The sequence below is a fragment of the Kryptolebias marmoratus genome, linkage group LG11 (genome assembly GCF_001649575.2).
Source record: "Kryptolebias marmoratus isolate JLee-2015 linkage group LG11, ASM164957v2, whole genome shotgun sequence".
Classification (NCBI taxonomy): domain Eukaryota; kingdom Metazoa; phylum Chordata; class Actinopteri; order Cyprinodontiformes; family Rivulidae; genus Kryptolebias; species Kryptolebias marmoratus.
Window position 1 is genome coordinate 5377637 of NC_051440.1, and position 63125 is coordinate 5440761.

Below are 63125 nucleotides of genomic sequence, written 5' to 3' on the forward strand. Positions count from 1 at the left end.
AAGCTTCGTGTGTGTGTGTGTATGCATCAATCTAATTCTGAGTTTCTGAGTGTCCACATACAGACACATTATTTTAAATGGAAAACTGGGCTAAAAGTATGCTCCTTTAATAAAATGCAACCATATTTAAACCACTTTGCACACAAGATAGACAACATCACATTTCAAATAAATGGTGTTAAATAAAGTCTGCATATCAGGACAAGACAAATGATGACGTGACATGTACACACACACACACACACACCCATACACACACACACTGAGACAATTAGTTTTTCCTGTGATTATTTTTTTGTGAAAACTTTAAATTCAATTAAATGCACAAATATATCTAAACGTCTCCAACACACACTCTTAATAAAACACCTGGCCCGAGTCGCACACACACTCCAGATTTGTGTGACTGGTGTGTGTTTGTGAGTTATTATCAACACTACAGAAAGGGACAAATATTAAAGCATACAACAAATATATGTCAGTAATTTATTTTCTAAAATTATAATAAAATAAAAGTTCAAAGTGGTTTTATGTTTGCAGATTCAGTATGTTGAACAAAGTTCAGACACATGTATATTACACTTATTTACCTCTTTTCCTTCTTTTTTTTTTTGGTTTTCAAAGCAAAAAGTAGTTTATATCAAGGACAATTTTGATTTTAACACACAAAAAATTTAGAACAGGAACTTGTTGGTTCAAATGCTTAATGATAAAATCTTAGTTTAAAAAGTTTTTGAATAATGCTGCTGATGAAACCACTTTATTTGAGACAAATTTTTGCTGTTTGTAAGTTCAGCAATCATTTAACGTGTAGTGCTTTTTTTTTTGTTCGTTTTTTTTAATTCTATGTCAGACTGGGCATTTTTAAAGAAACAACAAATAAACTGAGTCTTGTGTGTTTTATCTGATGTGAGCAAGTGTGTGTGTGTGTCCACATGAAGACATGCAGGATCCAAAGGACTGTGTGAGATATTCTCCGTGTTTAACGTCATTTTACATCAGGTCAGTTTGAGGTAATTCTACTTTCACTGATTAACAATCAATAGGAGAAACTCTTGAATATAACCTGATTAATCCAGTTTAGGATGGGTTTTTTTTTGTTGTTTTGGATGCTTTAAACAAGTACAGTAACTGACCTTAAAACTTAAACAGGCACACAATTGAAGGTCAGTTTCTCAGCTTCCCTTTGACTCAAATGTGTCTGAATGCTGCCAGAGTTTTTAACATGTAAAACTGTTTTATTTTTGTTTTTGTTGATGCTGAAACTGTAGCTCTAAAACTGAACTGAGATGACAGATATAGTTGATATAGTTGTTGTAATGTGTTTGTTATATTCTATTATTCTAAACAGACAGAAGGGCTGAGAGGTATTGATGTTCAACTGCTTGGTCCATTTCTGATGAAAAACCTGTTTTGTTTGTGTCTGTGTGTGTGTGTGAGTGTGTGTGTGTGTGTGTGTGTATACTAGGATATTGTTGAATGAAACAGGACAGACGCTATGTGGGGAAATAAACTATGTAAACTAAAACAATGACTTTTATTTGTGACATAAAGTTAGCAGAGTTGTGTTTGATATTTGTAAGACTTTGAATTTGACTTGCAGAGGAGGTATTTGTGAAAAAGCTGTTGTTTATTTCAGACAATTGAAAAAAAATGTTGGCATCCTCTGCTATAACATAAACACAACTTTTATATACTCACATGAAGGTCAGTTAGATTCCCTACGTTTAGGTAAATTTTCCTTTTCTGATCTTTATTTCAACTTGAAGCCGTTTTGCTGTTGGAGTTTTAGGCGTGTGAGACACCACCAGCTGTTCTTTATTAACTATGTTCTTCATCAGCACCACGTCTGTATTTGAGCACATCTGGCTGTGTGAATGCTGCTGTTTTTGTTTTTTTTTTTTGCAGAACTTGTAATACAAAACTTTTCATGAGCAGATGAGCTTCTGTAATGTCTGACAGAAAATGGCTGACACCTCTCCTGACTATCCGTTAGTGAGGAAAGCTTCTGCTGCTGCAGAACTTGATGTCAAATTATCAAAACAAGTATGTTTACTTGTGTTTATGCACTATTATAAAAGGACACGTGCAGCATGATAATCTGTCAGCCCAAGCAAAATTAGACTTGGGAAAAATGTAAAAAGATGTTTGATTTTCAAAAAAAAAAAAAAAAAGAAAAACCTTAAGCTGTATTTTACTTTTTTTTAAACTGTAATCATTTTTAAATACTTCAGTTGTTTGTTTTTGACCAGAAACTTCCTCTCAAACTGTTGTAGGAAAGTGTTTTCATGTTTTTCTTTGCTTTCTGTGTGTGTGTGTTGTTCGGGGGGAAAAGACAACATGAAGCAGAAGTAGGAGACCGAGAGAGAGAGAGATAGAATGAGGGGCCCAGCAGAGAGGGAAGGGGATGAGCGAGCTGAACCCTTTGTTTCTACGAGCACCACCTAAAACCAGGAAAGTCAAGTTTGAGTGGGACAGTCTGTCCCCACCCTGCTTCTTGACGTCTTGTCCCAGAACGTGCAGGTAAAACTGGGTGTGACTCATGGATTGCACAAATTTCTTTTCTGTTTAATGAAGTCTCTTCAAAAGGCAACAAAACAGATAAAAGCAATAAAACCTCTACTTTTTATTTCAGCCTGAGCTGCTCAAGAAAAATAAAAATCATGTCACATATGGTAAATGACAATTAGAAGCTCCTAAAAGTGAAAACAAAACTAGATTTGAAATGTAAACAAACAGGAACACAACAGGAAATCACTGAGGTAGTTAAAACTATTTCAATGAATCACTGTCTGTCAGTGAATTCAGTCACATTTTTGCTCCATCTCAGGGTAAAAACCCACCCAACACACACTCATACACACACCTGCTGGTTCCAGTTTTAAACTCAGACGCTGTCAGGACTTTTGACATTTAGATCATTCAGTCACAAGCAGCAGAAACTGAGGTTTAGTCTAAATTAAAGCCTGCAGTAGGTTCCCTTTTCAGCTGAGAAGTCCACCAAATTGAAGGAGTGTTTTTTTTTTAATCAACACCTCAGTCACTTGATATGGCTGCTTGTGCAGTTTCCTTTTAAAGTTTTGTTATTTATTTTCACCAAAATGCTTCCAAATAAATACAATTAGTGAGATATGAAGAAGACAAACATACAGAGGAGCACAGGCAGCATCTTCAGATGGTTAATCATTTCTCAGACTTCATTTAGAGACTACTGGGGCTCTTTTTGAGAAAAGTTTTCATCCTCAATTATTAAACCTGATCTCTCTATCTTTGCACAGCAGAGGGAAGACATGACCTGCTTTTACTAGTTGTGTGCACACTTAGTTGCTAATTTCTAAGACACGCCTAGAAAAAGCACTTTTTAATACAACTGATTGAAAATTGTTTGACTTTGTGAAGACTGTACAGATCAGATTTAGTTAATTTAACAAAAAAGTTGCATAAAAGGAAGTTTATGCTTCTGAAGATTTACATTCATCATTATAAACCATGAGTTTATGTAGTTTTGTTTAAATACATGAAGTGGACACAGCAATAAGAGCAGCGTGCAAAAGAGTTCAGCACCCAAAACTGCAGACTTCCAGAAAAAAATATATCGTAAAGTAGATTCTGTTCCTTTCTGAAAACACAAGAACTTTGACAAATCCAACATTTACTGAAGGAATTGTGCTAAAATGTCCTTTGAATAATATTAAATAAATCAGTGACTAAATGAAAAATGTAATGCATTCATATATTTAGCTTTGGCCAGACATTTACAGCAGAAATCATAGGAAAAAAATTGCATTAGAAATGATCGATGGGCTGGTTTGGTGGCAGATTTTTATAAAATAATACCTTTAAAATTGTCTAAATAAAATAAAAAATATAAATATGCTCATATGTATACATTAATGGGCTTGTCTGTGGTGTTTGATCAGGGCTCATCAGGCCGTTTGGGGGCATCGTATTCATTAAAAGTAACAAAAACACCTGAAAGTTACCAGCAGTTTTCAGTTTCTTAACAAAGAAGCTCCAATCTCAGACATTAAAAAGCATGATGTGTGAAAGTGTGGGGGGTTAAGACAGTGTACTGTAGGAGTGTGTGTGTGTGTGTGGGGGGGGGGGCAGTGTGTGTGTGTTGGCCTTATTGCATGTACAGGCAGATTGTGAGTCTCTCCTCAGTGTCTTTGTGGTACAGACAGTATTTGGTGTGTGTTTATAGTATTTTGATATGATTTATGTGTGCGATTCATTCAGGATAAACGTAAAACATTGTGGCTTCAGTCATATCATGCAAAGCAGCAACACACACACACAGGAATCTCTGCGTGGACTAAACGCAAACAGAACAAGGTGCGTGTGAGTTGTGTGTTTTAATGAAACTAAAACAAATAGAAGAAAACTTGATCAGTATATTTTTAAACAACATATTCAGGAAGAGAAAAAAGACAAATTGTGAAACTGAAATAGTTCTGAATCATATTTAATTTGAGTATTTGTTTTGAAAAACCAACAAATGACTGAATAATCTTTCACATTTTTGCACATTAACAAATTAATATGTTTCTCATCTCTTGTCTGTTTTAAATTGTGGAAAATAATTTGGAATATCTGAGTTTAAATTGTTAAAATAAAAGCAAAAAGAACAACAAAAAACTGTCCCATGGATATTTCTTTAAATTATTCAGTTGTCTGTATCAGCCATCTCTGAACCTATTAGAGAAACAAACATAAGACTTTGGTGTGTTTTTAATCTAAATACAATGCGCTGAAATCCTCTCTGCTGTGTGTTTGTCCTCAGATGAAACAGCTGGAGCGTCGCGCTGGCCCTCGGGATGAAACTGCAGGTTTGTGCTGAATCAGAACATGTCAAACTTGATTGTTAAAGTTGTAGAGTTGTGATGAGGCTGCGCTCTTTGTCGTGACTCACGTGGGTTGGATGTTTGGGAACGGATTAGACGTTTTTTATACAGCTCAGTTAAGAAAGTTTAGGGTCCAGAATGACGCGCATCTCAGGGCAGAATTCAGGTTGCGTCAAGAACTAAATATTTGCTGTGTTACGTTGCTGTGTGTGATGTTTCTTTTCTGCTGTGGGCCATTCCAGGAATGTATCTAGTGTGACAGAAAGTAAAAAGGTAAAGACGTGGAGACGCGGTGTCCCTTGTGTTGGACGGGTGTGCGTAAAGGACGCATCAGGTGCGCTCTGCCTGTGAGCTGATTCTCGGACGCTTTTGAGAATCCACAGGGCGGGAAGGGGAGTGTTTTCGTGTTAATGAGAGGCTCTCTTGTCTCGCTGTCCACTCCTGTCGAACTGAAACTGGCGTGTCAATGTCCCAGAGCCATACAGCTGCACAAATAGGGCCGACAATGTCCAAAAAATAAAAACAGGTTCTATTTAAGCTATGCGCAAAAGCTCCAAGTTTTCTGCTAAGATTGTAATATTTTCAGGAAATAACTAATAATACTTTTTGAATTTTTATTTTTTTGCAAAAATGAAAGATGATCACCTCAGCTGTTCTGGATGTTTGAATTTGTTGTTTCACATTTATATATTTTTGTCAGCTTTTCGGCGGCGCGATGGAAACTTCTTGTGTTTTTGCGCTTTGAGGTTCGGAAGATGTGTGTGATTCCTAAACAGGTGTGTGTGTGTGTGTGTGTGTGTGTGTGTGTGTGTGTGTGTGTGTGTGTGTGTGTGTGTGTGTGTGTGTGTGTGTGTGTGTGTGTGTGTGTATCTCATTCCCTCTCTCTGAGTGTGTGTGCATTTAAAAAACGGTGTAGAAGCTGGTAATGTGTTCCTCTGCGCGTCTGGGGTCCCACAGATCACACACGTGTACAGGCTGTCACATGCACTTGTGCAAAGGCTAAAACTATTTGTTCTCTCTTGTTTACAGCTGTGGAAGAGCACGACAGTAATGTGAAGGTGGAGGCTCAACAAGTCGGACAGGAGTGTGTGCTTGTGTGTTTAAGGTTGGAGGGATCACCAATTATTGCAAAATCAATTGTATACTTATAAAATAGAAATAATAGAAATTTAACTTTTGCTCACTGTGTCACATCGTGATGAAATGTTTCTGAACTTCTTTTTTATTGTAGATTTTTTAAAAACAAAATGTGTATTCAAATGTATTTCTGTGAGTTTTTAATTTCCCCAAATTGTAATATTGAATTTATACAAAGAAGAGAGGTTAAACTTCAACTTTGCATTGATTTTATTTTTAGCATTATTTTTGTTTGATTTGATGACATCCTTATATTTCGTTAAAATAACTTAAATTGATTATTGCAAATATTTTGAATCTCTTATTAGAACAATTTGCAGCTCCTTCGGGTATCCCCACTTGTGTCAAACAATACGAGCAGCTGCGTAATGCTTTCCAGCATGTAGAGACATTTTCTTACTCTTGTCCCTCTGCTGAGTACATGACAGCCTTTGGTTTGAGCCACAGAGCCCTGATCTGCGAGCATTTCATGTTTGATTTGCCTGCGCGTGTGTAGAGAGAGGTGGGGGAGCAGCATGCATGGCGGCAGATCAGATCGGGTGCAGCTGGACACTATAAACAGCTGCAAACAGCTTCCCAGGGTCGGAGCTGGGAGAACATTCATGTGTGAAGAGGAAAAGAAAATGTGTCATTTTTGCTGTGACTGTCTGTAAACACTCTGCTGTAAGTGGAAATTTTAAAAGAGTGTTAAACATAAATAAAACGAATGGAAATTTACAAGCCTGTTTCGGTGTTTATGTAACACACACCACATCTCATCCGGCAATGTTTTGGATGGGGAAGCTTACTACCATTGGGTGATCTCGCGAGAGTTTGCCAGGGAGAGAGATTTGTTGGGGGTTGTAGTTTTTTACCCCTCCCTTTTGGACTGATTGTGTTGCAGCAGAGGCAGGTGTGCCAGGGGCTCCTTGGGCGCGATCCGTGCGGAGATATGTGCGCCGCGGTGCCTCCGTGCGCCCGTCCTCGCGTGATTTGGTGATTTTCAGCAGCGCAGTGCTGACAGAATACCTAAAAGTGAGGGGTGACTCATGCTCATCACTGACCTCACAGACTGGCGTTACTTCAGCCAATCAGCTGCCTGCAGATGTTCTCCACTGGGCGGGAGCGGGCACGCATTCCTCTCCAATGAGAACATCCTTTCATTCATAAAGTGGTAAGGGCAGTTTTTCTCTGTCGGAAGCGTGGGTTTGGAGCGTTTCATAATTCTGACTGAAACCGTCTAACCTGTTCTAGAAGCAGCCAATGGCTGAGGTCGGATGGGAGCTGCCGTAATGTCCATCCAATCACAACGCACTCCGGTCTCTCTCAGCTCCGCCCCTCCCTCATACAGATAATCGAATGAATGGGAGGGAAAGCTGCGGGGTTGAATGACAGGCACATGAGCCTATCGGAGGTGGAGGACCAGCTGCGGGACGGCTTCTGCAGCCGGTGAGCAGCAGAGGGGGGCGGTGCGCTTCAAATCAGGCTAGACAAGTGTTGAGGGAGTGTGTGTGTGTGTGTATATGAGTGTGTGTGTGATGCTACAACCTCCTTATAAAGGGAGTCTCTCTCACGTTGTGGCTTGGAAATTAGAGCACATTGCCTAAAATTGAGGTCTCCACATACACACTCTCTCACACAAGCCGAGTCACCGACAGCCGCCGCCACAAGCTTTGGATGAACATGGAGGAAGTGATCCGCAGGGCCGAGACGCCTCTCCTCTGGGTCGGTGCGTTCACCGTGGCCTCCCTGACGCTGTGGCTCCTCTACAGGCTCCTCACAGGCTTCAGGATCTGGATCTTGGGGAACGGACAGCTTCTCTCTCCGAAGCTGGGCAAATGGGCAGGTGAGTCGAGTTGGAGCAGGGTTTTTTTTTTTCTTTCTTTTTTTTTGCCTTTCACGCCATGACGGTGAAGAAAAACAAGAGGTGGACTTCCAACCCCCCCAGAACAAGGTCTCAAACTTATTGCACTTAGTCAAGCTGTATCCCCAGTGCGTTTTTTGTGACTTTTTAGTTCAAGGGTGGTGGGATTGGAGGGGCTGTTGTTGCGTAACAAGCGCAGATGTAGCAGCTGATTGACTGGCTGATTGACTGGCTGATTGACATTACTGGGCTTTATTAGCTCAACAAAAAAATATATGTATCTCGCCGTGTGCTGCCAAAACTCCAATCAGGGTTTTCACCCACATTTGAAGCCCTGTGGGTGTGTGTGTGGAGAGGGGGGAGAGGAGAGAGAGGGGGTGTGGGAGGAGGTGCCCCACAATGGTGAGGCATAAGCCAAATTGCGCAGGCTATGCGCACTTTTCAGAAATGTGCTCTCTCTCTTTCTCTCAGAGCCCCACTGAACCACAGAATGGAAGCATAAATCCAGGTGCTCCATCAAAAACGTGACCCAGATCCATTTCCAAAGTTGATTGACTGACGCGTCTTAGTGCGCCGAAAATGTGCATTTCCCTTACTTTTCTTGTCATTTTCTTAAATGGTGACATTGCCCCAGTTCTTTATTTTTTGCCCTACATGTTGTTGTTTTTTTAATGTCAAGACCAAAATCATATTAAGCAAATTGGACACAATGCGCTCGTTTGGATCAAATAAAAGCCACCCAGCCGTCCTGGTTGAGTATTTTCGGCGTGTTGAGCGACTTAATAGTCTCAGAGGAGTCTCCTTGCCTCGGCTTGACCCACTTCCTTCTCCAGCCTCCTGCTTCAGTGATGACTGCTGCGTCTGGAGCCTCTTCTCTTGCTGCGCAATCTGCGAGCCAGGCGCTTTAATTTAGGGTGGACATTCTTTCCTTAAAACAATAATTCTGATTTAAAAGGGTGGGTGAAAAGCACCTCAGGTGGCGTAAATTCTTGATTATATAGACTTGTAAGTAACCTATGACGCACATCAGCCAGTAATCTGATTATTTTTAATTGCATAAGTGATGTTTAATTGACGCCCCATAAGATGGGTGACAACGGGGTTGAGCGCCTTTATGAACCATTATTGGACTTTTCTATTGTATTTTATTTTTCTCGTGGTTCTGACTGAATAAATGCGGAGGAATGCCGGTGCACTCTGATGATTCATGCTTGCTCATCGTCATCCATTGGTCTGACTGCTTACTCCCCCACCCCACCTCACCCCTCCCCTCCCCAACACATTCTAACTTCTTACCAGAGGGGGCTCTTTACTGCATCTTGTGTGACCAGAACAGATTCAGTTTTAAAGATTTAACAGGGAACTTCTTCCATACTCGTTTTTTTCTTTTCTTTCATTCTTTGTGAACTCCCTGAAATCAGTCCGTGCCACCAGTCTGACCAGTCTGACTCCAGAGTCTCCAGTCAGAAAACGGTTGGGAGATTGCAGGAGGTGAACAGGTATGAGGGGTGGGGTGGTGGTGAGAAGTGAGCCAGGGCTGTCCTCCTCCTCCTCAGCAGGTCGGACCAGGTGGGCTGGTGCAGCCAGTCTAGGCGGTGGTGTTTTTTTCCCTTCCTTTAAACACACACATCAGGTGTTGACTCCTTATCCCCAGCTTTTAGCATCTACTGTTGCAACGTGTTCTCTCTAACTGAGAAATGGTAAAAGTATATTTTAGGTTTGTAAAACTCATCTCCTTTAAATGTATTTGTGTTGAGTGTTAATTTGTTGTGAAAAAATGACTTATGTGGCCCCAAATGCAGCTACAGAAATGTGCTTCAAGTTCCCAGACAATTGTTGCGTTTCACTTTAAATGCATTATCTCAGACAAACCTCTTCCTGATCATCTAAGAGTTTCCATCAGTTTGCATGTGTTCTAGTAAAAAGAAACTTGATGACCCGGCTGATTACATGGCTACCTTTGCAAGATAAAGGTGCATCAGATGGAGTGTTCTCTCTCAGAGCAGGTTTTTCTCAGGAAAACCCAGTAACTGGACCCGTTTTTAAATCGAGGGGCCCCTAGTGGCGAATCAGAGCATTGCAGTGTGATAAAGGCTTCCCCAGCCTCCCTACTGCACTGCACACTCCTCATCTGCTGCTCTCCACAGCCAAGACTGCAGCTCACGTTTTGCTCTTCCTTGCCTGAATCTTCACCAAAGAAGTGATAATTTGCAAATAAATAAATTAGACTTTTGGAGCATTTTTTTTTTTTTTTTAGATATTCCCTGTAGCGCACAATCATCTTTCTGTCACAAACATATTCAACCTTAGGAATTATTCAAAAGTAATCTATTTATAGTGCACAAAAGAGTTTCTGCATGTTTACATAGTTTTCCACCCCCTCCTTTTAGTGTAAGACCCCAGTTTCTCATATTATATAAGAGAGCTGGTGTCTGTTCTGCTTTATGCTTGTAAAACTCCATTACAAGGAAATAAATTTAAACCAAGTGGAGCTTTATGTGGGGATGGGTGGGGTTGCGAAAAATCCCCCTCGCTCCCTGTTCTCCTCTTGGATGTGAGTTTATTGAGAAAACGGTTTGATTATATAAGAAGGATGCAGCCATTCATCAGCATAACGGATGAGTGACTAAGACTGTGGTCAGCACTTATGCAAGATTTTTAGACTTTATTACTCCTGAAGGGCAGTCAAACTAGTTTACCATTTAAAGTTCTTTGAAAATCCAAAATATGGAGCAGCATTATGACTAATTTAAGTGTTTAATTTTTTATGAATAGATGTTCATTTATGGTAGAGAGGAGAATGTGCACACGTGAATGAAATGTATTGCTGATGATGCAGGGACTCTTCTTTATCTGTGTGTGGGAGGAAAGAGCACTGCTGTTCATGTGACGAACACGCTCTATCACACGTGTCTGAGCAAAGGATGCTGGGTAAAAATAAAATCCCCTGCATCTCTCCCCATTTTAAGCCCTTTTCAATCTCTTACTCCCCCTCTCACTTCATCTCACACCCCCATCCTGTGAGAGAGTGTGCTTCTCTGTATGTGACACTCCTTACAGTATCACTTTCTGATTGTGGTGTTCTCAGTCTCCTGTTTATCGGTCACATACTTCACCTGCCAACAGGTTCTCACATTGACTGAAGGAGCACATTTAAAGGAAATGTTGCATTTGGATGACTTTTTTTTTTTAATAAAAAAAGTTAACCTTAAGCTGCTTTAAAAGCCGTTCCAAGCTTACTTTCTATTGATTAGTGTTTCAAAAGTAAAATTTGGGGCCCTTGTGCTGGGAGGGAGGAGGGGGGGGAGCTCAAATCAGAAAAAGGTTTTTATCCAGTCAAAGACCAAACTTAAACAAAAGTGCCCATAGACTGTCAGGGGTGCCAGCAAAGGGTAGCCAGAGGGCCAGTTGCCCACTTCTATGAATTTGCTAATCTTGTTGGCAGAAGATCTTCTGAACCACTCGATGGATTTTCATGAAACTGTCAAAATAATCATTGGATGTACGTCTGATTAATTTTTGGAGTAAACCTGATTCAAAATGGCTGCCACGGATTACTGACTTAAGCAAATGCAGAAATGACTAACTCAGTCCATTTTACAGATATTGAGGTAAAATCTGATGTGGTAGTGGCTGAGAGCCATCATCAATATATGCTGAATGTTAACAGATCTCTCAAAATCTTTAAAACGTTAGCATAAAAGGCAGCAGTCAAAATGCATTCTTTGAAAGAATGCTGGTTTCAATCCTAAATATGAATTTAGGAGTGAAGAGAGCAAGCTTCAATGAGTTGAGTAAGTTTGGGCTGTTCTCCGTAGTGTCGATGGTAAAATAAAACTGAGATAGGCCTATATCCCACGCTGAAGTATTTTTCAAATATCACATTTATGACATAACACTCCTAAAGTTCTGTTATTGCTTTAAAGTGGGCCCCCACCTGGCAAATTTCTGGAGGCTCATCTGTAAAAGGCTGTAAAAGTATTTTAACTTTAAAACACTACAGTCTCTCAAATTCCTTTACAAGGTGTCATTTTCACATTTATGAAGTAGGTGAAAAGTCACGCCATTTTCAAGTGGCACTTTTTATCATTTGGTGTGATGCCAAAAGTAGTTTAGTTGGGAGATACTGCCATCAGTCAGACGTCAGACCTTCTAGGATGGGCTCAGAAAGAATGTACTGTATGAAGTTTTAATTTATCAAGTTTCATCACCGAACCTCTGCTCAAATATTTGAAGGAAGTTGGCAGATAAATTCATTGCGCAAAGGGATATCGAAGATGGAATGTTGTATAACTGATTTGGAGGCTCACTGGGGTAAAGGTTCCCTGTTAAATCTTTAAAAAAGGTTGCTTTCAGGGGTCATTAATTTTTCACTTTTGTTGTTGTTTGTTTTTCTTGGAGAGGCAGGAAGATGAAGAAGCAGGAACATTTTAATAAAGAAAATCTACCCAGTAGTACATAAGCAATTACATTTAGTGAGTTCAAATACCATCCCACCCCCACTCCACCCCATCACTTTGAGCCAGTTGGGTTTTATGCTTAAACTTGGCCATCTCAAAGTTGTTGTGGGTAAAACTTTATTTTTACTTTAGTCAGAGAATGCAGCTACAGAGGAAAAACAAGGATATGTTTTCTCTCTGTGCCCAAATATAGAAACTGTTTCTATCTTGAGCAGCTCTGAAGTGCAGGTTTTATTTTTTGCTCTTGTCTCACTCTCCCTCACCATCTCCTTCAAGCTTTATTTTTGTTGACTTTTACATTAACCATGTCACTTGCCTCATTTGTGTGTGTATTTTTGAATGTGAGAGGTGGGTGGATTGAGATTTTTTTTTTTTTTTTTTTTTCTTTCCTGGGGTGCGACAGATTATATAACAGTACGTAAGGAGAGTGGGGTACACGAAGACTGCAGTCTTTGCTCATTGAGAATCTTGATTTAGGATTCTGAATGTGATTTGTTTTTCCAATTCTTTTTTTGCCTAACACAAATGGTGATTCTCACACAAGGTCCAGCTTGATGCATGTTCTTGCCTGTTTCCAGTGCTCATCTGATCATATCCTGTTTTTCCTCCTCCCAGCTTGCAATGCTCACTCTGGCATTAGGGCTTTGGGTGGAGGGCTCAGGATCCAGCATCACCATGGCTGTCGTGGCATCTTGTTGGTATTCAGGTGTTGCGGCAGGCAGCGCCCAGACGAGGCAGTGGAGGCGCTGCTATTTTTACTCCTCTTGCTGCTTTTTTTAGACCCTCGGAATAGTGAGCAGGCAGGGGCTGCTCTGCTGCCGAGGAGGGAGGGAGGCAGGAAAGGCTGGCGGGGGATGTCAGTTTCTCTGAATGTGTTGTGCAGCAGGAGCCAAAGCTGAGCTGCAGTGCAAACGCGCCCCCATCAGGGTGCCTTAAATCCAGCAGTGCTGGACCAGTTTCTCAAAGGTGATGGGATGAAGAGGGGGGCAGTGGGTTCAGAGAAGTGATGGGAGGAATGAGTGAGGCGGTGTCCACCCCCATTTCACCAACCCTTTTTTTTTTTTTAATTTATTTTTTAACACAGCTTTTTAGTGCGCCAACATGCTTTCACCATGGTGGCGTCAGTGCTGCTGTCACTCACGTGCTTGCTTACATCTGTGTTCTTTGTTGCGCTGGAGCTTTAAGTCGCTGATGTCATGATCACGTGATGGGGATATTAAATCCTGCTGGGAGCACTGGAATGGAGAACAGGCAGCTGGCTTTAGCTGGGGGACGTTGGGAGATTTTTTTTTTTTTCTGAATATTCTGATTATTTATTTTCTTTAAAGCTTGAAGCACACAGGGTCTCCATATATACCCCCTCCCCCAACGTATCCACACGCACTCAGTTCACAATGTTTATTGAGAAAAGGGTACTATTATATAATGGATGGGAGGAGTGCAGCCATTCATAAGCACGAGGACCGCTGGAAAAGGGGAATGGGTTTTGGTTGATTACGGCTCAGCAGTAACATCATGTAAATATCATATAATCTTTTCATAGGCAAAAATTATTTTAGTTTTGCATTATTTTGTGTTGAGCAAATCTTTGAATACATATTTATTTTGCCTTCTCATTTCCACTGCTGAAGCCAAAGTATTACTGTAACAAGAGCAGGAAGTAAAAACAATCTTCAAAAAGTGATTATCTGTTAAGCTGTGCTGATTTAATGTCCCCAGCATTTCTAGTGCTTTTTATTTTTTTGAGTGGGGGGCATATATTTCAAATGCATAGCATAGTCCGGATGTCATTAGATAAAAGCTTGTTTTTAACCTTTGCACTTGGAAAACTACTAACTGCATTCCTAAAGTGTGTGACATGTCTGACACAAACTCATGCGTCATCAGTATGAAAGATTGCACTGACATGGTGGAATTCACAAGGTGCTCCTGTACTTGCATTTTAACCACACGCAGTAACGCATACTTGCATTATTGCGTGTGCACATAACTGTGTGTCACATAGTTCAAGCAGTTGTGCTGTTCGTGCATGCTTGTGCATTCCAGTTTTCATTCCACCTTACAGGTTCTATCCCTTCGACCTGATACTCGATGGTTTGAGCAAATGACGTGCAGCCCAACTGCCTTTTCGTGGCATCTATTGTCTTCCTTGAAGAAGAATGTAGTTGGTGTCTTGAGGTTTTTACTTGTGTTAATTAGCTCATTCGTTCAAGATTATTTTTTAAAGTTATTGTTCCTTGTAGGTGTCCATTTACCTAATTAAGAGTTGAAAAGGTGTTTTTTATCACGTGTTGGTACTTTGCTTTACTGCTGTAAACTTGTAGCTCCAGTTGTGCTGCTTTTCATTCTTCACGTCTAATATTCACATTAAGTATAAACGCTGAAACTTGTAGAACAGCCTTATTCACCTCCATGTTGATGAGGCTTGCCCCCCACCACCACCACCACACACACACACACACAGCCATTTTTCTTTGCAGCAACTGTAGCCTCTCCCTGCCTCTGCCCCCCACCTGCCTCTGCAGCCAGAACCTGATTTGGTACAGCCTGTTCCCATTGAGGCTTTTCTGCCATGGAGCATTTCATTCTTAACATGGGGAGGTTTAAAAATAACTGGGGATTCTTGGTCTTTTTTTTTTTTCCTTCTTTTTCTTCTTGTTTCTCTTTTGACTTTGCTCATTCTCACATTCTCACTTCTCTCCTCATTCACTCACCCCTCTCTTCTCCTCCACTGTGATCTCTATTCTGTCTTTCTCCTCCACTCTTTTGTTCTCTTGCTTCGCTCCAGTTCTATTTTTAGCCACCCCCAGGATCCCTCCCTACCCCACTTCACCCTCCTCCTTTCTCCATGTTCGTCATCACCCCCTCCTCTCCGCATCCCCTCATCTTGTCGTTTTTTTTATCCCTCCTCAGCTCTTTGCAAGAGAATGTCCTCTACCTTTATTAATTTTTCACTGAGCCTTGCTTATAAATTCCTGATTTACAACGAACTGTATGCGTAGACTACCGCTGCACTTTGTTTCTTCATCATGTTAAGGTCTCCACTTGCATTTTGGTTTGGATTTCTCTCTTTCTCATCCTCTTTTATCCATCCTTTCTCGCCATCCTCCCATCAATCAAGGAGGGGCTGGGGGTTGATGGGCAGTGAAGGTTTAAAAATAGCCCCTTTTCCTTGACAAGGTGAAGACAAACCCTGAACACTACCAAAACATCTCCTCATGCTTCAGCCTCTTCACTGTCTTCTGTTGTGCCTTACATTTATCAAATCGTTCACATTTTCAACTAAAAAGCTTGTTCAGCCCGGCTGGTCTGATTTGATGGTGTTAAAATATTGATTAGGGGCTAAAATCATTTGCAGGAAATTGTTTCGTTTTTTTTTTTTTTTTTTTTTTTTACATCAATGAATCAGCTTTTAAAGAACTTATTGGTGTGAGCTACGTGAATCCCTTTATTGCTTTTTCTTGGTCACTTCATTTCCATCTGCTTCTCTATTGTCTTAATCTGCTCTTTGTGTTTTCTCTGGTTCAGAACATCTTAAACTGTAGCATATCTACTCCCAAACTGTTGCTATGTCTGTTTGGGTATGTTGGGGTTTTTTTTGGCTGAGTTAAAAAGCTGTCAGTGCAGAGCTTAAAGCAGTCCTTCCCATGTGGCAGGTGAGTTATATAGCAGGGTGTGTCTTTAACAGATTTGCTTTGTCTGCATTTAAAGACCTCTGGCTTAGCTCCACATTCGGGCGTTGAAGGTTGCAAAGCAGCCAAACCTGATGCAAACATGCCAGAACTTTCTGAGCAAAAACACGATTTGCGAGTGCTGAGATGATTACTTCTTTTTTTCCCCCCCTGATGGAGCAAGACTGAGCTTGCTTCTTAAGCATTTTATCAAAGTCACAGGGAAGTTCAAATTAATCATTTTAGTCGGAATTATTTCACAAACTTTTACTTAAAAAGATATCGACTTGACCCGAGCTGTGCTGTGAGTTTATCAAAAGAACCAAAACTCACCTTTTTTTGTGTATTTTTGTCTTTCTGTTTCACTCCAGTTGTGACAGGAGCCACGGATGGAATTGGGAAATCCTACGCAGAGGAGGTAAGAGTTGTGGATCCTTATTTATTTATTTATTTTTTGAAAATCTGACACACACACACCATGTTTGCTCATAGGCCAGAGACACTTGGACACAGCCTCACAAGAGTTCAGACCAGGATAACAAACATCTGATTACGACCACTCTTTGTGGTGTCCATGGTTTTAATCTTGTTTTAGACAAAGTAAGAAGTACACAAGTCCAGATATGTTATCCATATGTGGTGACTGGATGCATTTTAGATGCTCTAGAAGTTTAAACGCACCTGTGTAAAGTCGGGTAACCTCAACAGCTGGTGCTTCTTTTTATTGCTGTGTATATTTGTCATCTTGTTCTAATCAGTAGTTGCAAATACTGTTTAAAACATTATTAAACATGTTCTTCATCATGAAGTTGTTGGGTTTTGAGTAAATTTAGAATCTTCATCATTAGACTGACCACAATGAATTGCAGGAAAATTGTGACCAAACTTTTCTTTCCTTTATTTTTTCTTTTTAGCTGGCTCGTCGAGGATTTGCCATGATGTTAATCAGCCGCTCGCAGGACAAGTTGAATGATGTAGCCAGATCACTTGGTGAGTGTGTGTGTGTGTATTGTAATAAAGGGTGTTGGCTTCCGCAGCGTTAAAGATAACCGTTTGGGATTGATTCCCAGCGCTGGGAGTTGTGAGGATGTTGTACAAACAGGCAGCGACATCCAGCTATCAATCAGCTCCATCAGTTCCTCATTTTTCCATCATAAAGGGGATGCATTTAGAACTAATTTAAATATAAATTAAGATTGTTGGCTCTTCAGTTTTTCTGAGCCTTGTGGGAAAATGGTTGAATACTTCTTCCTTGTTGAGGGCGAGTCTTCACCTCAAAGTTTAAGTATCTGGCAGTCTTCTTCATGTAGGGATGGAGTGGAAGAGGGATCATTGGATCTGGGCATCGTTTGCAGTAATGAGGGTGTTGTTTTGGTCTGTTGTGATGAAGAAAAAGTTGAGATGAAATAAACTCTCTCTCTTTACTGGTCCAGCTGTGTTCCAACCCTCACCTATGGTCATTCAGTACAGATCATGACAGAAAGGAAAATGATTCTTGATACAATTAGATGAAATAAGATTTCTCTGTATGGTATGTCCCACTGGAAGGATACCTCAGGGCAGACCCATAACTTGCTGGAGAGACTGTAACTTCTCTGGCCTGGGATCCCCCCCCCCCAGAAGAACTGGACTGTCACTGGGGAGAAGGATGTCTGGGTGTTCCTCCATGGACCTGTTGCCTCTGCAACCTGACCATGGATAGGCAGCAGAAAAAAAAGGATGTAACATTTAGTTTGTGGGGAAAAAAACAAACACTTTTTCTCTTACATATGTGTAGAGTGAAGGATGGCAATCTATTGCTGCGACAGGTGTTCATATTTGAATCGCAGATTGTAATTTTTATATAGATTGTGGTATTGACATGCATTTTAGGTGCAGCTTTTCATATTTTACATACTGTTAGGCCTAGCTTATGTTTTGATAGAATCACAATGAAACTGAAACCTGAAAAGGATGGGTTAAATATCCAGTCTGCTAAAGAAAAGTCTTTCGTTGACGTTTTCCTCATTGATGAATCAGGCTTTACTCATTCAGGATTTTTAACTCGTGATAACCGGTCTTCCATGTGAGAGGAAATGGCTTTTATCCACCTTTGTTCTGGCTTCAGACTTTAGCACAGCCTGAATGGTGAATGTGCACCCGTCCCTCTGTTGATGGTGGCCATTTCCACAACTTGGTGGTGTCTTTTCCATCTGTCTCCTGATGGTTCCCACAGAGCGTTTTTCCCCTGTTGTGCTTCAAGTCAAAAGAGGGGGCTGATGGGTAGTCACGAGCAGGGAGCGGCTTGCCAAACTCTGGCACTCCTCGCTCACGATTAGTCTGACAAACCCACCCTCTTTGCCATGTAACCTGGCAACCCTCCCTGTCCCACCTATAATTTTATCTTTCTGCATGCTTCCCCTCTATTTTTTTTCCTTTTTCCTTTTAATCATATTATTTGAATCTCAGCTGTGTTTTATGGCTGACTCCAAAGTACTCCTCCAGTTTGATGGCTAACAGTGCTGCTTCAGTCATCACATCTTTATGATGTTTGATAAACAGAATGTCTCGTTGTAGTTCTGACTTTCTAAACTAGATATAGATCTTTATGGAGGCTTCAACATCTAAAATCCAGTAATGGTGTTCCTCTCCCTTTTGCCATCTATCTGCTGAACAAGACTTTGGACAATGGATTCTAATTGCAGCAGGCACGTCAAACATGAGGTAGAGGGGTCGAGGAAGACCACTGGGGTGGTTTGTTGGTGCACAGCGCCCTCTTCAGTTCTGCTCTGACAGTGACCCGTTTTCAAAAAAATTCTCCTTTTTCTCTGAAGTTTTTGGAAACAGGAATGATCTGTTTTGGCTGCATTTGTGACACATGGTGTGATTGAGCAGGCTGAATGATCTTGTATTCAGTCATTTTTGTCTGTTTTATAGAAACTTCATTTGTTCAGCGTAACTTTTAACTTTTCAAAGTTTCTGCCTCACTGCGACAGTATAACTAATGAAATCTTATCTCTCACAGAGGAGCAGTTCAAAGTGGAGACCAGGACAGTTGCTGTCGATTTTGGGAAAACCGACATTTATCCCAAGATTGAAGCAGGACTGGACGGTCTGGAGATCGGGGTTCTAGGTAAGAGCTGATTGTTGCTTCTTTTCCTCCCTGATGATTGAACTTGTGCATATTTTCATTGTTTTGTTTTCTGTGAATCAACTGAACAAAGTAATTTCGTAATGAATTTTCCCACAGAGGGAAACAAATAAATACAACCTTTGTCAGGCAGCTTTAAAGAGCTTTTCTCCTTATGTGTGGAGATATTCAGTCTTTCACAAGAACAGTTTGGCCTTAATTGAACTGATGACAGGTTTTCTTAAGTTTTTACCTTACATTTAAAGCATCTTGCATTTTTGTGCAAACTGTGTTGCTCATGTTGTGAAAGTGCAAAATATTGTGGCTCTTTTAAGTCCTTCACACATTATGCTAACTTGATAAATCATTAATCAGGTAAATGCCCACATTTATATAACTTGATTTCAAATCAAATTTACCCATATGCATTTTGTGTTGGATATCTTAGTTTACAGACATGCAGAAGCTCTAAATGTTTGCCATGTGTAGAGGTTTGGGTTCCGTGGTTCACGTTGTGCCTTTTGAGCAGAGCATTTAAGGAACTCTTTGTTCTTTTTTTCTGATACCAGTTGTGCTCTACTGGTTGCAAGGTGTGGCTGAGTCTTTAGTAACTGCATATCTGTAGCTTGTTTGCTTTTGCTGCCACCTTCTGGTAAATTTTTAGGACAATTTAAGCTCATGGTGTTTTTATTTAAAAAAACAAAAAACAAAAAAAAAAACTGAAGTAATTCCCCTTTTTTTTTTTTTTCTTTTTTTTCTTTTTTTTTTTTTTTTTTTTTTTCTTCCACAGTTAACAATGTTGGTGTGTCTTATCCCTACCCGGAGTACTACCTCCACATTCCTGATCTGGAAAACGTGAGTGATCTGTATTTGTGGATGAAAATCCTCAAGTCCTCCTTGGCAGAGAGTGTAATTCTGAATGTGTAATAAAAAATCTGGTCTTCTTGGGTTTAGAATATCAGTGCAGTTCTGTTCATTCATCTGACTGTTGATCTGTGTGTTTCAGTTCATAACAAATATGATCAACGTCAACATGACCTCACTGTGCCAAGTAAGTTGGAGGGATTCTGCTCACTTTCTGCCAAAACTAGCCACCATTAGCACAATCCAAATGTGTTTTTTGAAGCCAATCTACGGAAGTCATCTTCTCCTGTTTTGTGGTATCTTTCTTTTTCCTCCTTTTCTGTTGTTCCTGCTGTGGTACCTGCAGTCTCCGTTGTTCCCAAAGCAACGGTGGACTACACCAACGCTGTCTGTACTCTCCACCCACACAACTCTTTCTCTCTGCTGCTTTCTGCTTGTCTCTCTCTCTTTAGCCCTTCTACTTTTAGCTATTTTTTCCTGCCCTCTTGTTTCCATCATCCCTTGTTTTCTTTTCTTTTTCTTGAGTTGTTTATGAACTGTTGTTAATGTGATGTCTTTTTGTAGATGACCCGACTTGTGCTGCCCAGAATGGTTGGGAGGTGAGTTCAAATGACAGGCTTCCATGTTTTGCGACATGACTGCAGTCAAATATCAGTGTCATGAATGATGTGGCACAGAGCGAAACAAAAGAATCCTCTAATTAGAAAATCATTTGAGTTTATTTTTTTAAAATAAGAGCATCTGGGGGAAATGCTGCTTCATAAAGCTGGCACTTCTCACTGTGAAGTGGGACAAGAAATCCTCATTGAGCTCGTTTCCATCGCTGCATCTCTTCTCCTTCTTTGTTCGCAATGCTGACAAGCTTTCAATTCACACAAAGTGCTCTTCCCTCCTGATTGGCTCCTCTTTTCCCATGTGATTCCCGCCAGCCAATAGCAGCAGAGGCACATTTGGTGCCGTGTGAGGCTGGAGCATCTTCACTACATCACTGCAGCAACAGGCTGCCATGGCAACGTACACGACCACTACCACACTGTGTTTAGTGTGTGTGCCACTCCAATACCACTTTTGTGTGAATTTGTCAGTGTGGTAAATGTTTATAGACATAAAGTTCCCATTGGGTTAAAAGTTAGTCTGTGAATGTGAGGGGAAAAAATAACTAGAAAAAGTTGACTTGTGGTTTAAAACTTATTTTATCTTAACAAAATTATTTTTAAGTGGTTTTTTTTTTCCCCCTTTAGGTCCAAAGGTGTTATCCTCAACATCTCGTCTGCCAGCGGCATGTACCCTGTCCCGCTGCTTACAGTTTACTCTGCAACCAAGGTTTGTGTTTTAATCTGGGTTTGTGACCCCTCTAAATGACAAATCTTTCTAGAGACTGGTCTTAATGAAAGGCCTAGCATTCCTTGACTCATTGCATAGCGCCTGCCATCTACTGTGCCAGTATTTTAAACCAATATTGTGTGCAATTTGTTAGCGCTCACAAAATGTGTAGTTGATTACTTCCAGCTACTACCATGTCAAACGTTTAGCTCTGTATTTGCAAAATTGACAGTTATTTCCATTTGTTTGGGGTTTTTTTTTTTTGTAAGATTGATTAGCTGTGGCAGCCATCTTGAATCAGTTATAGATGTACATTCAGTCATTACTTTCTGAGAGTTTCATTAAAGTTCATCCAGTGGTTCATTAGATATTTTTATAAAAGACAGACTAACAAATTAGCAATGAGCACAGACAGAGACAACCACATTATCGCCTACCTTTCATGGTGGTGGCTAGTAATTTGTATTATGACAACACATTTTATTTTCTATTCCTTTTAACCCATTTCTTTCAACTAAACAGCAGTGCTAGCAGAGCGGCCTGTTAAGTTTGACCGTGTTTTGTCCTTTTGTCTGCAGGCCTTTATAGATTTCTTCTCTCGTGGCCTCCAGGAGGAGTACAGGCGTCAGGGCATCATTATCCAGGTGAGTTTAAAGATTAAATCTTCTTTCATCGTGAAAAGGACTTTTTAGGATGATGTTAACCCTTTGTTTTTTTGTTTTTTTTTAAGCTTGTTTACATTTTAAATGTTGAAACCAAAGATTCCTAGGAGTAGCTGGCATTGAAGTTTTCTGTGTAGCATCATCCACAAACTGCATCTTGTTTATTTTTTACAGTATTATGTCAGTCTCTCAAAATAAATCAAAGTGTTTAAAGGTCTATTGCTGAGCTTTTTAACTTTATCCTTTTGAATGGATATAATCCACAAAATAACTTCAGTCTGAAAACTGAGACCACAATTTGAAGCATAGGCACTTAATGTCATTTTAAATAAGCCCTGGCTGATCTGAATGTACATTCACTCATGTGCCACCTTGTGGTTAAAGTGTGTAGATGTTGTTTCAACTTTAATATATTTTCACCTTATGATAATGGGCATTAAAAAATACAGCAAAGATATTGGGTAAGGTGCATTTTTTTGTTAAAGCTAATCACATTTTCTTTATGCAGAGCGTATTGCCCTTCTTTGTTGCCACCAAAATGACTCGTATCAGGAAGCCCACCCTGGATAAGCCCACCCCAGAGCGTTATGTGGCAGCTGAGCTCAACACCGTGGGTCTGCAGACTCAGACCAACGGCTACTTCCCTCACGCTGTCATGGTAAGAAAGGACTTTTATTCCCCCCACCCTCTGCACTTAATTTTTTTTAATGACACTGGTAAATGAACTGCTTTTTTTTGTGGGGGCAATACACCTTTTTTTAATGGGATAGTTGAGCCACTTTGAAGTTGGTCTCTGTTTTTAAAAGAGAAATGTGAACAAATGAGTATCTCACTTGTTTAGATGCTTTTTGAATGGCCTCAATTTGGAGAAATGTCCAGCAGGGCTAACAGTCAAGACCACATTTGTAGACCTTTTACACTACCATCAGTATTTGATTACATGGATTTAACACTGAATTTTACAGATATTTCCAAAGGTAAATGGCAGCAGCAGCTAGGTGTAGCACTTCCTGTGCAGACTGGGAACATTTGATGCAAAAAATTCAGATTTCTGCTGAAATAACAACATGAGACGGTGATTTAAAGGTTTATAAAATGGTGAAGTGCTGTGAAATGCTAAAGATCCGCATTGATTTAAGACGGCAGTGATCCACTTCAGTCTTAGCTGTGTTCAGACTAGCCGGCAGCTTGTCAGACCTGTTTCACTCAACTCCATTCTTCCAAAATTTAAAGAGCTATCTACGACAAGTAAGGTAATTTTTCACTTTTTTCCGTTATTGATTGAAAATGGCTGAACTATCCTTAAGTTTAGCAAAGTTTAACATTCAGTTATGGTAGATATCCGTGATACAACCTGGCTGACTTCTAACCTTCTAATCTTTACAAAAAGTTTTCTAATAAAATATGTCCTTTTTTTAAATTATAATAATAAAAATAATAATTTAAAAAAGCTAACAAAAGTTGACATGGTAGGAAAAAAAAGTTGTCAGTCTCATTATTTTTCAGTTTAATAAAAAATAAATGTCAAGCAGAAAATCCCAGCGTTAAAGACAATTCTGGGTGGCAGAATATGTTTTCCTTAAAGGAATAGTCTGGTCATTTTTTAAGTTATGTTCTGTTAAATTGGTATAGAAGTCTTTGTTCAGGCTAGGCTAATGGCTAATCAAACTAGGGCCCATTCTTTACTGCTTTTCAAGCTTATAAAACAACTCTTAAAAGCCTTCCACTTTGAAAGAACTCTACATTAGCTAATATTAAACCTCTACACTTTAGCATGACACCTTTTTGTTTAGCTTATCATTGCTTTCCTAATGGAACAACATAAGTGTTACTACATGAATATATGTGCTGAGGACAGACATGTGTATGCTGGTGGTGCTGAGCCACAAATGTATCTGTTCACCCGATCAACATGTCGAGTCAGCAAGTTTTCTCAGCTGCCCTTTTCTCCACACTCTGTGCTGTATGAATGATGTCATGGCTAGGTACTAACTATATGATAGAACATCACTACAGAAATGACCAGACTATCTCTTTAAGATGGTGGGAGAATGTATTTGTAAAAGTTCACAGATCTTGTCTTTGTTAGAGCAGTTTGATCTGGCACCCGAATGAAACGCATACTTATGACATGAGAATCCTGCTGTGCCCAGTGAAGGCATGTCTCTAAATTTAATCTTTCCATCACAAAAATGTTTGTTGTAAATTCCCTGCATGTATTTATCTGGACTGTTTCCTTGATCGCAGGGCTGGGTGACCACCAGGCTGGTACCAAGCAGCATTGTTATCTTCCTGGGAGCCAGAATGAACCGCCTGCAGCGCACGGGTTATCTCAACAGGAGGAAGATGCGACAGCAGAAGAACGGCTCGAGCCTGAAGAGTGAATAGGAAGACGACGCAGGCAGCTGCTCCTTTTCGATCCCTTTCGATATTTAAGGAAGTAATGATCAGTCCTCCAAAGCTGCCTGAGATTTAACCAATTTGTGCCTTTCAGTCGAAACGCACATCTGAACCCGTGTGACCTTGAGTTTTGAAACTGCAACCCTCTGCCCTGAGTTTTGCCTGGGGAGAAACAGCCAAAGAAGTCAGAGTGAAAGGATTAAAAAAACTGTTGCTCTCGGCAAAGATCTTAATGTGTTTTTGTCACTCATGATGGGAATAATAAAGCCAAACAAGTGATGTGTTCCCCCTGCTGTTGTAAGCAGTGGGAAATGGTGATGGGTATCTTTTTTTTATATATATTGTTATTTATTATATATTTGTATAAAAATGTGTGCCAAACCCAGAACTTTAAAACTAGATAAGAACTTAATTATGTTAGATCTTTAAAATGGCAGAATCTGCTTCTTTTAATATCCCAGTTTGTCTGCTTCACTGAGCTTTCACCTTCTTTTATTTTCCTAATATTGCATGTTTGCTGTTTAAAATGTCACTTTGTGGTGGGGTTACCTTATCACTCATTCTAAGACGAAGTTTATTCTAACTCTACTGTGCCTTTTTCTGAACAACAAAGTTGGATTCAGTGACGGGGAGTTTGGTGGTTGTATTTCTTGTGACAGGTTTTTATCCACTGTCCATGTGAACTAGTTTCTTCCTCTTACTCACAATGTTTTCTTCTATTTATAATTTTAGCATCAAACTTGTAATAATATAACATCACTAGCAATGCTTCCGTTGGAAGAATAGTTCACATATCACCAAATATTTACTGTATTTTTTTTTTAAGGTAACTTTTTTTTGTAGTTTATTTCAATACAGTACCCCATATGATGTGGTCTGACTTAACAGTCTTGTGAATGTTTTGTTTTTTCTAGTCTTTTTATCAATGCTTGAAAATAAAATGTAAAATGCTTTGCATTTATTCTGATAACTTCTATTGTTAATAAAAGCTTTGGCAGAAAAGCTGTGCGCTGCTTTGTGTGTAAAGAACTCATCAAAATTCTGGTAAACTGTAGTCAGGCCTTCTTTAATCTTTTGGTTCTCATATGCACATTTATAAAAGGTACGACTGCTGACATAAACTTGTAGATCAGTGAGCTCTTCAGTACATTTTGGCTTGTGGAGAGGTTTGGGACACATCTGTCAACACTGTGATGACAATCTTTCATGTTCTAAAACAAATATGCCACATCTATCTATCGGTCTATCTGTCTATCTGTGTATTCAGGGTTCTGCAGTAAATGTAGTTGTCATCAGAGAGGTTCATCGTAAAGTCAACTATTTCCTTTTTAGTTGAGTTGATATCAAGACAACACATTTGACAGAATATGGCCATCATCATGCAGACAAGTGGATTTTAATGCACAGCAAACAAGTTAGAAACAAATCAAAGACTGTAGAGTTTGTGGAAGGGAATAAATAAATAAAAATGATGTTCTTTTGCATGCCAAAAAATATTAAAGTTTGACCAGCCCATTACAACCAAACCTGATCTTCTGCAGGTTCATTGTCTGCTGTAGTCTTCTAAAGTTGCTTTTTGGTGAGAAAAGAAAGTCAAATTGTTAAATAAAAAAAAAATATTTCCAAAGTGAATACAGCTTTTAGATGTTCATAAATTGCAAAAGACAAAAAAACAAAAAAAACTAAAAAATACTGTACTTTATTTAGAACACAAATTGTACAATGTCAAATATGAAACATATTTATATACAGCACACACATAGAACTGAAGAAATCATGAATTATCTATTTAAAAAAAATGTTTTCCAAAGTCTTTGGGTCATGAAACATTGGGTAATGGTCACCAGGCGATCTCCAGAAAATAAACTAAATGTAAAAAGATTACTAATGGAATATTTTTGCCTTAATTTCAAATAAGAAATGGAACAATTATTAAAAATAGTATCATAGTAAATGTTGTTTGTAATGTCATTATACACTTGTTATTAGTATTATTAGCAAAGTTTGCAAACATACTGGTAATATTTAGAGTCTCTGTAAGTGTTAGTTTGTGGGTTGGAAGCTAAAAGATCTGGGAAGCACTGAGCTAAATAATGAATCATTAACATATTTGGCTCAAAACACAAACAAACAAAATAATAATAATAATAATAATAAGACAACCGGAACTATCGTTCTACATCTGAGTTTGCGGTAGAGCATGTTTTTATGTGACACGCTGTAGCCATGGCTGTCAACCACCGAGCTGTTTAGATTACAGTACAATTATCCACTTTTTTGTGGGGCTTTGCTTCAACCTTCGTAAGTTTTGTAAATTGTGTTTCTTTTTTTTAATTGTTGTTGTTGTTTGTTTGTTTTCAGCTGTATTTTCTACGTATAAAGTCGATATTTTAGCCCAATTAACTTTTTTAGCCTCACTTCACATTTACCATAGCCAAGGATTTTTAGTTTGGAAAGCCTTTTACCTCAAAGCTTTAGGAATTACACAGGTACGTAATTTGTAAATATATTGTAATGTTCACAACGCGTTTTATTTTTGAAACTGTAGAAGTTAAAAATAAGAGACGAACTGAATTCATATGTTGATCGTTTTTTTAAAATGTAAAAACTCACAACCTGAATAACTCTAAGAGTAACACATCACAATAATTGAATGCAATAAATCATTAGGACCAAAAACTGTGTTTGTGAAAATGTCACATTATTTAAAAACAGCTTGCACCGTTATTTGTAGAAATCTCATAATCTGGGTCACTGAGCCAGTAATTGTTGATTTAGGCTGTGTCATGGGAGATATTCAAAACAGAGACATGTTTGTTTTTGGATTAGTTTGTCAGTGTTTGTTTCTGACCAGCAGGTTTGATGTGATGTCCGATAAACGCCAGCGTGCGAGAGTGCAGGGGTCCTGGGCCAAACAACCACCAAAGCAATCCGGCCAAACAGGTCTTTTTTTTTTCCTGTGGTGAAACCTGCAACATTTTTGTTGAATGAGTGATTTTAATCCATTCATTGTTTGGAAGTAGATATTGCAATTCTGTTTTCCCTGGTTTAACTCCTAATTGATGTGGAAATCAATCTGAAGTGTGTGTGTGTGTATGTGTGTGGGCAGGGGGGTCTTGGAAAGGTTATGAACAATTAATATTTTAGCTGTTGTAGATAGTGCTTTGAAATAATTAAGTTTAGAGAAATAAAGTTTAATTCTGACCAGTTAGGCTCCACCTGTTGAGATGCATGTTGCTGATTTCCTGCCCACTCGTTGTCTAGAACTTTATAGATCCAAGCTGATTTAAAGCCTCATCTTCTCAGGATAACAGGCTCTGGTCTATGATAATGTGTCATGATAATTCATATTATTAAGGAATATTATCTTTTTGCTATGCTGTCTCTACACATTTACTGTCTAAATCTTCTCTTCTTTCAGAAGATGTCTTTTCTCTTTGACCACAGCTCCTTGTTAACTTACTGTGTTCAAATTTTCCTCTCCTTTACAATTTCATCCCATATATAGCAAGTGATTAAATAAGGAGTCAAACAAGTAGGCAACTCTAACCAATTTGAATGTAGCCCCAAACTCATGTTGTGTAGCTACCTGGAGTCCATTCCCTGTTCACAAGCTAATGGCTGGTCCAAGCGGGCCAAGATCTAAGTGGATTGCTTTCATCTTAAAACAACTCCAGCTCGCTGCTGTTGTTGCAGTTTGCAGTTGAAAATAACCACAGAAATCAGTGTAAACAACCGTGTAGTGTGAAATTAATGGTATGGTAAAGGTTTTTAAGTGCAGCTAGCTGTAGCACTTCCAACAAGAACATCATCATGTTTCTGACAGAATTACTGTAAAAAGTAAAAACTGATGGCAGCGGGAAGCTGTTTTAAGATAGCAGTAATCTACTTTGGTCTTGGTTTTGCTCAAACTAGCCATTAGTTTGAAGAAACTAAGTTTAATTCTGACTAGACTGATGAGCTGAGGTCATTTAAAGAACCACAGTACTTACACCTTTCCACAGAACTTGACTTCAAAGGATCTGACGTATAGAACCAAGTCCTGTAATTCTGGACGATATGAATGAATTGTTGTATTTTTTTATTTTTGTTTTTTTCAAACAGGAGGAGTCTTGAACAATCAACCCAAGAATGTTAACACAGCCTCAGGTTCCTGGGGTTTTGGCAACCAGAAAGCCTCCACAAATTTTGAGTTTCACCAGCCCACAAAAGTAAACTGTGGACCATTACATTATATGTGTATTTTAAAAATTAAACAAAATAAATTAGATCATGCTGTTAACTCTGTCTCATTATTTTCTGTTTTCTTTATGGCAGCCGGTTAGAGATGTTCCACCTGAAAGGGTTATAGAGTAAGTTACACAACAATGTTTTCACAGGCCAGCTCTTGAATTAATGTTTTTGTGCTTTTAATGTGTTTTCTGTTTTCTTTGCTACCCAAAAGTTAACAAATGTCCATGATTTTACTCAGGCAGGCAGGTGATTATGAGATCAGTCATGAGCCGTCTGGGATATCTCGGTGAGTACAGTTTAGTTAAGAGGAAATAATATTAAATATATGTTTTTATAATCATGAATAAATTATGGTAATTCTGATTAAATAAAAAGAGGAGAATGAACAGTGATCTTGTGATTACTAAAGTAGTGTAGCACCAAACCATCATGTTTATTGAAGATAAATCAAAGTTGTAGTTGAGTTTTAACTCCAGTAGGGGGCAGCAATCACTCAAGAAATAATTGAAACATCTACTGTACTCCTATGTTCACTTCATCATTGTTTGGGTCAAGTAAGATAACACTTGCCTAACTTGTGTGTGGTTGTATATAAAGCATAATGGACAGCAAAAAATATGTTTGCTTATTTAGTATCTAAATAAATTGGTTTTATCAGCTATTGACAAATAATGATTCTTGATGCGGTGTCGCCTGATGTTTCAAACACACTGAGTCTTCCAGATACTTAATAGTTTGCCAGTCTGCACTGTAGGTGAACAAAGGAGAGAAAATTGTATGGAAATACAAAAAGCCATTTCTGCTATTTTAGAGGAACATTGTGTTTAAATAGGTTTATTTGTTTTCTCACACACGTGTTGCCAACTTGGAGATACTCAGCTCATCTTTGCTCCTCAAAGTACTAATTTTGTATAAAATTTTAATCACAATCACATGTTCAATGTTTTAATACATGTTTTAAAACTGTATTATACTTTATATTTACAGCCTCCATTCCAACTTTATTAGGTTTTAAAATCTATTAAGATTCAGAAATCAGAGTGTAATAATAACAGAAATGATGATGACAAAACATAAATCATCTTTGGTTCTCAAAGGAATAAAAGTTAAAGTAAATAATTGCATTTTGTTTGTTTGTTGTTGGGTTTTTTTTTGTTGGTTTTTTTGCATTTTCAGTATTTCATCAACTTATTTCTGATTTTGAGTTGAACTTTAATTGCAAATTCTGATTTTAAGTTTTGGGTCATGACAGGAAAGACATATTTGTGATGACTATGTTTCTGGTGTTGCATGATTTTATATTTTAGTTAGCAACTGAGTCCTCTATTGAATATATATCTATATATTTAGTATAAGACTAACTCCTGAAAGTAAGTTGCAATTACTCACCACAGGAAGATGACAAATAAATATGTTTAAACTCACCGTTAGTTGCTAATATGAGATTCTGATTGGTTTAAACAGACGGTGTCAGCTCTCTGACTCTGAGCCTGGTGCCTGAAAGAAAATATTTTTGTTATCAAAAGATCTCAGTTGGCTTACAAGCTGCTTTTATTTTTAATGAAGAATAAGATCCATGTTGTGACATGAACCAGAGAATTAACTGGTGCCATAAAGCTTTAAACTACTAATATCCCTCATTTGGGATTTTTTTAACATGACATGAGCTCCAAACATATCATCATCTTTTATTACAACTTTGTGTTTCTTAACAATTTATACTTGGGCTGTACAATATAGCAAAAAGTTATTTTTATCACAATATTGTGCACAATATGAATGTTTCAAAGGACTGTCTGGGTGCATGAAATCATAGATTTTTTATATTCTAAGAGTCAATCAGATGGAGATGTCCACCCTTGGTGTAGATGGTTGTGACCGTGATGACAACAGAAAAGAAAAGGAGAAGGAAAATGTGTGTTTATTGCAACTAATATTGTAAATGCAATATCTGACACCAGTATAACAATGTTTTCCTAACATCACGCAGCCCTGATTTATACATTGTTATAGACAGTTTATTTATTTATGACAAATAAAGTAAAGCTTGGAACTTTAGTATAAGTTTACTCTTATCAGAAACGTTGTATGTCTGCGTGTTTTTGTTTTTTTCCGTCCAGACTACGTCTGCGACCCGGGTTTCTTCACTCAGAGGAGGCTGACTGGATGTTCAGCAAACTGCTGGCGGAGCTGCCCTGGTCCCAGAAGACTAACTACAGACAGGGTGGGGACCAGAACTGTACCTATAAATACTGTGTAAAAAGGTGAAATGGGGGCTTTTTGGTGCATAAACTGAAGGATAATTTAATCCCCACTTCAGCTTATTTGCTGTTTCATTAAACTGAGGTGGTAAACTATTTATTTATATGATTGAATAGATCGTGCAGACTTTATGTAGTGGGTTTCTGTAAAAAAGTTATGAACAGTTAATATCTTACCTCTTGTAGATACCTCTTTAAACAACTTCAGTTTAGAAAAATAGAGTTTAAGTCTGACAGGACTGACATGCTAACAGCTAAGACTATCTGCCATCTTAAAACAACACCAGTCTCCAAAATTTCATAGAGGTTTTTACGAATTCTATTTTTAGAACCCTTTACTCCACCTTTAATGTTGCATTACATTAACATAAGTCTAAGGTTATTTGCAAGCATAAAGAGCAGCAGCTGAAGCTAGCACTTCCAGTAGCGTCTGGAGCACTTCCTGCAAGAATATCATGATATTTCTGCTGGAATAACCGCGTAATTTGAAACTGATTGCAGTATTAAGATTTATATAAAGTGTTCGCATGGACCATTGTGAAAACCTTGGACGTTGAAGTTGAGTTTAGACAACAGCAATCCACTTTGGTCTTAGCTGCGTCCCAACTAGCCGTGAGCTCGTCTGTCCTGTCTTAAACAGGTAAGATAATAACTGTTAACAACTTTTTAACAGAAACTCACTTTTAAAAAAAAATCTGAACTATCCCTTTAATTATTTAAAGCAGACATATTCCAGATTTCCCTACAACACATTTGATTAGTTAGTTGTTTTAGGCACCTGCCAGATTTGTATAGCAAAGTCCCCATCTATAAACAATTTCAAAATGCTCCAGAAGGAACCGATTCTTTCCTTGTTCCGCTGTGGTGATTTGTGCATTAATTTAGCAGAACAGTGGACATCAGTTAAAGGGAAACTGACACATTGTTCTCAGCCTGTATGCAGGGAGCATGTTGAGATGAAGCTTTACTTTGTCTCACACTCGGCCTTTTCTCTCAGTTGGCTCTCGTCCATCTTGTGTGCTGCTCTGTAGCAGACGGGCAGCGTGATGTAGACGAGGGGCGACAGTGTCTCAACTCTGCTCACGGGGACAGGTTGTGTAATCCTATTTCATTCCTCAGTCCGTCAACAAGCTCACGTGACAGTTTGGAAAAAGAAAAAGCTGATACAGAAGCGGACAACAGCCTTTTAATCTTTAACTTGTCCCCCCCGTCTTGTTTCATTTATCATGCCATGTTTTAAAGCGCCCTTTTGTTACAGGGAGTTACTTTTTCCAGCCTTCTGCTCTCAGGAGTCAGCCGTGTAAGGTTTCGTAAGCCTTTTCCCCCTGATGACATCTTTTTATGGAAGGAGTAAAGCTTTCTCAGAGATCGTAACGACTGCACATGTTTATAAATACTTCCTCCTGTGGGCCTGAATAATTCAGCTCTCTTTAAAAGTGATGGCTGGTCAGGCAGTTTGTTTGGGTTTCACTGTGTTCCCAAACCGAAGGGCCAGCCAAAATACACTAATGGCAGAGAAATGGTTCTTTGAAAGGAGCAGCAGGTTGTAGCCAGAAGAAAAGAAGTACACCCGGAGCCACAGAGTAGCCCAGAAAGAGAGAAATTTTTACCTTCCCTAGAAATAAACTCTGGGGACAAAACAGATGATTATTGGAGGGGAAACAAAACATGAAAAACAAATGTGTCCATTTGCTGCTGCAGCTGTAGTGATCGATTGAATGAATGTTTGTTTTTAGTTTGGCAGAAAATATCTGCAACTGGTGCTGCATTGAAATAAAAAAAAACAGTTTTCCTGAGAATATAAAGAAAAACAACAATATTTTATGCTTTGTACTCAAACTTAAATGTGATGTCAGTGATTTTTAATTAGGTTTTTTTCACAATACCAAGCCCTGGTTAAAATAAGCAGCTCTTTCTGATCCCTCACAAGATTTTGTTTTTTAATGTGTTGGCTTTGTGTGCGCGTGTGTGCGTGCATGTGTGTGTGTGTGTGGGTGTGTGTGGGTGAAGGTGAAGCATATGAAGAGCCCAGGCTAACCTGTTGGTATGGAGAGCTGTCATATACATACGCTCGCTCCACCATGTCAGCCAACACACAGGTAACTACAGCATAAATCATCAGAATCAGACATACAAGTTTTTTTATTTTGTTTTTTTAACACTGAAGTATTTATTGGATGCACATCTACAACTGATTAACCTTTGGACTCAATCCAATTCATTAAGGTTCCCACATCTAGTTGACAGTAGCCAGGACAAAAAAATAGCTGTATTTTACTGATATTAAACCAAAATGTAATGTGAGAGTCATTCACAACATATAGACCTACTTTTGGGGGTGAAATTGACATCTAGTCAGTAGCATACAATGTATTTTTTCTTAATTTATAGTTGAATTGAAAATTTGACTGTGTTCATAATGAAATGTTTACAGTTATAAAAAACAACATACTTTCTCCAGAAAAGTACCAAGATACAGAGCTTTCTCTGTCTGCCACTAGAAATCTAGAAACGATATCCTCCAGGTTATTGGACAGATTGTATTTGTACAAATTATAATCCAGCTGAAAAATAACCAGTTTATTTTCTTCATATGTCATACTATGCACACCATATCACAAGACATTATTTATAAACCATTACCAGCAAGAGCTAATGCTTGTCTGTGGTGCATTATAGACAAGGGGAAAAAAAATCAAATTTTTGAGTGTTTGATTAGCTGATCACTGGTCACTCTGAAAATCACCGTTCCAGCTTAAAAGAAATTGATTATTTCTCTCATTTGGTTAATCTTTTATGTTTAGGTGTTCACTTAATATTTGTTGAACTTTCTTTCATTTTCTTGCTGTTTTGTTTCTCATAGTGGCACCCGCTGCTGGTGACCCTTCGCAAGGCCGTCGAGCAGGCAAGCGGGTGCTCATTTAACTCCCTGCTGTGTAACTTGTATCGCAATGGACACGACAGCATCGGCTGGCACAGTGATGATGAGGCTTCTTTGGGTCCCAAACCTACCATTGCTTCCCTCAGTCTGGGAGACACCAGAGTGTTCAGCCTCCGCAAGCAGCCTCCACCGGTGAGATGATGGTGAAAATGTTAACCTGGCTTCAAATACACTGTGTGTATTATAATTCTGAGCACTTAGGGCCAATTATATTCTGTAAGCCTCTACCTTATTGTCTTAATGTTAATGTTTTAAACATGTCAAACCTTGCCTCACTGTGCTAACACTGAAAACATTTTTCCCCTATACTTCTTTACCTTTATCTCTTATTTATTAAAGGGAGTTCATAATTTTTTTGACTGTCCCCTTTAAAATCTGCAGACTTTTTCTGTCACTTATCAGTTGTTTAGTTGCAGTAGTAGAAAGTAATGTAATGTTTTCTGCATATTTAGGTGAGGCCTAAATGTGATCTAAGTAGAAAAATGTCCCTATTCGCTGTAGTTTTAGCCATTTTGTCTGCCATTAAACTGCATTTTATGGCCTTCTGTGCAAACATGCTAGGAGGACTGCGGTGACTACACCTACGTAGAGCGAATACGGGTCCCTCTGAGTCACGGGACTCTTCTGCTGATGGAAGGAGCCACTCAGGATGACTGGCAGGTGTGTTACAATAATTTAACCCAGTATACAACACCACCACTGCATCAGTCATGCCATGTATAAATCCCCGCCAGGTAGTTCTAATCGTAAAAACATTAAATTTAGTTGTTTTCTTTTGTGATTACAAGACAGTGGTGAGAGCAGCTATGTTGTATGATTTGGAGACAGTGGGACGGACAAAAAGACAGGAGACAGAACAGGAAGTGGCAGAGCTGAAGATGTTGAGGTTCTCCTTGGGAGGGAAGAGGATGGACAGTATTAGGAATGAGGTCATCAGAGGTACAGCACAGGTTGAACGACTTGGAGATAAAGTTAGAGAGGACAGACTGAGATGGTTTGGACATGTGCAGAGGAGGGACAGTGGGTATATTGGTAGAAAGATGTTAGAGATATATGGAGATATATGGAGGCGGTTAGAAAGGACATGGAGGTAGTTGGAGTGAGGACAGAGGAGGCAGAGGACAGAGTTAGATGAAGGAGAATGACTTGCTGTTTTTCATTAGGTTTTGGTTGTTTTTTGTTTGTTTGCTTCAAAGAAAAACATCGCAGTACAACTTTTAGAGTCAACTTTTGGAGTTAGCCCAGTCTAACATGGCTGCCGCAGCTAATCAACATTAGCAAACATAACATATAACTCATGTCATTTACAAGGTTTGACCAAAGCTGCTCTTCTCAACATGAGATGATATCAGTCTAAAACTCTGACATAAAAGGAACGTTAGGCCTTTAATCAGCTGTTTCTGATCAATTACCAAAGGAGGTTTATTTCCTCACACAGTTACATCATGTTGGTGTGGCACTAAAACTAAAACTAACTAAACTAAAAGACCTAGCTCTGTTCCCTGTGTCATAAACTGCAAATGTTCCCATTTCTCACTGAGCACACGTGAGAGAATTAAACTCTCTTAAAGACGTCTGGAACCCCCCCCCCACACACACACACACACACACACACCGAGAAACACGCAGCCATGATGGATGAAATGTCCTGAAGAGCTGAACAGAGATTCAACTTAATGAGAGTCATTTATTTTATCATCAGAAACACAAACCAGCCTTATGTGAGTGGAGAAACTGAGTGTGTGTCTAGTTTCTATTGAGACTAGTTGTCACATTCAGCAATAAATACATCCTAAATTATTATAATTTAATTTCACAATAATTAGATGTTGGGAGGGCTGATAAAATCAACACTTGTAATGATATGTGATATTATTAATGTTTACTTTGCCCCTCATAATGAAGTCATTTGCACAGCTTGTCATAAATAAATCTAAAAAATTGATCCAAATGGGAATTATTCAGATTCTATGAAAATACCAGAAGAATTGTGAGTGTTGCTCAGTGGAGAAATGCAAGCATGTTTGTGGTATGTTAAAATATTAGAACAACAAGTGAGATCTGTTCACAATAAAACAAGTGGACAATGATGATAAAATGTTGAAAATGATTAAAAGCATCTCTGATACGAAATAACAGTGGCCCAGAAATAGATCTGTGTGGAAATCAATGTTTGTAGCTCGAGCATCATCAGTGGTTTATAGCTCTTTTTTTAAGCATATGTCACATAATCCTACAAAAAGAAATGCCCACATATGTTTTGCCAGAACTTTCCTCTACCCTGAAGTCCACCGTTTTCATTTAGTAAAAGGTACGTGAAGTGGTAGAGTCACAGCTTAAAGGTCAGGGGGATAAAGCAAGTGGAAAATAAAGAAGAGGCAGTGAAAAAGGTTTGAGCCTTAAAGAAAAAAAAAAAACAGATTAAGGTCACAGGTGTTTTATGGTGACACCTCCCTGAGAATCACAACAAAGGATCTGTTGCTCCTTTAAGACCTGTCCAGAGAAAGAACATCACATGAGACATTAATCCTCCCTTTGTTACTGAAGTCAGAGTCAGTCTAACAAAAATCATCCGGCTCAGGGAGAATGCTTTGGAAGTGGACATAAGATATTTAGCTAAAGCCACAAGTCCAGCTAAAGTGGCTACAGTCACGGGGAAAAGAAAGTCCACCATCTTTTAGCTCTAGGCTTTTATATATCAGGGCATAACAGAAATGAAATTATTCAAATGTAAACTCAAGCATACAAAAACACAAAACAGATTCCGCCATGTGATGATTTATTAAACAAAAACAAGCCAAAATGACCTTTAACCCTTCCCAGACTGGTGAGCAGTAACAGGTGCTTCTCTGAGGTCATTGCTGATGTCTTTCCCTCTTGACGTTGTGTTCACACACACACACACCTGTCTGCTCCAGAGCAGCAAACTGTCCTGCTTTTATAGAGGTGATCACACTGATGATGATCAGTTAATCAATACATTTGATCAGCCTCACCTGGCTGTAACCGAACCTCTTAAATCATATGGAAGCAAAAACGTTTTTCCATTTTGACATCATTTTTATTTCACAAGTAATGACACTAAAGTTGAATAATAGTTTATTTCTGCCTTTTTACCACATTTTTGTTCAAGACACCAAAGTGACTATGCAAAAGTTTCATCTGTTTCTTAGCATCAGATTAAGGAGTCAAAAAGCACATGTTTGAGGGCAGAAGTTGCACGAACAAACCCAAGCAACAACTCTCCTGCGCAAACATCCAGACATACAGTAAATGAGCTGAACTCATTTGAGGAAAGGAACTATGTGCTGTTTAATAACATGAAAGCTTTTGCAAGGGAATCTAAAATTTCTTTTTACTTTATAAAACAAAGTTTAGTGTATGTTGTCACACATTGTTATTGTACCTGTCTGTGGAGTGCAAAGATCTCATTCAAAATAAGACAAATTATGCTTGTGGCTGGCAGAATTTTGATTCTTTTAGTACAAATTAATTCATTTTATTTTGTGGTCACACGTTTGTTCATTTCAAAATAAAACTGTTCATTTTTTCATACATTATTTCCAAACTTGTGAAAAGATGTATTTAATAAGAAGTTGGTAAGCTAAAAGTAGATTTGTTTTAATTTATTAGAACACATCAATCCAAAATAAGCCTCCTTTATGGAAAACTCTAAACCTCCAGCGTTTAAATAAAAGCCCAGCATGTGACGTCTACATCTGAAATGTCTTGCTCATCAGTCTCTTTGTTATCCTCACCAGCATCAAGTGGCGAAAGAGTACCATGACAGGGGCCCACGCATCAACTTAACCTTCAGAACGATCCACCCAGAGCCGGAGGGCCACAGGCCGGGCACCAAGATGCGATTCACAGCCAAGCAATCGTAGAGTCCCCTCCAGGTCAGGTACTGAAGGCTCCTCAGGACTGCAGTGGTTCAAACACACACGGAAACAGCTGCTGTGGTGTGAAGAAGACAAAACAATCTGTAATTCAAAGACAATGTCTTCACATCTCTCACTTTGCTTGTAAGCAGAAAAATCTTTCAGCTTTCTCATGTCGCACCTAAAACCTCTTGGTTTACTTCAGTTTTTGGTGCTTTAGTCCAGAGCCGGTCATAAAACCCTGGTAGGTGTTTTAGTCCAGACTCAGATGACGGAGTTCAAGCCAGTGGTTTAGTTTTGATCTGTATTTTTATTAGGAAGCTTCCACATTCAACGGGGTGAGATGTTATGAACTACACACATGTCCTGATGCTAAATATTGCCTTGATGAGCTCCTGTCATATATTTGATGTTTTTGCCAAACTTTGATTTGAGCAGTTATTGTTTGGATGTTAAATGACAGAAGCAAATGTTTACATTCAGTATCAATAATTGTATGTGATTGGACAGTGTTTCCAAATGAAAGGTGGTAAAATGACAGCCGAGTAAACAGAATGTGCAGATTTTCTTTTTGTGTGTGCCATTTAGTGGACATTATGAGGAGCTGCTATTAAAAGCAAGGCAGTAAGTGATGGTGGCTAAACTGGATTTTTTGTTAATTTAAACACAATTCGTATAAAAAGAGACTTTTTTGCACTGTACAATAAAAAAATGTGAAAGGCAAGTAAATAGTACACTACATATCTTTGGAAAGTTACTTGAGCACTCAGCATGATTTGCAAACACTTTTTGTTACAATAATAGCTGAAAGTGTTTTTGTTTTGTTTATTTGAACCCTCTCAATGTGGAGTTTTTGGGTCTAAAAGGTTTTATAAGCCTGAAGGTGTTTTTTTTTAAATGAGCAGCAGTTCTATGACTTGCATCAGTAGTTTTCTTTAGTTAAAATATAAACCTTTTTGTGAAACACTTCTACCCAAAGGGTTTATTTGTGTCCTTGCATGTTTGTTTTAAAAGTCAGTAAACTTGGTTCAGTTCACATCCTCTTTGTTGTTTTCTTTTGTCCAATATCATATCTTTATGAAGTTACTAACTGATTATTTGTAAGACATTCCTTAAACTAATGAAGACAAAGTAAACTTGGCCTCATGCATTTTGTGTTTTCTATTTGCAGTCAGAAGTTTACTTACAAGCATAATGGGCACCAAGTTCATATTAATTTATTAATTTAGGGTTTTAATGATTGCTTTGAGCTGTTCTTTTTCTGGGGTGGAATAATTAGACAGCATAAAACATAAGGGATTTCTTTAAAAAAAGAAAAGAAGTTTAAATGTTATTGTGAATTTTCTTTAATCCACACATGCAGGCTTAAATGTACACCTACCTTTATCTAAATCTTTCAGTAAATAGTACTGAATCTTCATCTTCTAACTTGACAAGGCCAAATTAACTTCTCATTGCTGATCATGGTTGATTGCAGGTGGTAGTTTCTCTTTGCCAGCTTAAAATTTGTTTGTTTCTTTGTTTGTCAGCACTTATTGGATTGAACAATGCTCCTCTGTCACCCTCGGATGCCGTGAGGCATCATTAAGCTAACATTAAGCTTCTTTAATGGCCTTCCCAAAGCCCCGACCTCAACCCTATTGACAATTTGTAGCCTCTGCTTAAAGGCCAGCTCTGTGTCAGAAAACCGACCAATTTAAATAAACTCTACCAATTCTGCCAAGAAGAGTGGGCAAATATCAGACAGAATTAAGCTTGTTGATGGCCATAAAAGCTGTGTGGCTGAAGTGCAACTTCCTCAGGGACTATTTACCAAATATTAGAGGGGCTGTATGTATAAAGTTTAATTCTGACCCAAACTTGAGCACCAAATCCTTGGGGGAAAACAAACAAAAAAAAATAGTTCAAATGAATCATTAAAAGCCCCAAATTCATGCCATCATGGATGTATGAAACCTGACCGTAATTGTACATGTCCAAGTCTAGTTTAACTTGTCAAACATGCTTACATGCAAATAATATAAAAAATACAATTTTCACCGTACTGTATCTTAAGAGTCAAAATTTAACTTTTGGGACAGATAAATCTAAGCGTACCAGGGTGTATTATGGAGTTTATTATGTCAATAGACTAAAATCTGATTTCACTGTTTGCAAAATATGGCACTTCCAGCAACCTCTGAGAGCCCAGAAATGATGTAACATTTTGTGCAATAACAAGAAGAATATGTTTGTCAATGAATTGTCTCAAAGACGATCCAGTAAAGGTTGTGTAAAATAGATTCAACAGAATTTAAAGAAGAACAACACTGAACACTGAAATTTCTTACAAGTGTTGGTTGTGTGTTACATGTGGCAACAAGTTCCTGTATGCCTGTGCCTCATCAAAAGAACACCATACCCACAATAAAACATGGTGGTGGCAGCATCATGCTGTGGGGGTTTTTTTTGTTTGTTTTTTTGTTTTGTTTTTCAGCAGGAACGGGAGTTTTAGTCAAGGTGAATGGAATTATGACGCAACCCTTCAAGTGTTTGCTAGAAAGCTGTAGATGACGAAGAGTTTCATGTTTCAAAGTGACAATGATGCCATTCATGCATCCAACTCCACTAAAAAATGGCTTTTGTCTTTTACCAGAAGCAAAGAAATGCTTTGGAATGTCCTAACCAGAGACTAGACCTAAATCTATGGGGTGACCTGAAGAGGCCCCTGCAGTCTGACAGATCTGGAGCCCTTTTAGGAGGAAGAGTGGACAGATATTAACAGGTCAAGGTGTGGCTGCTGATGGGAGAACATGAAGGCTGAAGTTAAATCAAAAGGTGCTTCAAAGGAATTATTATTTAAAGAGTGTGCACACTCATGCAACCAGCTTATTGCACCCTTTTTATTTTTGTGTTTTTTCCTCCTAGCAGGAGGACAACGGGAAGAAAAACTGTTGAATTCTACAAGATACGTCAAATTAAAGGTGGGAAGAGTTTTGAAAGGATTTATCATAGTTTCTTTTTTTTTTACATCACAAAATCCTGGCCTTATTAACAGGTGTGTGTACACTTTTTGTATTCACTGTAAATAAGAATCACTACTTTTATTTTTATGTTGAGATATCCAAGCCACTCTCATCTATTCAAGATTTGCTCACATTTCTTTTTTGATTTTTAACTACTAAACCATTTTAAGCGTACTTGTCATCTATATTTTTGATGCATAAGACACCAAAGGATTTCAGTGACAGAGCTGCAGGCAGGCTGGTTTAACATGTTACTATGTCCTGTACAGGATAAAGATGATCTTACATAGCTAAAACATAATTTAAAAAACTGTTGAACTACTTATTCTCTGCCTCTCACATAGTTATGAACCCCTCGCCATCTTTTCTTATAAAAGCTCAACTTTTTGACCATTTATACCTGATTACTTTGATGAAATATCAGTACAAAAAAAGGTTAAAACAGGAAATATTCTAGCTAACGCCATCATTAATGGCACAACTTATTTATGTCAACTGTAGTTTTTCATCAACACAAGCATAAAATACAAAAAAATTAGCACGCATTAGATGTTTAGTCAGCTGTAATTTTTCCCCCATGCCTCAGGGTGATTCCTGGTGTTACATTATATGTTTGTATATTTGGACATTAGGTCACCGTCTGAATAACCTCAAGTTACTTGTAGAGATCCAGTCATACCATTCACTCTCTGCAGTTTATATATAGTTGTTTGTGTGATTAAAATAACTTTTATCTAAACATTTGCATTAGCTAAACTGTTTATTCCAGTATGAGCAAACGTACCATTTCTAACTGCTTGAAAATGGGAAGATTTTATTGTCAGTTTTATACTGTTATCTCTGAACAGAAAAGCTGGTTTAAGCAAGCTGTCATGCTGTTTGATTGTAGTCTGTATACCCAGAACTGGTAAAAAAGAAAGCATTAAGAAAGATGATTTAACTCAAGTGGGTTAAAGACCAAAGATAATTACATGGTTATGTAATCTTCCTGCCCCACACAAAGCGGAGTGTCAGTCTGTTCCAGTCAGCAGAACCCATTAAGTCGCAGAAGAGAAATGTCTTCAAATGCCATTTAGTGTACAGACAAATTTTGATTTCTGTCTCAAAGAGCAAATATGTTTTAGGGCGAAACATTTTGAATTTCAGCTTGCAAAACGTATGTATAAAAGATTTTCTCATACACGCCAAATGAAAATGAAAAATACAAGGAATGTCAGTTTAGGATAATGATAAGCTTTGAAGAGAGGTTGACAGTAAAATAAGTTACTGCTGTTCTTGACCCATCAGTGTGTACTAACTTCTTTTTGCTTGTTTTCACTGGCTACTCAATAGCTTGCATCAAGTGGGTCTTTTTTTTGTTTGTTTTTTGCTAATATAGACAAACACTGAGTCTCTGCTGACTGCTTGCCAACTGAGGCACAGGAAAGTGCACTCACTGACAAAAAATGCTCAGCGCCCCCCCTAAGAATTGTCTGATTTGGATGTACTTTGGTCCTCATGCAGGCCAGCGCAGCTCTTTGATTTGTAAAGAGCTGCATTTTTTTTTTTTTTTTTTTTTTTACAATGGGCACCAATGAGATGAAGTGATGGCATGACGAGGGGAGGTATAGTGTTATCAGGTAGTTGCTAGAGCATCTGACAGTCAATCAAACAGTGAGCAAAGGTCGCCAGGCACAGAGGATGCCTCAAAGATGCATTAAAGAGCATTACCAGCACCTGATGGAGTTTGGTAGGGGTCATATTTTGAATTTGCGTGATGTCAGGTGGTTGTATTGTGCTATTGTCCTACATTCGGGGTGTACAGATGTCACAGTGGTCCAAATGTTAGAACCAGTGGGTCTTTAAGGGCACCCACACGTTATAAAGGTTTCAGCCACCTAAGACAGGCCACACTAAGGGATGATTGTTGTACTGTACAGCAAGCATTACAGAACCCCATGGCATCTGTGCCTATCAACCAGACACATGTATTAGACTTTTCACAACACTCTGTGTCATCCTTCGCTATGTCTTAATGACTGACATCAGTTGGATTATGAGTTTACCACCTCATGTGAAGGTTGCTATTAACGTCAGAGCAGAGATGGGTGTATTTGGAGGAGTCCCATACCAAAGAGGCTTGAACTGATGATCAGTGATATCATATGTTCAGCAATGAATCGTGGTTCTGTATTAACATGGGCGACTGTTCTGTGTGTGCATGAGGGAAGAGGACTATCCTTGTCAATGTTATAGAGAGGCACACCGATGTTCCTCCTGGCATCATGGGGTGAGGAGCCACAGGGTGTGACTTCAGGTCGCCTCTGGTAGTGATTCAACGGACCCTGACAGCACAGTGCTACACGAGTGACATCCTGGATCCATTTTTAAATGAGACAATGCCTGTGCACACACGTTTCTATGCACTGCTTGCATTATGCTGATGTCCTCTCAAGGCTAGGGAGGTCCCTCGATCTTTCTCCAATCAAGCCTGAGAGATCAGCTCAAACGTGAACTCCAACCCGATTCACAGGTTCTCGAGGGCCGGGAACAACTGTGGACCAACCTGCTGCAGGATAGGCCACAGCAGCTGTAATACTCTGTTCTGCAACAAATTGCTGTTTATATCCAGGCCCGAGGGGATGTCACACCCTACAGTGTGCTTGTTCTGCCAACTCAGTTATTCATTTTATGTGATATTGTAATTATTGCTATACAGTCATAAGGCATTTCAACACATACTGTTTAATTTCCACAACTCCAGCATATTTTTTTGGCTATGCCTTGCTCTTTCTTCAGAACAATTGTAGATAAGGCCTTTCATTATTTTATGAAATGGCGAAAACATCCTAAATCAAATATTTTCTTGAGGCCACACACCTGTCTTGTAATGTTGAGCGAATGACTTCTGTAACTCATTGTAGAGTGGCAGATTTTTCTGCAATATACATAAAAATGTGAAGAGACGGAGTTGATGTGGAGATTGCACAGTGACTGCAGCAGATAGTGTAATGAGTTCTGGTGTTTTGTTGTGGCAGTACAGGTGAGAAATGTGCCATGCTGTGCAGAGCTTTTACCGGCTGCTTGATTTGGGCCCTCCAGAGGCGCAAAGTGGTACATTTTGTACGAAAAAGGAACATCACACCGATGAAACTGATTTGAGCTGAACATTAGATTTAATTCTGGCACAGTGCCTTAATGTTCCAGAGAACAGTGCATGTTCCTGATCACTGATTGTTCTGGTCGGCATTAAGATTCACAGCAATAACACTTGAATCAAAGCACGAAGAGAAAGAAGTGTTAAACTATGTGTTTTTTTTTTTCTCCTATCCGGGAATTTTTATTATGCTCGTGTTTATTTATCATGTATTTCTTTTGTTTGATGAACTTTAGTTTATATGTAATATCTTTAAAAGTATTCTAACCAGTATTATATTTTTTTATAATTTATGGTAATGCGATTAAAATTTTTCTTATTCCAGTTTAGTTGCAGTTGCAAAATGTCTTATGAGCAAAATGCAATAGTGATAATAATAGTATTTTGGGACTTTTTTTAATAATTTAGGCTTGATGTATAAACTGTCTAAGTGGAAAAAGAACCAAGATCAAAATAAACACAAATGTCTGGTCTGGTCACCTCAAGTCAATTTTTTATTTTCCTACAATGTTTTAAACAGGAGATATGGCACAATAAAAAGACCCATCATTTCCTCTTTCTGAAGAGTGAATTCCGAGCTCAGATACAGTGGAGGTCAATGGGAATTCGGATGTGCGCACTTTGCTTTTTGGGGAATTTAAGAGAAAACCACAGTGCCTGCAGCAGTGAGCGATACACTGGATGTAAGATCAAAATGTCTGCATTTAGAGGTATAAACTGCATAAGAAGTTTAAAGTCCAACTTTCCGAGACCAATTTGAATAATGTTTCTAATGTGGAGTCCTGGAATTTCAAATAATGATAGTTTTCGCACTTGTTTTACCAAAATCCATTTTTTGTCTATTGGGGAAAATTTTTCAGGGTTCTTTTTTTCCCCCCAGATTTCTTCTACACTATATGATGTACTAACACCAAACGCTATAACACATTGTTCCCGATTGAGCCACGTGTTTTGATGTATTTTTTGCTTGGGTTTTTCCAAAGCTGCAGGAAGAGATGCAAATCCAAAATTATGACAGAAATAGAAGATGACAGATGACAAGTAATGAGTGCTACAACGCCTATGCATTGGCACCCTTAATTAAAGGATTCTCACAACATGATCACTGTGAAAATGATTGCGTAAATGCTGAATCAGCATTCATGCAATTGTTTTCCTGTTCAAAATTTATTTTGTACATTTTTGTAATCAAACTCCGTCTGCATACTTTCTGATGTTTTAACTAAACATTTGGCTCGATTGATAATAGTGTGCTATGACTATTAGTATTTATAACTTTTACAACTTTTGAATTATTTAACTTCATTTACAAACATTTTTCCCATAGAAAAACAGTGAGATCTCTCCAATTCCTTCAAAAACATTGTACGCTGAAATCTGCTTCAGCATACTTGCTTTGTTTTTGGGTTTTTTATGCTCCTTTTAGCTGCTGTTTTTTGCTACAGTTAGCTTTTAACTTCTGTTTTGCTGACTTTAGTTTTTGTTCTGCTTTTTTTACCTTTCACAATTTACATAAAATTTAATTCTTCAAAGAAATTTTAGCAAAGTCATTCAGCGATCAGCATCCATACTGTATTTTTGCAGAAAATGTTGTTTCTCTAGTTAAACGTGCTGCTTCTTTTGTTCCTGCGCTGTCCTTGCTGTGCCTTGTTATTGCTGACACGTGTCGTGTTGCCTGGAAAGAAGCAAGGAATGTGACATTGATTACTAATGAAGCATCCCAGAAATCCTTGGCTAAGCACTGTTTGCTTGTTCCCGGTCCTGGCCCCTGCTGTGCAGATCTGGAAGCGACATGTGTTGCGGGAGGTGCTTTAGAGCTGCAGTTTCTCCTAACTCTTTTTATCTCCCAGTGGAGCCACTGGATGGATCACATTCAATTAGGTTCCAGCCCAGAGACTTTCCTGTCCATGGTGTTTACTGTGGCTACTTGAATTCCAGGGACCAGTGGCGCTTGATCAGACAGTTAATAAACTGCTAAGCCATTCTTGATTGTTAGACTTGATATAGATTTTGTGGTATGTTACAGAGTCCCGATCCACTGGCTCTCTGAAATATATCCACACAGTGTAATATATAAACATTCAGATGCCCCAGTTATATTACGTTATAATTAAGAAGCTAACAAACAGATTTATATAATAAATATTAGGTAATACCCAACTATTGAGCCTCAGTAAAGCCTTATAATTCCACCTGTGCTGCTGTAGATTATAAATGCTGGAATCGCTGTCACTTTGTGGGAATACGACTTCAGAGTTTTATGAAAAGCACAAAGATCTTAATCGAGTTGGCGTGTCTACAGAGGAGTTCAGGAGGCTCTGTAAGGAGACAAAAAATCTTGGTCCAACTCAGCCTAAAGCTTGGTTGATTGTAATCAGGATGATTACCTACAGCCACACGGGTGCTGGCAGGATCAGCACCATCCAATAACCACTTCAGTAGCTCAACCTGCAAATAAGGAGATTAATGGAAAACACAAAGTGAAAATGCAGAAATACTGACATGTTTTAATTAATTCATTAACTATCTATTTGGACATGCAAGTCCTAGTACTAGTCTGAATGCAGTGTCTTAAAATAGAAAGTAAATCTGACACAAGACCTGAGAGATGCATCTTCAGTTGACCATTTGCTGTATATCGAGTTTTTGGCCAATAGCTCTTTAGCAATCACCTTCTTGTTGCAAAAATCATATTTTCTGTCTGTCAAATTGTTATCTTTGGTGTTTTTTACTGAATCAAAAAAAAAATAGAAGCAAATTGTGTCTTTGTGAAGTGAAGTTGTAAACCATAAAATGCCTTAATGCCTCATTTCAATGGATTCTTTGCCTAGTTGTCTGTTATGTGTGGACACAATGCTGGTTCAGTTCTCTAGTTTAATGAGTTTTCATACTTGAATTATTCATTGGTCAAAGTTAAGAGGCTAAACAAATAAAGACACATTCATCAAAAAATGATCGAGTATTGGACTGAAGATAGGTGAAAAAGCAGACAAAATCTACAAAGAACAGACCGTTAAAAGCCTGAAGAACTGTTGATCAAACTAATTCTTGTTATTGCTAAATCTAACTTAAAATTCCTGCTGTTAACTTTAATAACAAAGTGTCAGTTTAGAAGAGGACAGTCAGTAAACCTCTCCTTGTGTAGGCAGAATGTTAGTAACATGTTTTTATGTTGGAAAACGGGTTACTATCACAGTCAACAGTCCACATACACAAAAACACAAAGGAATTGAATATTTTTGTGTTGTCTGTGTGTGTTTCTGTTTGCCTCAGACATATAGTTGTGAGTGCAGTCTGACATCTTGCTGTGATTTGCTGGGAAACTGGGAAACTACTCTGGGAACAATCTGACCCAACCTCTCCACTCTTGACTTGTTTTTTTTCTCTCCTCTCTTCCTTCAAGTCTTTGGTTCACATTAAAGTTATTCTGACCTCATCTTCTCTTCTTTCTCCTATGACCCTGATAATTTACTATGTTTTACACCTGCTGCCCTCCACTTTCATCTGTCTGTTTTTTTTTTCTGTTTTGTCTTGTGGGTATCATATTGCAGCTGCCTCGCAGTGACTGACCTCAGAAATATGAATCTGTTGGTATCTCCCATGCTAATTTTAGTTTGGGTTCACTATTGCTGCTGAAGGATCACAACAGTGTTGCAATAATATTTACACCACTTGCATGTTTTATTAATCACATTTTGACAAGCTTTTTTGACATTATATCTTCTTCTTTCATTTATCTGTGCTCCCCCATGACAATAATTCAATTCAATTCAATTCAGTTCAGGTTTTTTTTATATAATGCCAAGTGACGACAAAAAGTCTCAGGGCACTGTACAAAAAGCCAATTATTAAAGGTTATCTATCTAAGGAAGAGAACAGATTGTGTTGAACCCTCACTTTGTGTCAGTCTTCTATTCTGAGCAAACACATTGGCAACGGTCAAAAAGAAAAACTCTCTTTTAACAGGAAGAAACCTCCAGCAGAACCAGAACCAGGCTCAGTATGAGTGGCCAACAATGGAGGACAGGAAAGAGACACAGAATGACTGGTCCAGGTGGAGTTTCTATTGGATGAAAGACAAAGAAAAACATCTTAATGATAGAAATAATTACATTAGAGCGAGTAAAGACAGCAGCAGAGAGAGGAAATGTGGTCAGTTTGTCCTCCAGCAGTCTGAGCCGATAGCAGAATAACTAAGGAATAGCTCAGGAAACCCAAGCCAACTCTAACTATAGGATTTATCAAAAAGGAAAGTCTTAAGCCTGGTCTTAAAAATAGACAGGGTGTCAGCCTCACGGACAGAAACTGGAAGAGAGGAGCCTGAGAACTGAAAGCTCTGCCTCCTGTTCTACTTTTAGAAACTCTAGGAACCACAAGTAAACCTGCAGTCTGAGAGTGAAATGCTCTGTTAGGAAAATATGGAATAATAAGATCTTTAATATAAGATGGAGCTTGGCTGTTGAGAGCTCTGTATGTTTGAGGTAAGATTTTAAACTCTATTCTGAATTTGACAGGGAGTCACTGATCTCTCCTAACTCTCATCAGAAATCTGGCAGCAACAATGTGAATCGACTGAAGACTTTTTAAAAAGTATTTAGGACACCCACATAAAGAATTACAATAGTCCAGCCTAGATGTGATAAATGCATGGACCAGTTTTTCTGCATCATTTTGAGACAAGATGTTTCTAATTTTAGTGATATTACATAGGTGGAGAAAAGCACACCAGGTAACATTTTTACTGTGGGATTAAAAGACATATCCTGATCAAAAATAACACCACGGTTCTTTACATTAAAGGCCAAATTAATGCCATCCAGAGGAAATGAAATAAGCAGAAAATTAAGTCATCCAGGTTTTTTTTTGGTCTTTAAGACATGCTTGTAATCTAAGTAACTGACTGGATTCATTGGGTTTCATGAATAAATATAACTGAGTATCATCACCACCACAATGATAATATATCCCATGCTGTCTAATAAATTTACCTAATTAAAGAATATATAAAGTTAAGAGTATTGGTCCAAGCACTGAACCCCGAGGAACTCCATGACAAATTTTTGTTTATCAAGAAGATTCGTTATAACCATTTACAAACTGGAATCTATCAAATAAAAATGATTTAAACAATTTTAGAGCAGTTCCTATAATCCCAATATTGTGTTCAACCCTCTGTAATAGATTAATGTGATCAATTGTGTCAAATGCAGCTCTGAGATCAAACAGGACAAGTATGGAAACAAGTCCCCTGTCTGAGGTCACGAGGATATCACTGGTAACGTTCACCAGTGCTGCTATGATGAAGAAGAAACTCCTCAAACAGATTACTTCTGTCCAGATGTTCACACAATTGATTCGCAACTATTTTCTCAAGAATTTTTTAGATAAATGGGAGATTAGATATAGGTATACGGTTGGCCAGAACTCCCAAATCAAGTACAAGTTTCTTAAGTAATGGTTTAATAACAGCAACCTTAAAGCCCTGTGGTACATAACCAGTCATTAGAAACAAATGAAGCAGATTCAAAATGGGAATATTAATTAGGGAAAACACCTCTTTGAACAGTCTGGTTGGGGTGGGATGCAGCAGACATAGGCTAAACAGAAACCTGGGGTTGTTCTTATTCTTTTCTGTTAAAGATTAATAATATACAGTTTTAGCTTCATGAAGGGCTTTCTTGTGTGTAAGCAGGCTATCTTTCCAGGTTGAATATAATTCTTCCAAGTTAGTGGAGTGCCATTTTCTTTCCAACTTTCTAGATGCCTGTTTTAAATTAAGTAATTCTTAATCAAACCAAGAAGCCAGCTTCCTCTGACTGATGACTTTCTTTATCAGAGGAGCAATTTCATCAAGTGATGTTTGTATTGAAGTTGTAATGTTATCAACAAGATCATCTAAGTTGCTCCTCTCTGTTGCATTACTCTGTAAAACAGAGTAAAATAATAATGGGAGAGATTCTTTAAATTTGATTACAGCCTCTTTAATAAACATCTACTATAATGAAATTTACTCTCAGTGGCTGTTTAGTCAGTCAATGTAAACTCAAAGGTTGTTAAAAATGATCAGACAGAACAGGATTGCGAGGATGTATTATTAAGTCTTTACTCTCTATGCCATATGTCAGAACCAGATCAAGAGTATGATGAAAAGAATAAGTAGATTTGTGGACAATTAATTGATAGAGGCCATCTTTTTGCATCAGACCAGGTTTTCCCCCCAAAACACTCCAATTATCTATGTAGCCCAAGTTGTTTTCAGGACACCACCTGGACAGCCAGAGGTTGATTGACGACATACAACTAAACATGTCATCACTGGTCAGGTTGGGGAGGGGACCAGAGAAAACTACAAAGTTAGATTTTGCAAAGTTCCACACCAAAGCAACATTAATAACAATCTTGCTGTATTTAACCTTTGCCTTAGTCAGCAGTTTCAGGTAGGATTCAATGTCGCCCGGTCTGACTCCTGGGATGCATTTGACTATGGTCACTGCAGTCCCTAGTTCCACAGTTTGGACTCTGAAGCTGCCAATTACCAGGGTTGGCTTCTCAGGGAGTGTATCACTGAATGAGGAAAATCAGTTTGAAACATGAAAGGGTCAGTGGTGAACTGGGTGCTTAGCCTTAGCACCATGCTTACTCTGATCCATCACCCAACCAGCCTGGTGTCATGGCTGCTCCGGGTAGCATAGTATTTGTATGTTTTTTATTATTGCCTGGTACCAAGGGCGAAAGAGCTATAACTTTGTTTTTACACAATAGAAGATAATCTCAGTTTATATTTCCAGTGTGAAAGGCAGCGGGTGATATTCATTCGTTCAAGGAATGCAAAGCCTTCAATTTGTTTATGTATTTTGATGGTAATTTTCATTTTTAGCTGGTAACTTTGTGCCATCTTGACCAGGTCTTCTTTGTTAAACAGATGTTAGTCACAATGAACTTCCTGGTTAAATAAAGGTTAAATAATAAAGTGTATATTGATAAATCTCTGACATAAAGACAGAACAGGACCAACCTTCCTTTTCAGCTGGTTCCAGTACAAGTTTTAAATCCCTCCTCCTCCATGTTAACGAGTAAGACATTGCTGTTGGTAAAATAAAGAAATACACCTCAGATATTTTTTTCATGTTTCGCCTCTTGTTGATTCATGTAGTTCTTACTTTGCTGCTGCATTATCAAATATATTTTTTTCTAATATGTTTAGCTGTAATTAATTATTTCATGCTCAAAAGAAAGGTCATGAAACACCATGACTGTGTGTGGGAAACTTAAAGCTCCCGTCCCTAGAGCACACTCTGACACCAAAAATACAACATGGCTGCTCTTGTAAAACACTTCCTACTGGCTTCAATTCAAAAAAATGAGAAAAGGCAGGGACACTTGGTGTACGTCTATGGGTTAATAAATTATTAAATAATTAAAATATAAAATTAGTATTTAAATTGCAGGTATTCGATTTGAATCAGAAATATTGAATAAAGCTTTGTCTTCATTGTATCACAAAATGTTTAAATTTCAGACAACTATGAGTTAAGGTGTAATTATTACTCCCGGTCAGACAAAAATGTTTTTATCAAAATCTGTCACTCTTGAGATTGAATAATCACTGTTTCAACATAACATTATTGTAAACATTATTATTCATGAAATAAGAAGATGAGAAAGAAATATAACGTGGCATTGAAATATTATTGTTTTTACACGTGTGCAGTTGTAATGTTTGTGCCGACTGTTCATTTGTTTCACTGAACACTAAGCAAAAATCCTAAGAAATAACCAACCTTTCAGTTAATTTGGTTAAAACACTGCATAGCATTTCATTTCCCATTCCTTCATATCTTTATTTTAGAGGGTTGTTTTCAATATGAAATCATGGAAAACATGACCGAACCTAATCTTAATGCTTCTCCCCCCACTGTTTTCTCTACCCGCCCCCTGCCCTCTGAAGCCACGTCTTTCCTGTGTGAGTGTTAGCAGCTGGCACTAACCTCACGTTAACCAGCACGTCATTAGTTGCGTCTAGAGAACATTCAAACTGCAATGAATCACCAATGAGGAAACACGCAGATATACATGTTAATAGAAGTTTGAGTGCTGCTCACACGGTGTGTAAACTGAGAGAGTGTTGATCCACTGAGAGGCCGCTCTTATAAACAGATCACATGCCACGAGATTTTGGACGTAGATCATTTTTATGAAGACATGGAGAAGTGTATTTCACCGTAAATATTAGTAGATGACCTACGTCCAGCTTATGAACAAAGCAAGTTGTTTTTGCTTCACAGTCACAGAAACGTAAGCTCCGATCTTTGCAGTGTTGGACTGGAACTAACCCTCTTTAACATTGTTGTGTTGTTGACAGAGTTGATTTTATAACTCGGCGCCGAAAGGCAAAGTGTGGCAAAATAATGTTTTTGTCTCTGTGTGTGTTTGTTTTTTTCTGTTAGCAAAATATCTCATAAACCAGTGGACAGATTTCAATGGAGCTCTCACAAAGTAATCATCGTAATCATTCAACTTAAGTTGTTTAATTTTTAAATCAGAATAGTTACTGCAACTCATCCATATTAGCAAACAAAAATGCCTGAAACTAAAATTTTATTTTGTTGTAGCTGAGAATAATATCCATACATGTCAACCCCTTCAGAAGTCCTGTACCTGTACAATCACCTTCAGAAATCTGTAAAATTCACAAAACATCCTTAGTACTCTCACAAACATCACAAATTTTATTTACCACAACATTAATATTATATTGAATGTAGATATATACAACTGAAATATACACAGCACAATCCAGAAAACATCTTGCTGTCCTTTTATTTTTGACAATGGTGCAATGTACAGTTTATTTTCTAAGAAAAGAAATAAAAATTCATAAGTAAAAAAAAAGCATGAAGCTAAATTGATTAAAAAGATCGTTAAAAAACCCAAAGTTAAATGTTTGAATTGTTTTATTACTGTTGAGTGGGAAAAGCCTGTAAATCACTCACCAACATTAATAAATGGTTAAAAATAAATTCTATAGAAATTAAATAATATCTCGAGATGTCTTCAAATACACACTTATTCCATTACGTCTCCTTCCATACAGGAAGATACCTCCCACCATACTCCATTCCCTTTTCAGGAGTTCCCATTCTTTCTCACCACATGACTGCTCCATGGAAAATATCTCATGTACAATCACTGTGCATAGTTGTAAAACCATTCAAACAACAACCTTTGGTGCATGAAATCGCAAAACTTTGTTCTGAACAAGTCTCACAATTTCACCCAAGAGTCAGGGATAAATATAAAATCAGACATCTGGTTCTTTCTGTGAATTTATCAAGCAACAATGTTTTTTGAAAACAAGACCATTAGACGTAAAATAAATTTGAAGCTTCGTTTTTGAAAAATCCATAAGACTTTCTCTGTACATCTGTAGTCATGAAAAATGAGTAAAAATCCATATAATCTGTAACGTGTATGCATACCCAACAGATTGCACAAGCTCTTTGCTTAAAACTTTGCCATTAATCGTTGGAGTTAGCATTAAACCTCTTGAACCACTGAACTGATTTTAATGAAACTTTCATAAAATCATCAACCTAATTTAAGATGGCCGTCTTATTCAATGACCTTAGAAAACACAAAAATTAACTTGTTCAATTTTACATATATTGAGGTAAAATGTGGTGTAGTAGACTCTCAGAGGCATCTTCAACACATACTCTGAGCAGTACACATTGTGGAATATTTTTCCTTAAAACTTTGGTGTTAACTATTGGTTAAGAGCATTTATTCCCATATTTTTGAAAAATAAATCACCAAATGAGTTATGGGAAAATAATTCTAGTAACTTCATGACACAAGGATGACTGATTGATTGATTTATCATGGAAATTATATTTAGGTATCAAAATATGAAGTAATTACTCTGAATAAAACAATATATTGAGATGAAGGACAATGGAAGCTAAGTATGTATTAAAGAAAGACAAAATAAAGAAGTATTTTTATGCTTATAAGTCTTTTTGCTATCAACCCCAGATGAATCAAGGTAACAGCTTCATCTGAGTTAGCTTAAGTCTTCTATGAGAATTTCTCTTTGATTCTCCAAGCTGAGATTGCATGAGTGCTGTCTACTGCAGGTGAGATACTGAGTACATCAGCAAGTACACCAACCCCTCTTTAAAATTTCTGAATATCTTTTTAAAAGTATGATCAAAGACACATCTCATGTTCATTCTTCCTAAATTACAGCAGAAAAATAGAATATCACCTAAAAAAAATATTAATCAGATTTTTAAAATATCACTTTAATGTGAGCGTCTGTGTGGGCCTGCAACATAAACAGACACAGTGTTCCTGTATGGGAATGTAGCCCAGTCTCCAAGTCTCAGTCTATAAATAACTTGTCCAAATGTTGTCTAACTAAGTGTATTCAAGAAAGGAAGGGTCGAGGAATCAGGCCAGTTCCACTTTTTTTTTTGGTTTTGTTTACTTTATTGATTTTTACGTGCATCTTCTGCCAATTTATGAATGTATTTTTGAAATGAGTTTACTATTTAATGAAAAACTTCAAAATGATTGTAATTTACCAGATCACAGCCATGGGAAACTCCATCTATCTAAAACCCAACCTTTGAACCAATCAGCATCTCACAGTGGTAGCCATCACCTCATTCCAATTAATTATATCTTCTATACCCCTATCTACTGCTTTGGTATGCTTGAGTCACTTTTTTGACTAAATAATTTAAAGTTTTGTTGTGGTGAACAGTAATAGGCAGAGACTTTATCCTATCTCCTGCTGAATATTCTTTGAAACTTCCAACTCATTCCCAGATGGTTTGTGATGGAAATTTATCCGGTAGGTTATCGTAATGAACCCTGACTCTTTATAAAAGTCCATCAGCTAGCTGTGTTTTCATCAGAATGCCTGTGTTTGTGAAAGTGTGTGTGTTTGCCTGTTTTTAGCAAAATATCTCATGAATCACTGGACAGATTCTAATGAAACTCTCTGAGGGTAATTATTGAATGTACATCTGCAGCTGGAGATCAAGATCGCCGATACAGCTAATCAACCGCATCAAAAATAAAAATGGCTATAAATCAGTCAGTTTTAAAGCTATTGAGCTAAAATGTAGTGTGGTAGTAGCTGAGACTGATCCCCAATATATACTCCAAGTGCAAACAGATGAAACTTTGACACGCAAGGCAGTGGGCAAATGCAAACTATGGTGCCACCGTGACGATAAACTACCACAGTTCTGGAGTTTCGTGTATGTTTATAACCCTTCATGACCCTTCATGCTGTCACATCTAATGAGGAGCACTGCTTTCTTAATTCCACCTGAAGACCTCACCAAGACCCTGCAAAGATCATCCACTTTTTACATTGTAGTGTGGGGTTGTCATGCAGCCAGTGTGAAAGAAGTGTAATCAACAAATGTGGCAGGACACTTGTTTGGAAACGTTAGACTGATTGCAGGATTCAAATAATTAAGGAACTTACCAGAATCCCACATGCTCTACATTACACTTATAACCCCACTGTAGGCCATAGATAGGTAAAAGTTCCAATAAACTACAAGATGACTCTCAAAGTCTGACTTTAAATGAAAAAGTAACATTCTTTGAAGGAATATGTGTTTCCCACTGCCTCGCATGCCAAAGTTTTAAACAAACATCTTAGGTAAACTGTTAGCACTTAGAGTATGTGTTGAGGATGACTCTCAGCTACTACCAAACCCAATTTTAGCTCATTATCTGTAAAGTGGAGAATTGCTTTGGCTAAGTTTGATTAACTAACAAACCAATTTCCCTCAGGGGATCAATGAAGTATCTTTATATTCTATTCTATTCTGTTGGACGGACATCTTGAATTGGGCTGACTCTAAAAGATAATCAGTTGTAGATGTGCATTCAATGTCTATTTTCAGATGTTTTCATTACAATCTGCCCTATGATTAATACAACAATTTGCCAACACCCACAATTACATGATCACCCACCTTTTATGGTGGCAGGAGACAATAAAACTGGAGGCAACTGGAATTAGGATGGTTAGTCTGTCCAAAGTTCAAAAACTTGCCTGGGGGCGTGTACAACATTAACTTTTAAACAATACTTTTACTTAGATTGATCTCATATAAAATTTTTATGAATTTTATATGATATGAATTTTTTTGTCACAAAGCATTCACAGCTTTTTACTTTTGCTCTCAGTTGCTTTCACGTGATTTTACCAAATCTGGTGTCCTTTTTAAGAAACGTGTTTTTATTGACCCGGGCAGTACATCTGCACAGTCATTGTTGTTGGGGAGAGAAGATGTGCCATGTGACAACAACTTCGACTCTCCTCTTTTCTGCAGGCTGCTGACATTTAGGTTGCCGTGGTAACAGAAGGGTCTAGTCACAATGAGCACGGGGAGATTTGTTGGTCTGGGAACGAGTTCTATGATCTATGCCTTACCCTTTGACCCTTCAAACCTGGTTTGAGGGGTTCCCCTCACTTACCTCTCTTTCTTATTTTCCACATTTTCCTCTTTTTATACACAAATTGAACAGAGGAGTTTAGATTTCTTAGCGCTGTGGACAAATTAATTAAAAATGTTCCAGGCACTTCAGTCGGAGGGTCATGCTGAGTGGTGGGTCCATGTTTCTTTGTTCTGTTCTCTGCCTCATAAACATCACAATTAAATGCACTGTAATTTAAAGATCTGCTCTTTGTCGAATTACTCAGTGAGCAAATGACTCAGTGACTGCTTCCAAGGTAACTAAACTGTAGTCAAATGGGGCAAAAAGGCACAAATTGCAGTCATAAATAGATCCAAGACACACAAATAGACCAAATAATATTCTTTTAAATGTTTACCTTGTTTCCCGCCGCCCCCTTTGAGAATTGTCAGTCTTCTTCTATCTTCTATTTTCAACACACCATTCCCGTTAGCAGTGACCACAGACAAATAATCCTTTCATCAGTCTGTCTCCTGCGGCTGTGGGAGCAGAACAACCTGCCAGAGATATAGGGCAGGGTGACTTAAATATACCACAAAGCTATTTTAAATTGTTTGAGTAGTGTGACACACGGCGGGAGTGCAGACAGAAATAAACAAGACCAAAAGATGCTGCGGCTCCAGCTTAGTGGTCGTGCTCATGGACAAAATGAACGCTGCTTAGTGCTTACATCGATGTGTTAGCTTCATCACACTGAGAACATATCAAGTAGCTAATTAGAGCTAAACACAAAGTCCAGCTGAGTTTGAGGGGAATGTCATTAGCTCTGCAGAATAAATCAAAAACCTGAAAACTGAAATAAAAAGTCACATCAAAGTCAATTGCATTCATCCTCCAGAGAATGTATGCACAATTTTTTTTTGCGGTTATCAGATGGTAGTAGTCTTTCTGTTTCATCCAGATGGTTAAACTTTTTTAGTCTAGTTCTTCAGCATATTATTCATATCAATCCTATTCTCCTTCTGAGTGGTGGTGCTATTAATGCCTTCACCAGTGCCTCAAATTTTTGGTCTTGTCCACACGGAAACACAGTGATTCCACAGCAGTCTTTTTTCTTTGTCATTTCTTAAACTAGGGTGTCATGGTAGCACAGTTGTTAGAGCTGTCACCTCCCAGCCGGGGGCCTTTCTGGGTGGAGTTTACATGTTTACCCCGTGCATGCATGGGTTTACTCCAGGTTCTCCAGTTTCCGACCACAGACCAAAAACAAGCATGTTAGGGTAATTGGTAACTCTAAATTGTCCCTAGGTGTGAGTGAGAGTGTGAATGCTTGTCTCTATGTCCCTGTGATGGACTTGCGACCTGTCCAGAGTGTCCCTGCCTCTCACGTAGTGACTGCTGGAGATAGGCACCAGCTAACCTGGAAAGGATAAGCAGGTAAAAAAAATGGATGGATGAATTTCAAACTATCCTTGTAAACACAGCAGTGTATCAAGAAAAGTCTTCATCTCCATGGAATCAGTGAAAACTAGGTAATTATAGTAACTATGTCAGACCTGTATGTACTGCTGAAAGACTTCTATGAAAATACACCAAAAACAGGAAACAAGGCTTGGAGCATAAAGCTTTTATGCTGGGTGAGAAATATAAACAAAGCAACAAGAAGAAGAGGGTGCACCCCGCTTCTTCCACAATCACTGCTGGAGACAGGCACCAGCTCTGTCGTGACCTGGCATGGAAAAACTGGTAGAGAAAATAGATGGATGGATGATTTAAGGTGTTTTTATACTTTTATTTTATTTGCCTATGCTTAATTCTGTCTACCTTACGTGTTAAGCACTTTGAGTTTGAAAAGGGCTATATGTGTAAATAAAGTTGAATTGAATTCAGTTGAACTACTCCAGACCACAGACATTCATATAGATTCATGCAAACACTATTTTATAAAGCCTTATACCACCGTAATTGTTTATTTACGTAGAATTTTATAGTTGTTTCCAAGTGTACAGTATTTAGTAGGAATTGTAGCTAACGCTTCCAGTGCAGCCTGGGGCACTTCCAATAGAAATATCATAATGTGTCAGTCAGAATATCCATCCATCCATCCATCTTCTTTACTAATTTTTTCCTTTCATGGTCGCAGAGAGCTGGTGCCTACGTCCAGCAGTCACTGTGCGAGAGACGGGGGACACCCTGGACAGGTCGCAAGTCCATCACAGGGACACATAGAGACAAACAGCCATTCACACTCTCATTCACACCTAGGGACAATTTCGAGTTGTCAGAATAACCATATAATGTAAAATAAATAGCGATGTAAATATTTATAGTATCATGTTTGCATGACCTAGGAGCTGCAGTGGCTCTGTGGTCAGCGCGCAGTTAACTAAACCTAAGGCTGAAGTTTCGAGCCCCAGATTGTGTCAGGCAGCACATACAGCATGAAACAATTGTTAAATATTTTGTGTGAGATCACTCACTGTAGGCAACCCCTGCACAAGGGAGAAGTCAAAAGAAAAACAACAACAGTGTTTGCATGAACTGCTGTAATAAAATAAAAATTAGACTGGAGTTGTTCCGTGACAGCAGCAATCCACTTCTGTCTTCTGGTCTCTTGTTTGTATGGTCAGATTTAAACTATTTCTCCAAACTGAGGTTATTCAAAGAGCTATCTACAGCAGGTAAGATATTAATTGTTCATAACCTTTCTACAGAACCCTGCTTCAAAAGATCTGTACTATTACTTTAATATTGTGACCGTCTTTCTAATATTGAGTAGGTATCTCTATTGCACATAAAACAGCTGTACAATAGAATCATACATTTTCTCACTGTGTGGCTTGTATACAGTGAGATTGGGGGGGAACAAAGTTATGACATAAAAAACACCTAGAAGTGTCCTGCTGTGTTTTGCGTGGACTGGAATTGCTTCAGACAAATGCAATCCCTCAGATTAGTGTTTGAAAACCAAGTAAACATCTTCTGGTCATCCTTTTTATTTTGTGGTTTTCTGCAATTTAAGCAGAATCCAGGGCTTTCCTGCTGAGGATGACTGCTTCTGAAGGCGCTGCTGTTGTCATGCTGGACGGGTGATTGCATTGCAGAAATGCTTACGTAGGTGGTTTGTGTCAAAGTAACGTTCATGAGAGTGCCAGGATGAGTAAAACGTTGCTTCATAACAAGATGAGTATTGTTACTATTTAAAGCTCTCCCGGAACATAATATTATGGCTGAACAATGTATTTACATAGATAGATGCCCACACAACAGCAACGTTAAATCTTATGAAAGTCATATCCAAGATGGTTGCATTTATACAAAATGTCTTTAATAAAACATATTTTAAGAAATGCTAAAAAATGAGCATTGAAGTTTATCCTTGAGAAGTAAATAACATATTTATATATGACAGAAATAAATTACTTAGATAAGTTTGGTCCTTTGGCTGCTGCAGCACAGCTTTCTTCTGTCTATCAGTGTCAAAAAAGCAAAACAATTGTACTTAGTATATTTTTTTATTATTTCTTTGCAAAACATATGGGTAAAAGGAGCTTCAAAGCTAAGACAAAAAGTCTTTTTTTTTAAATACCACCCTTAGAAGCTTATAGTTGTGTGTCGTAAGAGTGTGCTGATGTTTGGGGTGGGTTTAGCGTGTTGGGAAGGACTGGAGGGGGTTATTTCTCAGCTGCTTCTGTTTTCTCTCCCTTCTGGAAATATTCCCCTCAAAAGGTCATCGGCTGCTGGATACAGGAAACACTGAGAAGCAGGAGCCTGGATAACCCAGTGTAACAGTGTCAAAGTTCAACAGTAAACAAAAAAATGTCACGATGTTGTCGCAGTATGATGATCAGTGTTTGCAAAGATGTCTATTTATATTATGTAGTCCGTCCTCCAGCTTTCTGTCAGGCAACAGGAACACGACACAAAGCAGTAATGCATTCACATCCACCACTGAATTACGGGGTTTCTATTAAAAGACACAAATGAACAAGTAGAGTTTTTGCATTTTAGCTTATTTTGACCATTTTTTTTTTTTAATCTTGGTCCTGGTTTGTTAGTTAAAAATGGACTCTTATGATTGTGTATCAAAAAAATGAAACACCACAGCAGTCTGCAATTCATGTCATTTTCTTTTTTTTTTTTTTTTAATTTGTACTAATTAAAATTTCAAAATTATGAGGAAACATAAAACACGTCTTGATTTTCAAGCTAATTGAAGACAGAAGCACAAATATCCTGTCTGTCCTGAACTGTTTGGAGACATTTGTGTTACTCTTTACACAGTTTGTTTTGAACCAGAAATGATGAAGCAAAGGGTTTTCTGACGCTTGTTTTTGCTAGCCATGTCCTTGTGTGCAGCACATTCAGCCTCGACACTGTCTGTGAGAAAAACAAGTAATCCCAAAAGACACAAACACAAAGCATTGGAGCCTCCTGCGCAATACAGTTACGATTTCCCATTATTGTGCCATAAAACATGTACAGTAAACACATGTGATGAGAGAAAAAAAACCTTGAAATATCAGTCATGCATCATGTGTGTGGATGACACCTCCTCAGCACATGTGCAGCCTTCTCATACATATACAGGCAAGTTTTATCTGTCAACTGGGAATGACCGTCCTGATCTCTGCTCGCTTGGGTCCTCTCAAAACAGAGCAAAGTATTGTTTCCAGTTCCCCTCTGTAACTTAAACGTCTGCTGAGTTTATATTTGCACTGGCAAGGCTGCATGTGAGTGACAAGAAACAGGATGACCTGCTCACTGTCTGAACTCCACTGAGGTGTCATCAAAGGCATGCGTGATGAAACCAGGGAATCTTTTTGAGCTGTAATGTCACGCCTGAGAACCCTGAAACCACAGCGAAGGAAAAACCCCTGAGGTCATACTTTGAAAAACTAAAAACGTTCTCACCTCAGTCGGACTCACAGTTGGTGTTACTACAAGTTAACATCAGTGTGTAATTATGACATTCAGGTTTAAATCTGAGCTCTGGCTGTTTGTTTCATGTTGCCCAGTGCTTGAAGTAAAAATCCATTGACTCATCTGTTCTTTTTAATGTACCTTGAAAATTTTAATTATTGGTATTTGATCTGTGCATTGGGAGTTTAAATTTGTAATATTTGAAACATTTTTTTGTTTGTTATCATTAAGACAGTGGTAAGTGTTGCTCTGTCAATGAACCATCTAGTCATTATTTATCATTCCTTGATTGCCTATGACCTGGAAAGTCGTAGGTTTTCACTTTCAGCAGCTTTCTCCATGGAAAGACTTTACCGTGACCACAGATACATGAGTGGTATATGTCACTTTTGGCATATTGATATTTGAGGCTGTAAGAATATAATGTGACAACATTGTCTCTAACACAGGCATTGTGATCAATAGGTAGCCACAGATTTATTGGTAATGTAAATGAACAAAATAAAAAAACATAGCACCAATGTTGCAACTTTGAAACATCACATATGCCTACGCCAAGTTTGTAACCCAGAACTGGGTCAAATTAGGACCAAGCCAACCCAGGGTAACTCCATAGGGTTGGGTTATGGGTTTCAATGTGAGTTAAATTACTAATTTCTTGAGTTAGAACTACTCAAATTTTGAGTTTAAAAGAGCAACCCAAAATCTGGGTTAATGTGACAACTTGGGTGGATGTCCGCTAGCCAGCACCAACGAATGTTACTTTAGGAAACCAAACTCTTTGTCTGGTGCAAACTACATGTATTAACAAAGCCAACCAGATTAAAAATCTTACTAGTTGTTTTTACTGACTTCGCTTTCCTTATTACATCCTAAAGCAGAGATCCAGACAGGTCCAATTTGGTCAACTTGTGGCTTAAAATGGCAGGCATCTCCTGACTTTTTTCAAACCAGCCAAACCTAAGATTCAGCTTTAACCCAGCAACTGAGTTATCAACATAACCCAGCAGTTTTTAATGTGTGTAACAGTTGTTGTTGCTCATCTTATTTGACTTTTTAGAGCTGTGTTTCAGTGATGTATTCCTTTGTTTTCTTGGCCGATCTAGTTGATAAATACAACATTGTTCACAATGTCAAGTAGTTGCTGCTGCGTACTTATTGTGTTGTAGGAGTATATGTGAAGTTGCAAAGAGCACCAACAACTATCTATCATTTTTTTGTTTTTGTGTGTGTGTGTAGGGGGGAGGGGGGAGGGGGGGGGGTAACTGGTTGTGTACTGTATCTGGTCACATGTTGATGATGATTAAAATACTATACAACATTTACATATACAACATTTTCTAGTTGTTCATTTCACAAACATAGATCTGGAAGAAACAGATGTAAAAGATTCTGTTTTGAGTTGTTGTGATTCTTATTAACACCTTGCATTTAAATGGGATGTGCTTTGCTTTTCCAACTTGTGCTTTTACTGAGGTGCCTCTTTTTTATTTTCATCTGTATCTTTTATTCTTCTTTGTTTGTTTGCTTGGTTTACCTCTGTCTTCCACACAGGTTCAGAAGAAATTAAAAACATTTAAAAATTAAAAACAACTCATCAGTCTCGTCTTTTTTATCTTTTGACATGAAAATTTTAATTATTGATTGTTAGATTTGACATCTCCTATCAAGATTTATAAAACCCATCTAGACACAAATAGTCTGATCAGACATCACACGTGCATAAAAAATATAAAAAAGAAAAGATAAATTCAACTGCAGTGCGATCTGAACCAGCCAATCGACAGCAGCCCTGACATGCCCATCGTCAGCACTGACACTGATAAATATAGTCATTACAGTAACAGTTTAGATGACGCGACCTGTTGACTCGAGGCTGCTGTATGAGGCCAGACTTATATGACTGTCTGTGACTATTTTTTCCTTCAAACACATCTACTAACAGGAGTTTCAGGAATCATAACGTCTTTAAAATAATACACTGA

The 63125-nt window shown here is 38.2% G+C and overlaps 2 protein-coding genes and 1 long non-coding RNA gene across 4 annotated transcripts; 2 read left to right on the plus strand and 1 right to left on the minus strand.

Annotated features, from left to right (window-relative positions):
- The first annotated feature begins 7545 nt into the window (after positions 1 to 7545).
- On the plus strand, positions 7546 to 25315 carry hsd17b12a (hydroxysteroid (17-beta) dehydrogenase 12a). The gene is made up of 11 exons (XM_017432899.3): positions 7546 to 7806; positions 16327 to 16373; positions 16870 to 16945; positions 18960 to 19067; positions 19855 to 19919; positions 20071 to 20115; positions 20493 to 20527; positions 21170 to 21251; positions 21830 to 21895; positions 22422 to 22571; positions 24161 to 25315. The coding sequence occupies exons 1-11, from the start codon at positions 7638 to 7640 to the stop codon at positions 24299 to 24301; spliced, it is 984 nt and encodes a 327-aa protein (XP_017288388.1). The 5' UTR covers positions 7546 to 7637; the 3' UTR covers positions 24302 to 25315.
- Positions 25316 to 26486: 1171 nt separating this feature from the next.
- Positions 26487 to 40060, plus strand: alkbh3 (alkB homolog 3, alpha-ketoglutarate dependent dioxygenase). Of its 2 annotated transcripts, none has more exons than XM_017432840.3 (10): positions 26487 to 26614; positions 27171 to 27256; positions 28418 to 28524; positions 28631 to 28665; positions 28785 to 28832; positions 30667 to 30770; positions 32818 to 32906; positions 33671 to 33880; positions 34310 to 34408; positions 37510 to 40060. In XM_017432840.3, exons 2-10 carry the CDS (start codon positions 27181 to 27183, stop codon positions 37633 to 37635), a joined length of 894 nt encoding a protein of 297 aa, XP_017288329.1. In that variant the 5' UTR covers positions 26487 to 26614; positions 27171 to 27180; the 3' UTR covers positions 37636 to 40060. The 2 variants fall into 2 exon arrangements, with proteins under 2 accessions (XP_017288329.1, XP_017288330.1); XM_017432841.3 differs by lacking the exon at positions 26487 to 26614 and adding an exon at positions 26621 to 26802.
- A 7370-nt stretch (positions 40061 to 47430) lies between these two features.
- Positions 47431 to 56794, minus strand: LOC112451203. Its single transcript, XR_003039981.2, has 3 exons — positions 56636 to 56794; positions 50786 to 50854; positions 47431 to 47833 (listed from the first exon to the last, which is right to left on the minus strand). It is a non-coding gene; the product is annotated as an uncharacterized LOC112451203 (long non-coding RNA).
- Between the last annotated feature and the right edge of the window lie 6331 nt (positions 56795 to 63125).

What these genes read in the sequence shown, in the direction of transcription:
- hsd17b12a (XM_017432899.3), top strand. Translation starts at nt 7,638, where the DNA reads ATGAACATGGAGGAAGTGATCCGCAGGGCCGAGACGCCTCTCCTCTGG. An exon ending in GGAAATCCTACGCAGAGGAG is followed by an intron (nt 16,374 to 16,869) that starts GTAAGAGTTGTG and finishes TTTTCTTTTTAG; the next exon opens with CTGGCTCGTCGAGGATTTGC. An exon ending in ACATTCCTGATCTGGAAAAC is followed by an intron (nt 19,920 to 20,070) that starts GTGAGTGATCTG and finishes TGTGTGTTTCAG; the next exon opens with TTCATAACAAATATGATCAA.
- alkbh3 (XM_017432840.3), top strand. Translation starts at nt 27,181, where the DNA reads ATGTCCGATAAACGCCAGCGTGCGAGAGTGCAGGGGTCCTGGGCCAAA. An exon ending in AAAGCAATCCGGCCAAACAG is followed by an intron (nt 27,257 to 28,417) that starts GTCTTTTTTTTT and finishes TTTTTCAAACAG; the next exon opens with GAGGAGTCTTGAACAATCAA. An exon ending in CCACCTGAAAGGGTTATAGA is followed by an intron (nt 28,666 to 28,784) that starts GTAAGTTACACA and finishes GATTTTACTCAG; the next exon opens with GCAGGCAGGTGATTATGAGA.